The sequence below is a fragment of the Mercenaria mercenaria genome, chromosome 13 (genome assembly GCF_021730395.1).
Source record: "Mercenaria mercenaria strain notata chromosome 13, MADL_Memer_1, whole genome shotgun sequence".
NCBI classification, from domain to species: domain Eukaryota; kingdom Metazoa; phylum Mollusca; class Bivalvia; order Venerida; family Veneridae; genus Mercenaria; species Mercenaria mercenaria.
Window position 1 is genome coordinate 9,192,200 of NC_069373.1, and position 63,172 is coordinate 9,255,371.

The 63,172-nt window shown below is 35.2% G+C and overlaps 3 protein-coding genes across 11 annotated transcripts; 2 read left to right on the forward strand and 1 right to left on the reverse strand.

The window, feature by feature from the left end:
• Window positions 1–8,349: 8,349 nt before the first annotated feature.
• Window positions 8,350–20,710, reverse strand: LOC123529922 (uncharacterized). 2 transcript variants are annotated; one of them, XM_045310517.2, is made up of 17 exons: window positions 20,593–20,710; window positions 20,269–20,366; window positions 19,735–19,878; window positions 18,403–18,547; window positions 17,659–17,727; window positions 17,050–17,197; window positions 16,499–16,670; window positions 15,793–15,933; window positions 14,979–15,179; window positions 14,641–14,753; window positions 14,385–14,484; window positions 13,527–13,712; window positions 12,728–12,887; window positions 11,552–12,266; window positions 11,128–11,419; window positions 10,699–10,815; window positions 9,425–9,727 (listed from the first exon to the last, which is right to left on the reverse strand). In XM_045310517.2, the coding sequence occupies exons 2-17, from the start codon at window positions 20,320–20,322 to the stop codon at window positions 9,440–9,442; spliced, it is 3,045 nt and encodes a 1,014-aa protein (XP_045166452.2). In that variant the 5' UTR covers window positions 20,323–20,366; window positions 20,593–20,710; the 3' UTR covers window positions 9,425–9,439. The 2 variants fall into 2 exon arrangements, with proteins under 2 accessions (XP_045166453.2, XP_045166452.2); XM_045310518.2 differs by lacking the exon at window positions 20,593–20,710 and having other exon boundaries at window positions 8,350–9,727; window positions 20,269–20,501.
• LOC123529920 (uncharacterized) lies at window positions 20,563–35,768 on the forward strand. Of its 3 annotated transcripts, XM_045310515.2 has the most exons (9): window positions 20,563–20,677; window positions 21,149–21,459; window positions 28,817–29,045; window positions 29,459–29,748; window positions 29,960–30,106; window positions 31,173–31,504; window positions 32,442–33,680; window positions 33,924–34,158; window positions 34,539–35,768. In XM_045310515.2, the coding sequence occupies exons 2-9, from the start codon at window positions 21,271–21,273 to the stop codon at window positions 35,031–35,033; spliced, it is 3,156 nt and encodes a 1,051-aa protein (XP_045166450.2). In that variant the 5' UTR covers window positions 20,563–20,677; window positions 21,149–21,270; the 3' UTR covers window positions 35,034–35,768. The 3 variants fall into 3 exon arrangements, with proteins under 3 accessions (XP_045166450.2, XP_053377118.1, XP_045166451.2); XM_053521143.1 differs by lacking the exon at window positions 20,563–20,677 and having other exon boundaries at window positions 20,948–21,459; XM_045310516.2 differs by lacking the exons at window positions 20,563–20,677; window positions 21,149–21,459 and adding an exon at window positions 27,493–27,862.
• Window positions 35,769–41,387: 5,619 nt separating this feature from the next.
• LOC123529918 (uncharacterized) lies at window positions 41,388–58,289 on the forward strand. 6 transcript variants are annotated; one of them, XM_045310508.2, is made up of 12 exons: window positions 41,388–41,602; window positions 46,378–46,436; window positions 46,796–47,042; window positions 47,357–47,594; window positions 47,921–48,237; window positions 48,846–48,992; window positions 50,310–50,641; window positions 52,040–52,238; window positions 53,623–54,562; window positions 55,079–55,187; window positions 56,196–56,427; window positions 57,616–58,289. In XM_045310508.2, the coding sequence occupies exons 3-12, from the start codon at window positions 46,818–46,820 to the stop codon at window positions 58,075–58,077; spliced, it is 3,201 nt and encodes a 1,066-aa protein (XP_045166443.2). In that variant the 5' UTR covers window positions 41,388–41,602; window positions 46,378–46,436; window positions 46,796–46,817; the 3' UTR covers window positions 58,078–58,289. The 6 variants fall into 6 exon arrangements, with proteins under 6 accessions (XP_045166443.2, XP_045166447.2, XP_045166445.2 ...); XM_045310512.2 differs by having other exon boundaries at window positions 41,388–41,571; XM_045310510.2 differs by lacking the exon at window positions 41,388–41,602 and adding an exon at window positions 41,677–42,021.
• The last annotated feature ends 4,883 nt before the right edge of the window (window positions 58,290–63,172 follow it).

The following is a 63,172-nucleotide window of genomic DNA, read 5'->3' on the forward strand; positions in this document are numbered from 1 at the left end:
TTCCTGGAAACGACCAGTACTAAACCCCTAACCTCCGACACAAACTACCAAGTGTTCTCACATAAAGAGCCATGTTCGGTAACGGGGCTTGAACTTACAGTCCTCCATCAGTGAGATATCTCAGTGAATCAGACCACGTAGGCAGTCCTAAAAGTTGACAGTTTATATATATACGTTATTTTTCTTTTGCAAGCAGTACAACGGAATTTTAAAATTCGAATGTTACGTATGAATTTTAAGATTCCGCCGTGTACTGTTTGTAAAGATTACACGTCAAAACATTTGCATAACTGGATACCGTTCTACCTGTTTTAACATATGTTATTTGAGCCGCGCCATGAAAAAAACAACATAGTGGCTTTATGACTAGCTTTGATCCAGACCAGCTTGCGCAGTCTTGTCAGGATCTATGTTGTTCGCTTTTAAAGCCTATTGCAATTTAGGAAACCGTTAGCGAACAGCATGGATCCTGACCAGACTGCAAAGCCACCGTATGTTGGTTTTCACAAGGCGCGGCTCATTTCATTTAAATATTTCTGTTATTTGTTATTTGTTGCACAGGACGGGGAAAAAAGCCTGAATAGAAACGACTAAATTATGAATTTTAAAACATGCCATCACGGACATGCCCCTTCCGTTTACACGATGACATAACGATATAGAATGATGAATGTTCGTCCATATGCCGTCGCGGCTTGTTCACAATATTGTCTTTCCTAAAATTCAATAGAAAATATATTAAAGTTTGCAATGTTGGTCCAAATAGAAACTAGCAGTATACACTAGAGAACGATCACTCAAAAAGATGCTAAATCCGTTCCCGATCCTGGATTATGTACTGAGCTTTATTTAACACGTATTTTAGAAAGAATAAGTTTGAATAGAATGGCTGTATAATAGGTCTTAATAAATTAAGAATGCTTATATTTTTAATAAAAAAAACAGCCAATGAGCGGCAGTAAGCTTGTCTACCTGCCTGACATAACTGAAATACTGAAAGGGCCGTAAAACAGGATTCTATCAATCAAAACAAACAATAATATGAATTCATTTGGAATTTCCATATAAGCCGACAATCTCGCATGTTATGCGCCCTTTTCCGAGGTCACCGTACCGCGCTACTGATAATTTCCTGACAAGTCAACACGATGTTGGTACAAATCTATACTTTAGGTTGTGTTTCTGTAATAAGAATGTATATAACAGCCGTACTTAATCTGTATCTGTTTGTCTCCCTTGGCTATATTTTTGCATGAAGACAAAAATGGGATATTCTCGTAAATATTAGTACTAAAGAAATATTATCAATAAATCTATCTATAAATATAAATTTGCCATCAAATATTATGTCTGTTTCAAAGCATCTTATTACATAAAATAAATACACATACAAAAATAATTTATATGTAAATTTAACACATCCGTGTGAGTGATAATTATCTATGACTGCTATATAAGTTTAATAATTTTCGAAACGTTAGAGTGAAAAGAAGCATACTTTTATTGAGTTTTTTTGTCAATTATTTATGTTAATTTCGTTTAGAAAATTATATTATTATTGACCCTTGAGCCATTGGATATGCTATGGTATTCACTGGAAGAGGTCAATATTGTCCTCCTCCGTTGAATATCACATCATATCCGATGGCTTAACAGTCAAAAACTGTTTTATTATATGGGTTCAAGTTTATAAATAAGTAACAAGTATTGTTGCAACATATGTAATGTTTGAAAGTAACAATAACTGTGTGAAAACTTATCAAAGTTTACACGAAAACAATTAAATATGGTCAACTTCACAGATGCCAAAAAAATGGAGCAATTCTGTAAAAGCTATGGAGCCCGATATTCGTGCTCAGTTGCATAAAGAGGCAAGCAATTCTGGACTGATGTACAAACATACTTTTACTCTACATTTTAATTGTCCTGAATATTTTTTTTTAAAAGAACAATTAACGATAGAAAATAATTTCCATTGCAAGCTTGTTTTCCAGTGCAAAGTGAGTTTCAATAAATCTTGAAGAAAAAGGAGAAGCTGAATTAATACAGGCGCTAGAAAGCATAGTTCCACATGTGTATGGAGAGCACCATCTTTGCAGCCACTGGTGTAAAAATAAGGCTAATAATGTAAATATTCACGTGCTTACGTCATGTCTTAAGCGACGTTGTTTATTGCGTCACAATGCTCTAATTCAAACGGTTGTACTAGAAAAACGCTTCGGTGAACTTTTTTCTATTTTGGCACAGCCATTAACAACATAATGAATTTTTACATACAAAAAAATGGCAAAAATTCCACGGGCCAATTTTTTGCAAAATGGATCAGAAGCGATTTTTTTCCTGAATTTTCTTAAACAACCAAATGTCTGTTTTCGAACCTCCTCCGAAAATTCGGATAGAAAATACCTTTTCATGTTAATGATCACTAAGAAATTGCTTTATTCTGTCGTTTGATATATAATCTAATGCATTGACGCCAACAATACGTTTGTAGTATCGAGTTTTATACCATTTTAGTGCTACCATTAACGGACGTAAAAAGCGCGAAAACGGGTCATGTCTGCGACGTCATGGTAACGTCATACGCATGTTTATCGCTCTAAAAGATGATGATACAAATTTGAAATATCTTCAAGTTTATTTTGGTATATACGACTATTAGCAAATCTTAAATTTTGACAAAGTACCATTCCCCCTTAGACATAATTTTGTTGTGTAGGCTATTTAAAGCGCGCTATAAATATCTGCTTACTACACAATAGTAAAGGTAGTGTTTCGAAAACAATGCTTATTTCACTTGGATTCAGATAAGAATATAATTTTGTTGTCTGTCCGGTTACCGGACGGGTAGTTTTAACACTCTCGGCACAGTTCGTGTGTTTCCGTATTTTAGTACAATTGGGTTATCTCCACTTGAACAAGAATTTGAGAATGTAAAAATGTACGTTGTCACAACGCAACATAACATACAGCTAAATTTATATGTAAGCATCAAAACTCCTTGCATTTAAACATTTAAGGAACCTCTTATGTTCTTTTCATCAATTAGTATACACCATTGACGTTCCAAAGAAGACACAATGCAAGTAACCACTGGTAAATAAGACGAATGATGGATGTAGTTTGTCAGATTATAGCATGTCTGAAAGAAACACGAATATTTTAGAAAAATGAAGCAAGCACAGATCATTTCTCAGAATTAAGCATGTATGAATATCAGAAAGAACAAGCAAACATAGGATGCACAAATGGTCGTGTAACAAAGCAAAATGGAATGTCAGAAGGATGCAAGAGAACATGAGAATCACAAATGCATACATGCAAATCGCAAAAGCACAATGCAGTTTTTGCCCTAATTCTGTTCCATACTGCCCGTCGCCGTTGTCTCCATTACAGTTGTTATTTGCAACACCAATAGCGTTCAAGTAGACTTGAATAACAGTTGATAAGATATTTTCCCTACATACACATAATTAAGATGTTTCTATATGCAGCAAGGAGCATACGGAATTGAAATAGCATGCCAATCAATGGGCTTCACAATAGACTGAAATACCGCCCTTTTGACATAACATAAAAACAAATTAACCAGTCTTTTGTTTAACCTTTTATTTAATGTATAAATATCCTGAAATATAGTTCACTTGTGATTGAAAGTCCCTGTACAATATTATTAAACTCTTAATAAAAACTGAACGGTGTCAAGTTTTGAAGAAACAAAAATGACAGACTATAAAATTACATATAATCCAAGATTGTCAACATTTGAGCCAGTAGGTTTAATTTATAAAATAAACACAAATGAGCTCAGTTTTCAGCATTTTCATACGCATTTATGGGCCTTATCTTAGTTTTAATCGGACATTTATGAATTAGCAATGATGAATTTAATAGTGTACATTTTCGCATATTTACATCATATTTCGTAATATGATATGTAGGTCAAGTTGAATGTCATTTAAAATGAAACCACTAATCAACTTTAAACACTACAATATTTCAAGGAGTTAGGGACTGAGAGTTGTGCTTAAGTGTCCCGGAGACCGCCTATTAAAATCTGTTTTGTGAAGTTTCATTGAAATGTCATTAATACTCAAGTAATGCTCCAGACAAGTCTTATTTGATAAAGAGAGATAATTCAAAAACTAGGTAAGATATTGTTATGATTCTCTTACACTGCACTTTGTCTCAATGGCCTTTATAGTTATGTGAAGTTTCAATCAAATGCCATATAACTTTTCAAGTTATACCCCGGACAAAAGTGTGACGAACAGACGGACAGACGGACGGAAGGACATACACAGCGCCAACTATATGCGTCTGTCTTAGCAATGTAGGGGATAGGGGAATAATATGCGAAATAAAGTTCCCTGTAACAATTACTCTTAAGAATTCTGACCTATTCCATATGACCTTCTCAAAGGAATATCAACGTTCGTAATTTGCTGATAAGCCTGGAGAAATAACTAATTTAGCGCAACATAATTCTGAAGTACTTCAAGTAAAAACTAAAACAGATATTTTTCAAAGTCGTTTTGAAGCAACTATTATATAATGTCGTTAACTCCAACGGCATGCCATAGTTTTTTATAATTCTTAAAAAGTTAAGTTTGTGAAAATATACATACTGTAAAAATACAATTTCATATTATCTAGCGGTGAGTATGTGTTTTTCAACATTAACTAATAGCATAAATGAGTATTGTACTAAAACCTTTTTATTTTAATAGGTAATTTCAGCTTATATTTCATTAGATACTAGTCAAAACAAAAGTAACACGGTATAAGTTTGTAAGCAATTCAAATATTTAATAGGTAAACAAGTTTCGAAGATAATTGAATCAAGTTCACAAATAAAATCTACGTTTATGTACAAACTTTATCCGTCAGCTAATACAAAAAGAATGAATAGATTGAAATGCTGCAAACAGCAACAGGTGTCACCTACAGCAAACTCTGACTCTCGGTTACGCTGTACGTACATGTAACTAAATATTTAATAACTTAGTAAAAACATAAACTGAAAAAATACAAATGTGGCTAGTAGTAATTACTGTAGATATAGCACTGGTCCTAGTTTGATCACCCACTAAACAGGAAGTGTTTCCGTGCATATGGTCGAACATACTTAAGTGGCAGGGGCCAGTTTGGTATTGTGGCCCAGGTACGTTTTTTTTTTGGATAAAATAGGTAGATGTATTTTAGGTAGAGGCATTTACATTACACTGGTTATTAATGATGTTTATACAACTAAGCACGCCCGGATCCAGGGCCGGGCCGAGGGGGCCCATGTTCTCTCTTCCCCCCCCCACCCAGTTGGCTGAGAAGTGACCTATACACATCAAAGATGCACCCTACTATTTTGGCAAAGGAATATTTTTTCTCACAATTTAGACCCAGAAACGCACCAGAGGCCCCCATTTTATGCCTGTGTTTCAAAACATTGCCAGGGTGAGAGCCCCCCTGACCCCTCTAATATGAGACGCGTACACCCACCAATAAATGCACCAGAGGACACCATTTCATACTTGTATTTAAAAAAGAATCCAGGGGAAAAAACCCCTGACCCCCTAATATTTGCAAAGGCACCATCTCCAATACCTCGCTATGCGCCTCGGCGGTGATGTCTTCGTTCTAGACTGGGCCCCCCCCCCCCCCCCCCCTTCCCCCAAGTCAAACTTTTCTTGAACCGGGCCTGCTAAGGGGTCCCTGCGGATGAGTAATTGTTGTGTTTTCCTAACTCCGTGTAGACAGCCGGGTCTAAAATCTTACTGAGGTAACGGAAGTCAGAAAAATGGAAACGGTTATCCATCCATCTTAAATTTGCAGAAAGGGTAAACGGTTATGAGATACGTTTCACCACCATAACACTGTTCTTTCGTCTGGTCCCATGCTTTGAAAATATTCATATGTTTTAAGTCAGTCATTTGCAGATAACATGGTACAGATCGCGCAACGTGTACATTTTCAGCAATTTTTGGCTCAGAATTTAGTGTCCTGATACTGGAGTTTTTAATCGTTTTTATCATAGAAACAACTGCACAATTAACTTTTAAACCTTTCTCCGCCATTTTGAAACTAGGGGAACCATGCTCAGTGGAAGATATGTCATATCCGTTAATTAGAGGCATTTCGACGCAAGAATAGTTAAACTATAGTTATAATAGTAGGTGGTTTAGATAGGCCCTAGAGGTTAATTAATGACACGTACAATAAACCTACCTGGAATTTATCTATGCACTTGTTTGACACATAATAAAGGGAACAATGAACTAACGGTTAAAAATTAATACTGGATCCGAATTTATTTTGGTAAGTTTGAAGCCTTTTTTGATGTCATAAGATATGCATGTGTTTGACAATTATTCTGTAGTAAGAAATTGAAATACACTAAGAAATTTCAGAAAAGCTTGAAGAACATGTTTAAAAACGACGAAATCAATACTTCTGAACTGTAAAGTGTTTGATGCAAGCCAGAAGAAGGGATACCTGGTGTACTTTACAAACTCTTAACGTAATTATCACTTCCATTTCATCTTAGTCTATTATTACGACTCTGTGGAAGGGCCGCCCAGAGAGATAACTTGAACGCGGATTGAAACTAACTCTTTATTTGGAGACATAAATACGTTTTGAACTGTAAAATATAAATATGTCATAACTTGTCTGGCGAAAGTAAAATTTACATTATTAGGCACATAAAACGAAATGAGGATTAGTTTCGTTTTGCATTTTGACGTGAAAATAATTTCTTCCAATACTTTATCTAATTTTCATTTCTTTTATTGTACTCAAGTTTTATGGTGTCTCCTTTAAAATACCTTGAAAGAAATGATACATGTAAAGCTGCATAAGCTAGTCATATCGCACCGCATCACGTATATTTAATAGATTAAAACACACACACACACACACACACACACACACACACAAATGAAAATGCATAAGGTAAATGCCATGTAATAAAATCTCAAGTGCAAATCTGGATGCACATTAAACTTCGCCGCAGATCCGGAATAATTCTAATCTTTATATTAGATATAATAATATAATCTATTTGAAATAAAAAAAGTAGTGTGTTTTATTTGTGTTCGTTAATATGTTTAGGCGTCAATAAAATTCTTGAGCTGAATTAACCGTAGTCAAAATCCGTAACTCCAGTAGCCTCCCTTGACATTCTAGAGATGGATATGCGTTGCACTTAAATGGTCGAATCAGTTCAATAACACATATACATTGTGCGATCATGGTATTTATCGGAACAAATAACTGTTTTTTATCGTTAGTTATTCAGCAGGGTGTAAGATTTCAAAACAATGGTAATGTGATTGAAAAAAATAAAATAATTTCAAAAATATTGTTATATTTTGTATGCATTACGTACATACTATCTAACTCACCTTTCCGTCCCATAAATACTAAGTAATAATATTGTGTTACACGCCATTATAAAAGTCACAAACTGTGTTAGTAGCAAGAACGTCTTTTACCTTTAAAACATTTCTAGCATATTTGAATGAATGAACAAGAATAATTATGTCAAAATGAATTCCGGAAATCTGTTGTCAAATTTTGCAAAAGTTGAATGGAAAATAGAACTGTCATATCTTTTTTTGCATTTTCCATTCCTGAAACAAAAGAACGGTCATAAAATAAATTGCACTATTACAACTGATAAAATGACCATTGGATTTACAAACTGCAAACAAATTTTGTCGAGTCTATTCCAATTTATTAATCATTTTATATGGAATCAATTCTCGTTCATGTGACTCCAATCTTCAGTAAAATTTAAGTCATTAATGACTTAATATATCAGGATTTCTCACAACATTGTGGATAAATGACTGCGTTGTCCTATCAAAGCATATAAACTTTAACACTTTTAACAAATTTTAACATGCCCTCAATAAATATTTATAAACAGGAGTGTCATTGACCCTAAAGCGCTCACACGTGTAAAATGTTTCAACAGTGTTTGTTTAATGTGATGGTACAGAGTTTGGTTTATCTAAATATCAAGGCAGAGAAGAAGATATTCAAAGTTCATTTTATATAAGCCTATATTAGATATATATATCTCGCACACATTTTAGAACCTAGAGCGATAATTCGAACCATGACGGTCAAACCCTGATATCACACGCCAAGTATCAAGGCTCTAGCTGTTATGATTCCGAAAAGATTTTCGAAGTTTCTTATATATAAGCCTATAGTAAGTACATGTTACACACTGGGGCCAGGCCATTTTTGACATTAGGGCAATAATTTGAATATTATTGTAGACAGTCAAACCCTTATCACATGCCAAATATCAATTCAGTCATGAGTCACGAAGATTTTTGAAGTTTCTCACATATAAGCATATAGTATAAACATGTCATACCCAGTGGCGTAGCCATTTTTTGTATCTTAAGGTAATAGTTTGAACAGTTATGGTAGAAAGTCAAACCCTGATATCAAATGCCAAATATCAAGGCTCCTGCTAATATCGCTTCAGGGAAGAAGATTTTTTATGTTTAATAGCTGCAAACATATTTTTAACCATAGTTACCCATATGTTATATGTTTAATGAACCGGAACAATATAAAATATTTCATTAATGTAAAGTTTCATCAAAATCCACTCTGTGTGGTTTTGACGGAAATTTCGTTTAAAGAAATTATTGACGAAAAGTGACCATGCCCTCTGTTGGCCATCAGAATAATTTGAACAATATTTGTAAAAAGTCACACATTAAAATTTATGGGAAATTATTTAAAATCGACTGCAGTTTCACACAAGAAGATTTTCAAAGTTCCCCCTACTTAAATATAGGGAAAAATGACCACGCCTCCTGGCGGCCATGTGTTTTTTACGAATCAGCAGTTTCATACAAAAATATTTTTTAAATTCTTACTATTTACATATGGGAAGAAATGACCATGTCCTCTGGAATAATTTGAACAAACTTGGAAGAAGGTTACATAAGGATCTTTTGTGGGTGTATTTTGTTTCAAATCGGACCAGCAGTTTAGGAGATTTCATCTGAAGATTTTTCTATTTCTTGCTCTGGTGGCCATTATGTGCAACCGTGCGGAACAGTTTGAACAATTTTGGTGCCACCCAAGGAAATTCCTGGCCAAGTTTCATAGAATTCCATGCAATGCTTTTGGAGGAGCTGTCGCTAGATAAACTGCTGACGATGGACGGACGGACGAACCAAATAACGCACGCAAGCATGCACGACGGACACAGTGTGATCGTAATAGCTCACCAGGAGTACTTAGTGTTCAGGTGAGCTAAAATGCACAAGTCACAATTCCTTATTATGTAATGCAAGATTTCTTTCTTAATTGCAGCTCTATAGCTGACTGTTCTTTAAGGAGCATATCACTGTATTGAAACAGTACATATATTTAAATGGCGTTCATGCTGCAATCAATTTTTGAGATCGAATTAATTTCGTCGAGAATCACGCAAAAACTCCTCAAAGAACTTGCAAAGAACGTCAGCATTTGGCCTTTTCTCAGGTTCGTACTGCCATGCTGCTTCTATAAGCGATGCAAACGCATTTGGCGGTTTACATGTAATTTTTAGTGACGGTCGAAGCCCTTCCTTTATTGCCTTATCCAGAGGTCCAAACAGCTGGTGTTGGATATAGTCCGCAGCATCCTTCCCATACCACATTTCCCACAGCATGATCCCAACACTGTATATATCGGCCTTATGATCGTAATTTTGCGACTGTAAAGCAGGAAACATTTAAAGTGAACATATACACTACTTTAAATGAACGAATACTGAGAAAGCCAAAATCATACCAACAAACTGTGGCTGTATTACTTACACATGCTTATTAAATTGACCCAGTTATATAGTGTATTGGGCAAACTATAACGCGTACGACAAAATTGCTCGTACTGTTCAATGTGTTACGATACGTTTGTCCGTAGGACACTGGTTTCACCACCTTATTCATTCCTGTTACTGTACTTGGTTTCATGACACTAGGTGAGATTTCTTTTTTGAATAAATGCAACTAAAAAATTTAAGCACCTTGTGTGTCTTTAACTCAACCAGTAAACATAACTGTGGTATGAATGAGTGAGATCCTATACGGAATACCAGAACACGACACATGCTTCATAACAATCCTCGTATGCTTTAGGAGTCCAGATCAAATACTTTTTTAGAAAAAACAAAAAAACTTATAAGCCCTTAGTACATATTTTTCACTAAGTCAAATACGTTTTGAAATGAAATTGTAAGGCGACATCAACGCATATTTATGTATATTTTTGACTAAGTCAAGGGTCATAACGTTGGTCTGTCCGAGTAAAATTTCAAACAAAAACGTAGGTGCATATCTTCACATGCTAAATAATATTCCTATGATGTTTGATTATCCTAGGTCAAACTGTTTTGAGATACTTGTGAAATACACTTTTAGGTCCGTTTTATGCATATATTTGACTGTTAAAGGCCATAACTTTGGTGCAGCTATGTGAAATCCAATATAAACACCAGTAAACAACTTCTAATGCTGAATGAATATCATGTGAAGTTTTATGACTCTGCGTCATAATCTTTTTGAGATATGCATGACACTAATTCGGACGGACGGATGAACAGACGCACGGACAAGGGCAACCCTTAGTGCCCCCAAACATTTTAGTGGCATAAAAAGGAGTAGAAAAACGGACATAAAATCTCACCTGCAAAAGAACCTCAGGAGCCATATAAACGGGGCTACCGACAACACTATATGCAATTTGCTGTCCCTGTTTTGCCAGTCCTACGTCGGTTAACTTGACAACATTATCTTCCGTGACCTATTTGTGTAAATCATATAAGAAAAAGTCTGAATGTAAGTTCATGTTTAGAAGATCGTTGCGTCAAAAACTGCATATAAAAGAAAAGGTATGAAACAATTACACAAATTCAAATAAACCATAGAAAATAAACATTTTCCATAATACATCATATGCACTAATCCATTCAATGAGTTAACAAAAAAAATGGAATGTATTAAAATGTGCAAATTAGTAAGAACGTCGTTGTTTGCTGAATTATTGCCATGTCTATCTCAAAAATGAATTCACAAATCAGTGCATAGCATTGAAATCAAGGAAAAGTTTTATTACCAAAACATTTTCTAATTTAAGGTCCCTATGCACGAATCCTTTTTGATGCAGATACTTAAGGCCAGAGCAAAGCTGAAGGGCAAAGTCTGACATCATCATCATAGATTTCTTTTGTAAATCCCCTGGTATTGGTTTTCCAGGGTTCTCGAATTCCGGACTGATGAACTTCTGTTTTAGTGTGTATTTGCAGACCTCCATAAGCATAATCCATTGCATATCTTTCTTCCGTTTTTCGTCTTTAAACCGGTAGGTGGCGCCATAATACTGGACGACATTTCGATTGTCAAGCTCCCTTAAAATAAAAAGTGCAATATTTATTATGAAAGAAATACTGAACACACGTTTATAGCCCTTTATCACATAGGATACACTTGTAATTAACAAAGAACACACTCTATTTCTAACACACCAAAAATACGTTTACCTCATTGTTCTATCTTCCAGAAGTATATCGGAAATGGTATTCTCTTTGAGTGGATCCCTGTTTACCTTGAGGGCAACAGGGGCTTTTCCTCGTCTATTTGTCTTCAATTCAGCTATATAGACGTCTGCAAAACTCCCGCTTCCAACGGGCGCCTCGCCATGATCCCAAATTATGTCTTCGAGTTGAAAGTCAAATACCATTATGTAATTTACGTAGAATAAGTCAAGCTGACCCAAAAGCATATAACTTGTATGAAGAAGTCTCGGGAATAAATCTTTTAAGTTGTTTTCTGCATCACTCATTTCATCTCTCAACATCTCCATCAGTTCAAGATCAGCTTTTAAAAAGTCCGGTATCATTTTTGCGACTGCATCTATACCTTTCACAAATCGCTTGAAGAAAGTATGCACTTTATCGAGAAGATGTTTACTTTCGACAATATTGTCCAGGACGAGTTTGGTTGCATCTTGCATTTTAGCTATACATTTATTTGGGTCCCTTGACTTGTAATCAGAAAATATTTTCTTTATTAATTTATCTCCTGGTTTCAGAGAGCAAACAGAAGATACTGCGCCACCAAGACCTTTAAAACTTCCTGAGTCTTCGTCAATGCTAGCTTCTTTAGCTTTCCTCCATATCTTATTCGGAGGAGCTTGTTTTTTTATTGATTTGTGAAGATCCTGCACAGTTTTCATATCTCCGTCTAGAAGAGCACCTTAAAAAGATGTGAGAAGAAACATCAATAGATTATTCAAATATATTTTGTCCTTTCATCATAAAGGTTATGCCAACCCTATTGATGTTACTTCCATTAATTTTATATCATTCAGCAAATATAAAAAAGCGTACAAATCAGAAAAACACATTCTTATCAAATATATAAAAAGTAAACATCTACTCGATAAAGTGCATACTTTCTTATAGCACGTTTTATGTTGAATAGCTTAGTAAAATAATCTCAAAATTGGTAATTAACTAAAAATATTATTCAAATGTTATGTTTTGTGACCACGTTTTACATCATATTCTTGAATCTAGAAAAATTAGATATCAAACATTAAATGCTCCAAGCCATAAGCGCATTTCGGCGTCTTACCGATGTTTATATTGACTTAGCATAAATGACTGATAATAAAATTTTATTATATTAAATAAAACATTTGCTTGTAATGTTACCTTCTAGTTTTGCGATTTGGTTCTCCATAAGTTCAAAGTCTCTTTTGCATACACGGATAATTTTATCTTTGATGCCAGTCACTACTTGCTTTTCACGTTCCCAAAAGTTCATTTCTAAGGCAATTTTGTTTGTTATAGCCTCGAGGGCGTCCGCTGCAATCTAATGGAATTGGCCTTGATTAGTGTCGATGATTTAAACATTTAAAGCAACAACAACCTATGAAGCTATGTATTAAGACTTTTTTACATAACAAAATATGATTGAAGTGCTTAAAAGGAGCCTCAGTGCCCGAGTGGTTAAGATCGCTGACTTGCCCCTCACCGATATGGTTCGGTTCGAGCCTCGCTCGGGGCGTTCAGTTTTCATGTGAGGAAGCCATCCAGCTGGGTTACGGAAGTTCACTAGTTATCAGGTGCGCTCGTGATAAATAATGCTTGAAGGGCACCTGGGGTCTTACTCCGCCGTAAAAAGCTGGAAAGCCGTCATATTATTTATAACGTCTAACCCAGCCAAAGAAATATGACTTGAATAGATTTTAAAACTGTTTGAATTATAAATTACTTAAATTACTTAGAATTCTTCTACAGTTCAAGCAGTGATTCATGACCTGTAAATGCCTATTTAAATAAAAGGGTAGATCCATGTCTTGATATGAAAATGTGTCGTCTTAAAAGAGCACCGTTACTAAAGATTCATCCTCATTATGGGACCGTAACCCAAACAAAGGTAAATCTATGTCGAAAATATCTTGTTGTTAGAAAGTTAATTACATTGTATGTTCCTTTTAAGTAACTATACCTTTTTACCACCTTCTCTTGGACATTCATTTGGTTTCCAGTTGAATAACCTCTCTGCCATCTGCCTTGACTGCAATGCTTCTACAACAGTTTTAGCAACTATCTCAGATTCGTGACTAATGTTGGATTTCAGATAATTGATGCTTTCCTTTGAATTCTGTTCCAGCTTTGCTATCTGATTCTTTATCTGCAATACAAACGTATTGATCACTTTTTTGTGTGTACCAGTTGTATTAATGAAGCAACTCTTTTGTTTGTTTTTTTTTTTGTTTTTGTAGGGTTAAACGTCGCACAGACATAATTATAGGTCTTATGGCGAGTTTCCAGCTTTGATGGTGCAGGAAGGCCCCAAGTGCTCTTAAGTGTATTGTTTCATCACGAGCGGGCATCTGGCTAGAACCACCGGCCTTCCGTAAGCCAGCTGGATGGCTTCCTCACATGAAGGATTTAACGGTTCAAGTGAGGCTCGAACCCAAAACGGTGAGGGTCAAGTGATTCAAAGTCTCGGACCTTAACCACTCGGCCACGTAGGTTCATCTAAACAGTAGGTTAAATTTTACTTAATAATTGTTACCTAATCATTATTATCACTTAATTACTTAATTGTTATTAATCATGTGGATCGAAAAGATTTATCACGGCGTCTCGCAATCTGACATTTATAGCGTGAAAACTTATTTAGCATCTTAAGGCAAAATGAAGAAAGCATATTTGCTTTCTTTTTTCTTTACGTTTCATGAGGACATAATATTTTATTTAATCTAGCAGATAACTTCTTTTCAAATTTATAAGTTGTCCGATTTCAATTTTTTTTAAATATAAAAGTTACATTAAGTATATAAACTACAATTTATAAGACCTGTTGTAATTCATCCTTGACTTTTTCCATTGACTTCGCGGCCATCACTTTTGAAACTTTGAGCGAGTATATCATTCGCTTCAGAACAGCTGTAAGCCATCTAAAATGATGCAATATATAATCAAATACAAATCTGGAATATATAAATTTTATATAAAATAAAATATTTTACTTGCAAACAAAACTATGTTAGAAATGCAGTGACTCAAGTTTTAATCAGAATTAAATATTAAAAACAATAAATAAAAAACTATACCTGTAATGTGTATTAAGCCTAGATCTAAGGCTTGTTGGCATCAGTTGTTCAACAAGATCCATTAGTTGTGTGTACTCCTGAGTCATAGTTCCGTAACTGATACCCTTCTTTGCCTAGAAAGAAAACTAAATTTGGCAAAACAATGCTAACACTGCTCAAAGAGTCTGACATACAAATGTGCTCCTTTCATTTATCTTATTCATAAAAGTACTTTCCTTCTAATTTCAGCATGTGCAAATATACATAAAACTCTTAATTAAATTTCCAATGAGATATCGAACGATTACAGATATTTATAAAACATTGCCCGACTTGTACTAAAAGATTCAGTAACTAACCTCCAACATTGACATGTAATGCACTTGAGATCGTTTGAGGTGGGAATAGTATCTCGACAGTTTTTCGAAGGTGTCACGCTTCACTGCCTCTCTGTCCTTCTCCGGAACCATATCCCATCTATTGCAAACAAACATGGTTGACTCAGAATCAAAGCCTTCTTCACCAGCACTGTTAGTTACAAGACGCATGAAATTCTGAAGCTGAAACAAGACAAAATATATAATTTAACGAAATTATTTTAAAAGCAGTTCCTACAGGCTTTTTCTATGGATAGATTTAAAAAATACATATATATCTACTTCAATATTTCCGTATGACCTAAAATTGTGTCGATGCGAGGTTAAATAAAAAAATATACTGTTGTGATAATAATGACCAACTCGAAGACTTAATGTAGACTCAAGCAGTGCTTTTGAATTTAGACAAATAAAGTTCATGTATCACTGCAATCTTTTATATTGAATAGCATTATATTCTCATAAATATTAGACCTATTTTTAAAGTTTTACCTCTGTTTACATCTTTACCCACACATTTAAAAATCAGAATTAAGCCGCAGCACGAGAAAACCAACATAGTGCGTTTGCGACCAGCATGGATCCAGACCAGCCTGCGCGGATTACTAGCAGCCCAAGCAGATCAAAATTAAGTACTTTTTTGCACTTGTAGTTCTGTAGAAACTTTTCAACGTCGTTAATTCTAGTAAACCTGGCGAGTCTTTTAATGTGTCTTAGCAATTAAAAGACAGAGCGTCGATTCAACAATTTCAAGCTGACACTGTCAGTGTGTGAAAAGTACTCTGCTACTACATACCCGTCCTTTTTGAACACCTCCCGCATTGGCGCTATTTATCACATATATGAAGCCGTATGACTTGGACAAGTATTTCTCAGCATACTTGGCCATGTTTCCACCTCCTCCTATACCAGGTGTATCCACTATCACTATGCCTTCCTAAAATATTTTCACAGACTTTATAGATTGTTCATGTTAAATACTGTGAAAAGATGCTCAAAATATTGACAGGAACATACTTGTAAACGCTTCAAATATCCTTGTGTGCTTTCCGAGTTCACAAAATATGTCAGCTGTTAAATTACACACTTACAAGTATAACCTTTATAGTACATAGACTTTTATTCATATATTACAATCTCCAAAGAATTGAATAAGCTTACAGATTTTTTCCATGATCATTTTTAAATGAATAAGGTTTCCCTAAATTGCTGTGTTGAATTCAGATTCAAAGTATTTAAGTTTCTTTCAGGTTAACATACTTTCAGACAATGCTTCAAGGTTTATTGTTTTAGTATGATTCGTAATATACCAGAAAGAAGTGATAGGTTTCCAGTGTACTATCTACAGATATTAAAAATTAATGTAACAATAATTAACACTTCACGGATACAAATAAATAATGTCATGTAATACATCCTAAAGTGTGGTTTATTACTGGTTTGTATATAGTAACCAATCACATTAAAAATATACTCAGTTTGATTTGTAAGTGAAAACCTACTTCTAGCATTGGGAATGGCCAAGTGACTTCAAATCTCTCAAAAGGTGAGTCCCCGTCTTCATCACTCTCAGAGACAGCAGTTTGAAACTTCTGTAATCCGGACTCACAACTGAGGTCAAACATCACAGGGGGCGGTTTTTTGCCTTTCTTGCGATCACCTGTCATAGCAGATCTGTTACAAAAAATAAATCAAATTTATCTTTTAGCTTCGAAGTTATAATTGAAGAAATTTTTCATAATAGCTCCGTGTGATATTTCGTCGACTGTTCATTAAAATCTTCCTTGTATATAGAGTTTGTTCAAAACTTGCAACCTTAAGATCTTAAGAATATTTTGGAGAGGTAGTTCGAAGGGGTTCATTTCACGACATCAATGAAAAATTGAAATATGGAACCCTATAACATTAAACCTTAACAAAAGTATAGCTCTAATTCATATTCTATCTCATAAAATTACAGAGCGTAACTGACATGTTTAAGTCTTACGACAGAGTTTCATATGTTATATTATATGAATGAAACCATAATTTATATTAATACAATCCTCCTAACCTGTAATAACCTATGGCTTCTTTTCTCCCTTGGTAATTAGTTCGTATTTCACATATTGTTGCTGTACATCCAAGCTGACTAGTTGGGAAAAGGTCTGTACCGCCGAGAAGAAGATTAATCAAGCTGCTCTTACCTGACGCTGTCTCTCCTAATAATAAAACCACAGGAGTTTGAATTTTTAAATAAACTACAATTTTACTCAATACTTGTGAAACCAAACTGTATGAGAATTGTCTATGCTATTTCTGATCATTTAAGAAAAGAGACCCGACAATACCTATAGAAATGGTAAACTTTTAAATCCTGCTATTGACATAACTTAAGGAAGATTCTTATTATTGGTTATTGTACATATCCATAACCAGAGAAAATAAAACTATGATGAAAATTACATTCTGATAATGATATAATGCTAGGACATAATATCAATACAGTTTATTATTTATCACCAAAATTTATGAGGTGGTATTCAGTAATTAATTAATTACAAGAACAAAGAAAAAAATACAAAGAAATAAAAAGTAATTATTTCATTTGAAAGCCTTTTTTAAAAGTTAGAATGCATATTGAATTGAGATGTATCTCAGTGATGAGGAAGTCAACTATTACCGGCAACTAGTATTGTACACTCGCTTCTTTTTATTTCATTTTTCCTCGTTTCAAACTCATTTTCAATGCCTGAAAAAGCAAAACAGAAAGTCATATGAAAAGTCATGCATTAACGGTTCGCTTAATAACCTTATAGGTATATCATATACTTTTAGGTAAATGCGTTTTCCTGATTTAAATATCTAGTATTATAAATAAATTAACAAGAGCTGTCTCCATAGGATGACACATGCCCCCGATGGCACTTTGAATGAATAGTTATGGCCGATGTTAGAGTTTAGGACCTTTGACCTATGGAGCTGGGTCTTGCGCGCGACACGTCGTCTTACTGTGGTACACATTCATGCCAAGTTATTTGAAAATCCATCCATCGATGACAAAGATATGGACCGGACACGCCCATCAATGCACTATCCTTTAACGTCTAAGTGTGACCTTGACCTTTGAGCTACGGACCTGGGTCTTGCGCGCGACACGTTGTCTTACTGTGGTACACATTCATGCCAAGTTATTTGAAAATCCATCCATCGATGACAAAGATATGGACCGGACACGAAAATTGCGGACAGACTGACAGACCGACCGACCGACAGACGGTTCAAAAACTATATGCCTCCCTTCGGGGGCATAAAAACTGATTTACATCTAGTATAAATCTGCATATTACAAAAACATCATTTTCAACTTATTTAAAACATATGCTATAACATTTCTAAATTAAACGAACTGATGACAGTCAATCACCTGGGAACACTTGATTTAAATCTTTCTTGTACTTTGGAGGCAGTTCGCTGAAGAGCTTTTGCACAGCGTCGTATTTGGTAAGTAACTTTTGTATGTTGTTATTGTCGTCCTCTATGGCTTTTTTCAAACCTTTACATGGTTCTTTCTGAAATCAGAATTACAGGAGCATTCCACGGCCAACTGCTATATAATGACTCAAGGAGTCCAGTCTTTCTTTTTATGACATAGGTTTCCTCCTGATACAATTGAAACTCGGCATCCCGAATTCCAGGGGATGAAGCGTCTTACTTCGGGATAACCAAAATTAGACTTCAAATGATATTTTGTGCTTGTGTTTTCGGAACGGGACTTGTAAATGTTTTTGAGATAGCTAGAAGTTTTTAGATAAGCGAGTTCGGTATATCGAGTTTCAACTGGATGTTACAAAATCCTGCACGTCTTACAGACTTTAATTGTCGTGATTCAGTATATCTGCGTCTAGTTTATATTGTACAGTAACTAATAATAGAAGAAAAGGTAAGTAGTATGACTATATTACCCAAATGAAGTTGCTTAAACACTGCAAACAGCTATAAAAGGTAAACAAACAAAAATAGTTTATGCTGTATGTTTACTTCTTCAAGTATTTGTTCAGTTTTAATACAAGCAATCCCCTTTACCACAGGAATACAAAACCTGTATGCATATTTAAATAATAATAAGGTTCGTGTAATTGAGAAAACTGCAAGTCTATACTTCCGTCTTGTTTGAAGTAAGCTTAAAATGTTTACATTATCGTATTTACAAGATGTCACACTCTTCGTCTGCTCATAATTTTACAAGTTTAAACTTATGCGGAGTGTTTAACAGCCTTGAATTTAAATAGTGGAAGACAGTTGCCCTGAAACCTACACCAAACACACGATACATATTGCTATTGACATTTAATCAGCAGAAAAGTTTACCATACCATAGAAAACGTTACCATACCCTAGCCAAACCATACATAATGATAAATTGTTTGCGTTTTTAATTTTGTCCTTTCTGATAACGGAACTACAAACAGATACACTCATAGACATTTATAATCTGTCACCTATGATTTCCATATTTCGTTAAGACTACGACGAAAATAAAACAATAAAGTATACCACGCATGGTTGATTTAAGCCATTTTAATGGAAAATACCCTTATGAATATAAAGTATATGGGAACAAAGGTGATCGAGAAAATTTCAGTCGGGTAATTTAAATATTATCCAAGTTATAGCAATTACAACAGTGACCGATTATAAAAGTCTATGAGTGTATATCATAATTCTTATGAATAGAACTGACAGAGGAAAGAATTACCGTTTTTATCTGGCCTATTGATACACCCTTTTCTAGTTCCTGAATGATAATACCGATAGCGTCATCTTTAGTCCTGATACCACGCCCTCTAGCATTTACCCCTAACAGCCTCAGAACTTCCATGGCGGTTCGCACATCTGGAATCTGTATTATAAATGAAATCAAAACATTTTTTTTCAATTTTTTAAAGGCATGACAGCTGTACTATTTGGAGTGAAATGTAAGTATTTCGTACGTACGTAACTTCAGTCACTTTCAATCATAAACGGATTTCAGGTGGTATTGTAAACAGTATTTGAATTAAATGAATGCAATAATTTTGTCGTTTTTAATCTAATTTATATCTTAAACATTTGCCGAGATGTAGCTAAGCCGTCTGCAAAAAATATCTCTCAAATCGAATTTTTCTTGACCGAATATTATACATGTTTCAGATAAAGAAGATGCACCGTAAGAATCAAATCATGTATAACATCTGATGCGTACAATACAGTTTTTATATCTACATATACATACTTCCTACGTCTCTCTTACCTGTAATGCATTCTGTTTACTTTCTATATAGTACTTAGTATCTCGTCCAGCCATTTTCTTTAAATATCCGTTGTCTTCATAAATCTATACATAAAGTCCTGAAATACGCAAAAAATTACCTTTTATAAACAACATTACTTGTAAAAATATTCATATTTATACTAAATAGATCGGTTAAAACTTCGACCAAGCGAGACCGCTTGTTTTTATCGTCATCCGGGTATTCTCAAGCTACACGTAAACGTTTATAGTATAATCTGCTTATACTAATTAATACTATAGTTCTAGCCCTCTTTTAAGAAGAAAGAATAAGGAAGTTCTTACCTTCATTACTGTGATAACATGCAGTTTCTTCCTCATACAATGGCGATATAACGACTTGAACCTTTACTTGAACAACTATCTAAATGTATGTAATATGTAAAGAAATACTGAATTACAAATTGTAATAGTTGTCATTGAAAGAGGCACTATTCGGAACGTGTAAAACTGTTGAAAGGTATCTGTTTAGTTTTATTGATTTTAACATTTAATGCTTCTTTATTTTGAATAAAACAACTTACAGAGCTGCATACCCTGGAACAGTGAATAAATATTCAAACCAGACATATATATTACATACGAACCTTTTCTTAAAAAAAAACACACAAAAAGACTAAATATAATTTTCAACAAATCGTCAATACAAAAATAAATCACGTGCTGATTGTTTTATAATTTAAGAAAAGAAAAGCGCCTTTGCTCTTATTAAAGTGTGCTTCTTCCGTCTTGCTATTGTTAAATCTACCTTTATTTAGGTAAAATGACGCGGTTTATAAAACACATTTATTTAAAAATTTAAGTACACAGACGCTAAAAATGACTTCCGTATATCTAACAGAAGATGAAATACGAGAGATAGAGGATATCTTTACTGCAAGGAGGATATGTGACCGGCACAAAGTTGTGTACGACAATGGAGACAGCCTCGATGAACTTCTAGAAAAATTGACACTTAAGAGTATGACTTTGGAACAGTCAGAGGAGTTTCCGTCCCTAGATGAAATTGACAGTACAGAAGATTTGTTTGGTGCTGTAGAAATTTGTGAAGATCACAATGTTCAATACGACGAACTCGAAGAGACTAATGAGATAAAAGAAAGATTGAAGCTGGAGTACTGGAGAAGGAAGGGAATCTCCGTGAAAAAAGATGTAAGTCATTCAGTGTACTATTTTCGTCTTAAACTGTGATGGTCAAGGATTTCTTTTATGAAAAAAAAAAATAACGTTCATGTAAAACTACATTCATTTGTTTTCACTGTCATAATTAAATCTGTTTAAACGCATATCCCTAAATGCATTCAATTAGATGATAAGTATAGGTTTTGTTAATACCTATCACTTTATTTATAGACATGGAGGTAAATAAAAAAAACGAACAGATCCTGTCTTACAAATTGTAACGTTTTGTTCATCGGTAACAAGCTACTTCGCCAGTAAAGTTCAAGTGAACACCCCTTTGAATAATAAGTGGTTCTGCCCAGATTGAATGATGGATCAGTTCATTTAAGAAATTTAGCAGGCTAAAGGTTGATAGCAATAGTTGGTATTATATCAATGATACATGAATACAGTGTTAAAACACTCTTGTTATATTTCTATAATCTGTTGAAATTCAAGGTGAAGTTTCTCCTATTAATATATCAAATAACATAAAACTTTTAAACCTATTCACTACCCAAAAATTGACAGTGAAGATTGAAATAAAGACGTATCTTTACATAAGGAAAAAGGGTATTTGCTGTTAAGCACACATACAAAATTACATTGATATATTCCTTTGATAGGGTTTCAGCTGAAAGAATGAGAGGTGTATGGTACATAAAATTGCGTGAAAGGACTACCCGTTAACGTTATAATCGTGCCATGCTTTATCTACCAGTCTCGTTAAAAACAATTTATATTTTAGATTGACAATACCTACCAGTTTTACTTTAAGTCAGTACCGTGTTTCTGATACATAAGTTAAAGTAAGTTTCATGAGGCTTTAATTTTTTATGTTAACAACTGTCGAAGTAGATGTTATGCTTAATTGTATGGTTAGAATAACCCTACTTTCATTACTGCACATGAACTTTTTCAATTAGAACCATAAAGAGAGGTAATAAAAAACAATGACTTCAAAATAAACTTCCTATTGCGTTAATCAATATTCAATTCTTTAACAATTATTAGAGAAACGAATTATCGAACACAGGGTGTAACAAAAAATCAGAAGCAATTTTCTGCTCATAACAGAAAATATAGCAGGCACATTACAAACAAAGTAATTATAAGCCTTTTACCCAAATCAAAAAAAAATATACACGCTTAAATACGCATGTTACATCTTTTGCTGTATGCCTTAAGAATGAGCAGTAGATATCTCTTCAGGTGTCCTGGCGGTAGTATCATGAATGTTCCGAATATATGTACGTTTATATATCATTTCATTACTTTGACTTGACAAGTCTGTATTAAAGACATATAACCTCACGCAGATAGATTGAAATACTTTGTTTATATCATGTTAATTACATCAGATTTACCTGCTAGAGATAGTTGCTTGACTTAGCAAACTACGACCTTATTTGTGAAATGTATGCTCTTTAAGGCGCTATAAGTGCCAACAGGAAGCTACTTATAATATGCTTTATAGATATATCTGCATTATTCTGAATATGAGATACTTCATAATAACAAATACCTATTTAAATATGAAGTTAAAAATTTAGTCTATTCAAACAATTGCAAAATAATACGTCGCACCAATTTGTATTTTATTTCTGTAAGTAAATACTTAATATTTGAATAGCATAATCAATTCGCACAAAGGGATTGTCAAAATACACCAGACTTCCTTGTTGATATAATAGTAGGGAATTTTTGACAATTTTCTTAATAATAGAACTATCGGTCCGGTAAAAAGAAAAATACCCAAGCATTGCATGATAAAATTGTATTATTCAAATCCTATTGAACTATTGCGCATACAATTATCCTTTCCTATCATATCAGGTAAATCATTTATGCACGTCAATGACTAAAACAGGGCAGAAAAGAAATCCCATTTTATAATGCAAGTCATTTCTCTCGTAAAAGGTTTAATTAAGACATGAGAGTTGTCAAAAAGAAAAAAGAAACAAAAATAAATGAAACACGTTAATTTATATTTAGCTTTTTAGATTTTAATAGGAAAAGCCCATCAGTTAAATTTTGCTGAGTATGTATGAAAATATATTTTAAACCATATTGCTAGAAAAGAAACATGCTGATTCTTGTATATAATCGTATTAGATACCGAAGTACTGCATTAAAGGTGGTCAGTCACATCTAATCAATATTTCCCCCTTTTGTATAATCTGTTAGATTATCTATTTCAAGAACAAAAGGACCTATTACATAGGGTTAGATTACTATAAGAAGGTATGATTGATTTTTTTCAACGTTTACTTTTTTCTTTTAAACAATGAGTATTTCTTTTTGCCTACGGAACTATATAATAAAACAACATATACTGGGATCCATAAATTATTAATGTATGTTAAATGAAGAAGCTTATTTAAGTGAAACATACTTTGATAAGACTGTGATGGTTTTTGAATTTACACATTCATGATACAAAATGAGCAGAAATGGTAACAACAAAATATCCAATATATTACTGAATTTAAACTAACGTGGATGGTAGCTGGGTTAATAGCAAAATTGATATCTAGAGTTCAAGTACAAACGACAATTAAATGCCTTACGTATGTGTAATCTTTATATCATAGCCTTCATGCATTTTGGTATATTCTGTTTTCACAGTGGTAAATACGTTCTGCACTTTGATTATTGAGTACGATAATTGGTTCAATTGAATTCATGGTATTTTTAATAATCTGATTGTATTTTTTAAACATGAGCAGACGAAAACTTCCTTGTCTGTAGACCAATCATAGACAAGCGTTTAAGGCATAATAGCAACGATCGATAATAGCAAAATCAAATATTTACTCTTGTTATTGCAAAATGTTATTTTGGTACCACGGTTGAAGTCGTAGAATAAAATAATAATGCTAAAATAGAACACGTGAATAGCGTTCTGGAAACTAAACTGAATCCTTGTCCTTTATTGTTTTTGTCTTTTTATTTAACGTGTAATAAACATCTTAATGAAACACGAGGAATTCGCTACATATTTACAATAAAACAAAATTTGAAATACACGTGACCACTACCAACACTTAAACAGGAAATATGTCAGTTTATCCTGTTGATAGCGGCCGCCGAAGTGACCACGACGGATTGGTACCATCATATAGAAGACACAAAGTATTCTAAATTTTCTCGCCGTCGGAATGGTTTAGGCCTCTTGCTAACAAAATTCTTCAAACAATACGATGTGTTTTCTATGTAAGACTGTGTAAACTATGCTATTATGTACAATACTTTTTATATTTGACCAGATTGTCCTTTTTAAACTGATGCTGCTCACATACAGATTTAATATCCAACTTGATTGTATTTTTGTATTTCTCATAAACAAGAAACAGTTTAGTTTAGCACATTCATGGCTTGTTATACTCTAAAAAGGTCTCAACAGTGAAGGTCTTTAACATGACCTAAATTAATTGCAATGCACGGGGGATTCAAACGTATGAAGGCAGACATTGTCCATTCTGCAAAGTAGTATGATCGGAATATCAAATGCTGATGTACTAATAAATCTATGACCACATTAGAAAAGTTGTATTACAGAAAAGTATGAGCGAAGATTTTATTTGAATTTTTACCAAAAATCATGTTTTAGAATTTTAAGTAGGGGAAAGTCGTATACACTTATTAAATGGCTTGCATAACAATAGTTAAAACTGCTGCTAGAGGTTCGTTGTGTTTTATTATATGACATCAGAAATAAATTTTCATATTTTTTCTTCTTGTTTTGAGACCAATGCTTGCAGTAAAAGAAAATGGAGAAAACTGAAGCAAGGAAGAAATCAATCTACATATTTATCAATGTTATATTTTCTCAAAAAACGGTTAAAAAAGAAGTTTCCAAATATCTTTGTATATTGTAATAATGATTTTAATTAATCAGAGAAAATAAAACAATAATATAAACGAGAACTACTTCAAATAAAACAGTTTATACAAAAAGAAACTGTGTTTTTAACATGGAGAAAAGAGAAGAAATATATTCAAATCAAGCTGTTTGTACCCTGCTAAATTTGGTAAATGGACAGGTCTTTCATTTAATTTAAGCATTATCATTTATTATTCGGAGGGGTGTTCATTGAAAGTTTACAGAGATGAATAGCGAACTGAAGACCATGATGAGTCTGCATGTCCGTGCAGACTGACCTGGGTCTGCCTCGTTCGCAAAGGCAAAATAACTTCCATCCAGCTGGTTAAAGTTTAAGGAAAGATGTCTACAACAAAAAAGGGAAGCATTCAAAGTGAGTTAGTTTACGCAAGGAAAAAAACATACGTTAAACAAATAAATACAATACGGGTTAATTTGCCCGAATAGTTCATCCATCATCCAGACCCCTAGCTTTAATATCACTAGACCGATACAATAAACAATTCATGTTTGATGATATCTTTTAATATTAAAATCAGTGTTTATATATGCCCTATAATGTCGTCTGATGAAAACACATCAAAAAGGTTCTTCTTCTGGTGCACTGATAAAACCTTTGAAAAGATCCACTGGGGTCATAGAACGTTGAGTCCAAGCACGTGCCGCCACACAGGACTTAAAAATGATATCACGGTCAGATGTTTTCAGAGTTTCTGATAAAAATATGTTAGAACAAGAGCTGTCGGAGGACAGCAACGCTCGCCTATTCGACAGCCTTGTCAATTGAATGAATACAAATCTAAAAGGGGCATAATTTTGTTAAAATGTGAAACAGGGTTATGCTTATCAGCTCATGTCAGTGGACAAGTGTGTGAAGTTTCAATCCATTCCCATTAGTGGCTACTGAGATACCAGCTTACATATAATCTGCTAAGTTGAAAAAGGGGCATAATTTTGTAAAAATGCAAAGTAGAGTTATTGAACCTTTGCACTACTGCATGTCATATCATGACAGTGAACTGTGAAACAGGGTTATGGAACAGGGTTATGCTTATCAGCTCATGACAGTGGACAAGTGTGTGAAGTTTCAATGAATTCCCAGTAGTGGAAAATGAGATACCAGCTTACATACAAAAACTTAACCAAAAACTGCTGTGATGGAAAAGGGGCATAATTTTGAAAAAATGCAAAGTAGAGTTATGGGACCTGCACGATGCATGTCAGATCATGACATTGAGCAAGTGTGTGAAATTTCAATCCATTCCCGTTAGTGGATAATGAGATACCAGCTTACATACAAAAAATTAACCAAAACTGCTGAGTGGAATAAAGGGGCATAATTTTGAAAAAATGCAAAGTAGAGTTATGTGACCTGCTTAGTGCATGTAAGATCATGACACTGAACAAGTGTGTGAAGTTTTAATCCATTCCCATTAGTGTGTACTGAGATACCAGCTTACATACAAAACCTTAACCAAATGTTTCTAAGTCGAAAAAGGGGCATAATCTTGTAAAAAAGCAAAATAGAGTTATGGAACCTGTGCAGTGTAAGTCAGTTTATCACAGTGAATAAGTGTGTGAAGTTCCAATCCATTCCCACCAGTGGTTACTGAGATACCAGCTTACATACAAAAAATAACCAAATCGGGACGCGGACGCCGACGCCGACCCACGGGCGATCCAATAGCTCTGCTATTCTTTGAATAGTCGAGCTTAAGATGTATAGTGGTTTATGTCAAAGGTGTTATAAAAGGCCATTTTCTTTTTTTGAAAAGAAACGCATAGTGCAAATTTAGCACATTCAGGTATCCCGCAGATAAAAAGAAAGATAGCATTCACGTTACAGTATTTAAAATTTAAATTATTCAACTAAACATTTTAATCAATATTATCCAGGGTTATTACTGTTTGCACAATGTTCAATAAAACAGGAAAAGTTCTTGGAAAAGGTATTTTAGAAATTAAGAATTCATTGAAAGCCTGAAATTAAAACATGCATTATTGTCAAAATGAGAGATCGTACGATAAATAATACTTGAACGTCCTTTCATTATTATTAGGCAATTGCTTTTTGTAATTTGAACTGGCTTTATATGTGGCTTCTTAAATACCACAATGTATATTTTACCTGTTAAGAAAACCGAAAAACAGATTGCACGCCGCAGAAGGGCGACGTGGACAATTGGGAAAAAGTTTATTCTTTAATCTGAAACGACGCGTTGTAGCATAATATTTAAATGTTTTAGGGTTAAGACCATTTCAGATGATATAATTTATAAAGATGAATCTATAGATTGGAGACGGAAGAAAACATTGTAAATTGTAAAAATGACACAAAGTAATACTTTACGATCTAAAGACATTAAAGAACTTGACGATATTGTGGATGCTCTGGATTTGTGTGAACAATTTGGAATTCCTTGTGATGAACTAGGGACACTAGAAGAAATTAAAGATCGATTACGAATGCACTATAGCTTACTTCAGCAAGGGAATATTAAACTTCGGGTTAGAATCAGTAGTACAACAACAGTTGATAATATTGTGGTAGAAAATAATGCTAGCTGTTCAAAAGATTTAACAAATAACTGTTCAAAAGATATAATAATTCATAAGCGTGTAATAGTTAAACAAAAGACTTTGAAAATATGCATAACTTGTTCATGGTCGTAAGTTAGGTGTTATCCTGGTTGATCTACTGGTTAACACTCTCATATTCCAACACGTACTTGTATTTTTTAACAGTTAAATTAATTAAAAGCTTTAAATGTTATAATGAGAGCATATTTATTCAAAGACAAAAACTTACTACTCGCTCATTTGTTGTGCATGTATCACTGCGTATTGAATCTCGGTTTAATATGAAATTAACTTAACTGAATTTTTGCCTGCTATGATAATAATACGTAAGTGGGCATGTATTCACAAAATCGCTCCTTAGAGGTCAATGGTCTTGCGTTAGTATGTTAGTTAGTTATTTAGTGTACAAAGTGTTATTGTAGTTCAAAATTACGTACATCGCTTAAAAACACTTTAAAAACTCTTTCTGTGGCAAAAACAAACAAAAAGAAAATCTGTTCTTGATTTTGAAAAATTTTGTCATAAATCTCGAGGCACAGAATTCGCTATCACAAGGCGACATGTCACTTTCAAGACTTAGATCTTTATCTCAATCACACATAGAGTTTAAAGATCTATAGTCATTTTTCTTGTCATGTCTAACATTTTGTGCTCTCTCCCCGGCATCTTAATGGTGGAAAAGTAAAGTAAATCCCGTACTTGCTTACGTATGTGTTCGGGAAATTTAAATTAGCCAAGAACAAAAAAAAAACTCAGCACAAATGTTCATCATAAGAACACACATGACACAATACCTGTGTCTATATGTTTTAAAGCGGAGGCATTTCTGCTTAGATGACACATTCCTAGTTTTTAATTTGTTTCATTTTTTTGATACCTAAGGTTCAAGATGCCATGCAAAGAACCAGCGATGAGGATGCGAAGAAACGACTGAGGCTTACTCAAATGTTTGAAGAACTGGTACAAATAATTGGTGCAAAAGATGAATCGAAGAGGATTGAATTGGTAAAAGACTTGTTACAAAAAGATAAAACCTCCGGAAATCTTCTTGGCGACTGCGAGTCGAACATAGAAAGTCTGAACGAAAGGGAGTGTGTGATATTAGTCGCAGGTATTTATGAAAATATCTTTATTGAAATATATATGCTCATCGAAGACTGCTTTGGGTTGATGTATAGAAATTTTAGTTAGACAATTTCACAAAAATTGTAATTAGTAAAGGCTCGCACTTCAGCAACATAGAAAAATCGTAAATTATTTCACTTACGTTATTTTCCACCTGTTAAAAAGGTAATGTATTTTACTTTTCTAAATCTCCCCGCCCCCACCCCCTCTCCTCACTAAAATAAAATTTAAAAAATCCAGTTTCATGTTTCCTTTCTTTATGCTTTTATGTATGTACATTACTTAGTATCCTTAAGTACTGGAATTATTTGAAATGTTGCTTTTTCTGTACTTCCTTATTTTTGTGCGAAACACTACTTAGACAACATTTTCTTATGTGGAAGGACATTACAATTTCAGGTGAAACTTCTGCAGGAAAATCTAGCTTTTTAAACTTACTTTTGGGCAGCGAGTTCCTTCCAACACACACATGCAGTTGCACATCGTCCATAACAACACTTAGATATGGAACACAGAAGCAAGCTAGAATTATTTACGGGGGACCTGGATCCAAGGTTGATGTTATTGAAAACTTGGATAAAGAAGGAATGGAGAAACTTTACAGTATAACATTCATGAAAGGAAAAGAGCGAGAAGAAGGACACGATGTCAAGGAAGTTCAAGTCTACTTACCTATTGAATTTCTTAAGGTAAAGTAAAGAGCATTCTTCTGTCTAAACGTTTTGAAACTAAGTCTGAAGTGTCACTTTGAATTAAACAAAAAGCATTTGAAGTTGCATCTTTTGAAAATAGTTAACTACATTGTAGATACAATTTGTACATTGAATTGCACTGTTCTTCTAATTCTATTTGTATGTAACCTATTTACACAACTGTTACACAACTGTATATATATTTCAGTGTGGAATAGTCCTTGCAGATACACCTGGTATAGGGGAGAATGAATTCCTAGAATCATACTTAATGGACTTTATATCAAACAATCAGATTTTAGGATTTGTTTACATCATCTTTTCCGATTCTGCCGGCGGAGTCCAGGAAGACAGAGTAAGTAAACGCATCATATTTGTACAACTCTGGCCTGGTTCCCTGGCTGAATGATTGGTTATTTCAATAAATACTGCTAATATTTGGTTAGTAAATTTCAATTCACTAAAATAGCAAATTATCTATTGATGGCTAAGTAATTCCTATTTTTGGAGCAAAGGGCAATAAAACTGTTAATGTGGACACAACCTGGCAGAGTTTACTAATCTTGCTGTATGAACACTTTACATGGAATCTTCAATGACACATGGGTGCAATTCAATTAAAAACCAGCTTAGATAATGTGATAACCTTGAACTAGAAAACAATGAGCAGAACTAAACAAACAGAATTAGTCGTGGGGGATCCGAGGCTATAGAGTCAGCATATTACAAAAACGTATTTATGAGTAATATGACAGAAATAAAATAAAAAACATTGTAACGGCAGCCGTACAGATAGAATTCATAAATAACACTCTTCCAGCTACTTTTGGTCTAAAAAAACCCTAATAAATAGCTGAGTCAGTCAAAGTCTGTAGAAATAGTATGTTCAACGTACTGCACACTGATAACATTGATGTTGAATAAACTCCCTTGCCGAAACGGCCACCAAATTAGATGGTGCTTTAATAGTGTAGTTTTGAAAGTTACTCCTTAGAATTAAGATTTTGGTTGTTTGGTTGGTTGTTTTGGGTTTAACGCCGTTTTTCAGCAGTATTTCAGGTATGTAACGGCGGGCAGTTAACCTAACCAGTGTTCCTGGATTCTGTACCAGTACAAACCTGTTATTCGCAAGTAACAGCAAAATTCCCCACATAAATCAGAGGTGGAGGACGAATGATTTCAGACACAATACCTTTTATCAAATCCTCACGGAGAACATACGCCTCAACCTGGGCTCGAACTCGCGACCCCGCGATCCGTAGATCTGCGCTTTCCCTATCGAGTTAAGCGGGCAGACAGAAACATTTTGGGCCGGTTAAATAGCTGATCTTGTTTTGTATGCGATTGGATCATTGAAATTATACTTATGTACTTATTGTAAAAGCTGCTTTCAGTTTATATTCTTATAAAATATTTTTCAGCTTCTCCTTTTACTGAAAATGATTATTGAACAGCAAAAGAAGAACAGCAAAGCTTTAAAATTTGATCCAAAGGCAGCTCTGTTTTTAGCAAACCGATTTGATGCTGTACCTGAAGAAAGTCGAGAGAAAGTCAAAAAGCATATACTTGGACAGCTTGGGAAATACTGGCCTGAGTTTGAAGAATCGATGGCAGTTTTCTTTTCAACAAAGAAGGCATTAAGAGATGTTGACGCGCACCCAGATTACATTAATGAAGAATACAAAACATTGCTAACAGGAATTAGCAATCTGTTCTCACTAGCAATGGACAGACGAATCAGATCATCCTACAAGTACGATATTATTGAGTTGCATATGTTAAATTTAGAACAAAAGTTTTGCAAATGAGATAAAAAAAAAAGACCAGAGACAAGAATGCATATAGACTGTAAAAACTAAATTATTCACTAATGCACAACATTTTAAAATTCTTATGCATTTCATACAAAGACACAATTTGTTTAACGTCGCACCGGCACAAATATAGGTCATATGGTGTTTTCCGGCCTTTTAAGGTGGAGGAAGACTCCAAGTGATCTTCTGGGTATTACTTCATCAAGAGCGGGTACCTGGGTATTCCTTGAGCCAGCTTGATGGCTTCATTACATGAATTATTCTGTGGTATCCTTACATGAATAATTCTATGCTCAAAGTGGGGCTTGAAACCACATTGGTGAGGGGCAAGTGATTTGAAGTCAGCGACCTTAACCACTCGCCTACGGAGGCCCCTACAATGATAAAAAATATATATTAGTTTGACGAACCATTTTCAAATCAGTTTCAAATTGGGTAATATTTGTTTTCGTTTCTGATACTTACCATTTTTCGCGCAGCGTGCAACACTTTTTAATTGAATGTATTTATTGTACATTTCTCAACTTGTTATGTTATCAAAATATTATGAATGCTTTTAAAATAAAATGTTTAATTGAAATGTAATGAAACAAAGACACACTCTTCTTGAGATAGGAAATACACATTAAGGCGATCACATACAATACAGGTTGTTAACCAAAGGGAATCACGCCAAAGGTTTTTTTTCTGCAATAAAGATATTGTTGCCTATAAAACGCGCTGTTTACTTATATTTTTCTCTGAGCCTTAGCATGAGCATTCGATAAGATATAAAAATAAGATTTTAGCTGAGCTTTGTTGAAGAATGCATTGATAGCAGTTAGGTTAGAAGTACTGGTACAAAGCTTAAGTGTTATTCAATCTTCAATTTTTCAGATGGATAGAGGCAGTGTTACAGAGAATCAACCACTATTTGAAGACAACTGTAACAAGTTTAGGTATGACACAGAGGGAAAATCAAGACAAATCATTGAGACAGGAATATAAACTACAGAACCTGAAGGAACGATCTAATACGGTCATTAGTGAACTTACAGCGGACATTGCAGAACGCAGTGAACACATTATCGAAGAGGTCCAGCGCTACCTTTCAACCCCACAAGCGAAATTTTTGCTATGTTCGGTTTGGAGAGAAGAAGAAATTCCAAAACTGGAAGATAAGATAACCGACCAGCACCATTGGCATTGGGTGAAACAGCGTATAGATGAGGCTTTCTACGACAGACTTTGTAACGCTATCGAAGAATGGGATGACGAGAATTGTAACGTATCTAGTATTGAGGCGGAAATTGTAGAAAATATCAAATCAAAGCTTGGAGTTCTACAGGAAGAAATTTCAGAAGTTGAGCATGATCTTAGGTCAACTAATACCTCAACTGGATCAACAGAGTCTAGGTCACGTAGACTGACTATGGTGATGTCTCGTTCACCAATGGTAGATGTACCATTGAAACTCGCCCTGAATATGCAACATCGCATCTCAAACAATACAATCGGGAAAATGATGTATCGAAGAGAATCAGAGAAATTTGAGAAAGACCCACACGCTTGGGCAAAGAAAAGAGCAGAAAAACTAATGGAAAAACTTCTAAAGAACACTGCCAAGAATAAATCAAAACAAGGAATGCTGACGCAACTAGTTGAGCAGCTTATGCAACGTCCTAGGGATATTGTGATGAGATTAGAACTACACATTCCTAGCATCATCGACACTAATCTACAACTTCTCAATTCTCTCCAACATTTGGTTCTATCAGAAGGCAGACATGCCATCAAATACGAACAAATGATGGTTCTTATAGAAGGTCTGAAACAATCTTTGATGAATTACGGCGAAGGGTATATTTTTGTCAATGATTTTAAATCAAACGAAATAAAAGTATTACAAGATACACCAACTGGTCAAAGTCTTGCACAGACCTTTAGATTTAGTGAGCTTGTCACCGGAAGATCTACAGCGAAAAGTCAATTTGTGAAAGCAGTTCCGCAGGGTCTGTGGACAGTTATTCGTCCAGGCACACTTCATCGAGACGGAAAAGAGAGACAAGTGTCGATTAAAATGTACATGCCATCCTCCGGTGTCAGTCATACGTTTCAGGAGGTAGCAAAATTGAGGTATGCATCATCATAAATAGTTTGTGTCGTTTTGTTTTAACATGCAAATGAACCCTGCTCCTCATAAGCCAGAAGATCATAATTTAGATGTTTATTATAAATGTAAATCAAAAAAGTACATTATACTATGTTTTGTTTAAAAAAAAAGAAAAAATAATTAATTGCTTGGAAACTAGAAACCAGTAAACCTAATTCAAAATCATTAGTCTTAATTTTTCATTTTCTTTTTTCCACTACGTTTAGATGTCTCCTGCATAAAGATGTATACTTGGCGGAATTTCTTGGTATTCATCACACTGAGGCAGTGACACCTGCGTACATATTCAATGGTCATTTACAACCGCTGCAGAAATTTGTTCTTGACTGCACAAATCCAAGAAGTCATTTTCCGAGGTTGTTCCGGGAGATAGCCGACGGGGTGCACTATCTGCACTCAAAAGGAATGGTGCATATGGAATTAAACAGTTCTACTGTCACGGTCAGTATATGTTCTACTCGATTTTAATAAGCTTTAGATTTAGTTCTCTCTTACTTATTTCTATGTTTTCTATATTTCTATGTAACTATTTCAGATTGAAAAGTCTTTGTAATCTATTCGCCAAATATCCTTACAAATTTATGTTATCTTTTTCGCCGCTTAAGAGAACTTGAGTCATTATTCCACAGTAAAGACTAAATCAAAATCCATAACAAAAAAAGGGTATTGATGTGTTTGGATACCTCAAGATCAAAGATATCTCGAGCGTCACTCAAATGTACCCATTCATGCTTGAATTCTCTGTTAAATAATGATAGATGAAATTATCAACTAGTGTATCTTTCTGAAAATATCATTGCCCTTTGATATGTCATGTACAGGTCACAGAATCTGGAGAAGTACGCATGACAGGGGCTTGTGTTCCTAGACACGCAACGCTACCTCTTGATAAAGAAAATACAGTGTCTGATTTTGTCTACCTTGCACCAGAGGTCTTAAAGAACGAGCTGTACATTACACCAGCTGACGTCTACGGATTTGGTCTTCTTGTATATGAGATTGTGAGTGAAAGGAAGGCGTTTCAAGAGCAGAGAAAAACAACATTCAAGGAGTTCGTAGAAAGGATCAGTCCGGTGACTATGTTACATCTCAATACGCATGCGCAGAACTGGTTATCCGAAAATGCGTTACTGGTAGTCAAACAATGTTTGGAGATCTCTGAAAACAAAAGACCAAATATGAACGTTGTAATAGAAATGTTAGGCAATATTAAAAGTGATTTTAAGCCAGACCTGACAGGCAGAAGAATGACAGAAATGCATACACCTGGAGAGGTATTCAGACGATCCAGAGGGATGGAAAAGAACACGCATTAATGTTAGTAAGCTAGTAGCCGTGTTTAAAATAGACGATATGAAGTTTAACTTCTTGAACACTAAACGAAAAAAGCGTCTCAGACGGTCGACTTATTCATCTATCTTTTGGATTTAGTACAGTAGTGAAACTAATGGTACAAACAGTTGTTGTTACTTTAAAACTTGAACTTTACATTGCATCGTAATTCGTCAATGACTTTTATCTACATTACTGCTTTTGAAAAAAAAACTGGCACACATTTATATGCACATATCTACTATTAACTTATGCATTGCATCACATTCATATAAAGTATCGTGCAATTTATTAAGAGTTATCCATTTAAATCATTTGGGGAAATATATGCTACATGGAAAAATTAACATCTGCACAAGCATTCGTCTAAAACTTTCGTACAAGTGTATGAATGGGAGGTATTCACTTATTAGCACATAAATTAAATGGTACATTATGTAGTACATTATATACATTATGAATGCACATTATAGTTACTGCTATTGATGTTATTCGTTAAATATTTCTGTGTTGTGTATGTGTATGTGCTTGCATGCTAGGGAGCATTTAGAGGTTTCGTGTGCGCGTGCGTGCGCGCGCGTGTGTGTGGAACCTTTCCTTCGGTTCATGACGTAAGAATTGTTTTCTTCAAAGACATACTGCTTTAGTCGCAATATTTCGCACAATATAATACAAATGAATGTATAAATGCTGTAAAATAAACATTGTTGTTCAACAGACTTGTAATCATTTTATTCATTTTTAGAACTGTGCAATACCACATCTATCGCAGAAAGAACCGCCACGTTTTTTTCAAATTAGGGTATGAAACCATCAACCAATATTAATATGTCACAATAATGTCCAGTTTTACCAGGATGAGCATTCTCGCAACGAATTTCTTCAGTGTCGTAAACTTTCTATAAATATATAATGTCACCTAAAACAAAGGGGAGCAGTGGTCTAGCGGATAGGGTGTCGGTCGCTCAATCCAGGGGACGTGGGTTCGAGCCCCACTGGGGTCACGACCACGACTTCTCATATGACACCAGTACTGGTTTTCCCAGGAAGTGGACTCGAGAGTGGTTCCAATAAGGTTGAAGCTTTCATCACAATCGAGTTAAAATAAATTAGTATAAACTAAATTAAACCCAAAACAGGGGTTAGTTCGAAATAGGTACATGGCAGGAGCGCAAAGAGTATATTGATAAAAAAAAATCCCTAAAGACTTTACTATGTGAGTAATAGCATAGTCTGGCATATTTAATTCATATTGTAATTTCAAAAGCAAACAAAGATTGAAATGTGAACTTTTAATCACACTTTAAAATAGTTGAGAACAATGAGATTTGTGCACAGATAAGTGTTTATACTGCTATGAGTGCGTGTTACTTTATTACAGACATATTTCTTTAACATTGTTTTAACTTTCTATGTTTTCGCTTTACTGTATCAGTTAATTTCCTCTTTATATGTGATAATTACACAACATTTGAATAGCCTCAGGAGATTTCTCCTATGAACAAAACATGTTCTGGATACGGACTACATGTGATAATCGTACATTTGACCTCCCTGTTTATTCGTTTTACTTTGAAACACAAATGGCATCTGCCCAAATAACACGTTCTGTCCTATCGGTGTCTTGTACTAAAAATGGTCACTTAAACGACCAGAGAGGTCACAACCCGACGACTCAGATGCATTTACACAGTTTATGGTGAGACTTGGTAGATATGATTTCTAGCATAAGACATTTAAAAATATAAACCTTTTTAAAATTATTTCTCGTATATTCTGACCGTCTTTCTTGGCTCTAATTATCAGTGTTTTGAGAGGGAAAGGGTCATAATTACACAAAATTTGAATAGCTTCAGGAGTTATCTCCTGTGAACAAAACACTGAGTCTGAAAAATAACCATATAATTATGTAACATATGTAAATTTTCATGTCTTCAATTTTAATGACACTGTATTCAATGGATCAAATTTTATTTACGTTGTCTTGTAGTATAGGAACATGACGGCTTTTAAAAATGAGATTAGACGCCAGTTTAAACGCCCCAGAACATGCTTTGCCTCTGTCTGTTCCAAGGTCGTTGTTTGTTTGTATCTGTTTCTTTGGATTACATCTTGCACTTATTTGTGAATATATGTACACATGATCAGACTGTATGAATATATTTAGATTTACACATACAAAGTGCTGCTTTGAACATTGCTTTTCAAGTTGTTCGTGCTTCTAGAGCGAAAACTGTAGTGCGCACGCGCAGTCCCTAACATTCAATGAAGTCACATCCTTTATAGACCAGGACACCAGCATTATGTTCAACTCTGTAACGAAATTTTCAAAGAAGACAATATTTATCTGTGTCTTAAAGGTCCAATACTAAGGAAAGTGAACATTTTAATTTCTTTTAAAAAGCACAGAAACTATTTCATTTTATTGGAAAATGAAAGTTGGTATGTAGAAATTCGAAATAAATCGCAGTGTATGTACAATTATTTTTCTATGAAGTATGAAGAAAGTTAAAAAGACCTGGGGGGTGATTCTGTCGATTCATTGAAATTTCAACATAATACACATACATTTCTTTGAGTTCCAAAGACCTTCTGTAAATTTTGACCTGCCAATCTTCATTATTTAGTGTATTGCAGAGGTCTATGCACTGGCTATGAAAAAAATTGCCAACTCACTTTCCCTTAGTAATGGACCTTTAAATAGAAGTCTTGTCCTAACCTTTTTTTCGGCATTTTGAAAATTTTGTCAGTATTTTCTGTTGAGCTGTTTCCCTTTATTCCGTGGTCGAAACTTATTCCTTTGATTGAACGGCCTGTGTATAATGAAAGTGTTTGGTGACTTATTCAAATTTCCAGTCTAAGTGCTTCTTGAAAACATTACCCCTCAGAACAAGAGAAGGAAAAGTTGCTGAAATAGTTATATGTCGATCTTTTCTGTAAATACATAATATGTGTGTGTCTTTTTTATTCTGGTCGGGGTCTTAGGCCTTTCCAATATCACATGATCTTCTGAAAAAAAAAGCCGCTGCATCCACCATTTATGCAAAGAAAAGACAGCCGTCGAAACACTACCAAACTGTCAACGTCCCTTGAAAATTAATCATTCAAGATAGGTAATACATATCGTACTCAAATTGTGTAGTATACTGAAGTATCTTCCCTTGTACTGACGCACGGCATTCTCCGTATTCGATGTCGGATTCCTTCGGTCATAGCAAAAACTTTTTTCATAACAAGCGGAGAATGCCGAAATCGCATACGGAAAATATGGCAGCAAACGGATATGGCCGTCCACTACCTTAAGTATTTCAGTTGTTTAAATTGGAACTGAGCGGACTTGCTCATGATATAACACTACAGACGAATTTCGACCAGTTATGATTACTAGGAAGAGTTCGTAACCCACAGTCTCCGATATTAAATCCGGATGACTATTTGGTCGATTCATGTATGATGGGTGTTTACACCACAGCTTGCATAAAGAGGCCACTTAGGGGAAGCGCAAAACGTAGCCTTTAATCATCTTAACAACACATGAAAGGAACTTAAACACTTATCTCTTAATGCAAATGATCTCTTAATAAAAAAAAATAAAAAGTAGTGTTCTCTCCAGCAAGTTTGACCGTACAGTGAAAAATTGAAAAATTCGCACTGGTGTTACGTGTTATTTCATTGTTGATAACTCTATCATTTTTTGCATAAACGTGTTGTTACAACTTTAAAGTAGATGTGTGTCCCTAGGACATTGGTGTCCCCACTTCATGTCATCGATGACAAAAACTCTAGTCTGCTTGGTTGAAATCTCAACCAGAACACAAAGTGCACAACTTTACATGCTACATAACAATCGACTCCAGGTCAATTACATTTTGAGATACACGGACACAAACTTTTTAAAATGCTATTAACGCATATTTTAGACTAAGTCAAGGGCCGTAAATTTGGTCTCGCAGGGTGAAATCAATCAATCAATCAATGAATCAACCAATCAATCATCAATCAATCAATCAAAAACTTAGGTCCACAAATTCGAAAGTTGAAAGATATTTCTAAATAGTTTTCTTCTTGTATGTGAATATTTTTTTTTAAATATATGTAATCATGCAACCTTTTAAGCACTTTATGCGTATTTTTCACTAAGTGAATGACCATAATTCTGGTCTGTTTGTGTGGAATCGCAGACAAAATACCAGGTGCACAACTTCACCTAAAAGCAACTTGTATGTCTTTACGCATATTTTCGACAATTTAAGGCCATAACTCTGATTGACAGGAATCTGGAAAAAAATATCCAGCTGCACAACTTCACATGATGAATAACAGTCCTTTGATGTTTCATGACCTTAGGTCAAATGCATTGTAAGATACGTGCGATACAAACTTTTAAATCAAGGGCTATAACTCTGATCTGGCTTAATGAATTACGCCCACTAACGAAAACCCCCAAAAGACAAATTAGCATGCTGAATAATATTCCAGTAATGTCTTATAATTCTTCATTGATTTGAGATAAATGCGACACAAACTTTTAGTCCCTTTTTATGCCTAATTTTGACTAAGTCAAGGGCCATAACTCTGATATGCCTGTGTGAAATCCTAATAAAAATGCCAGTTTGAATAGCAATCCTGTGAGCTCTGATGACTCTAAGTTAAAACGTTTTTGAGATAAGCACGACACCAATTTGAACAGCCGGACGGACAAGGGCAACTCTAAGTGCCCCCCCCCCCCCCTATCACGCCCCCCTCCCCCCCTCAAACCCGCCAAAAAAAGGAAAAACAATGATGGGCACAAAATGCCTCTCAGTTATCATGTATCTTTCAAAATGACACAGCACGATTAGGCGATACCGTGTCTTTGTATTAAAATGTTTAAAAGAAGTACGCATATAATATAGGCAATACGTCCTATACAAACGTGCATTCTTCTTTTCTTAATATGTAATAGTTTTTCACAATTTGATCATTACCACACGCCAGGAGTCCTTGTCCTCTATTAATATATTCATTGATTTTTTATAGATTATTTTTCCGAAATATCTTAATGTCGATCAATAGTTCATTAAGACATTAAAATATCAAATCAATGTGCCTCCTGTCATTTGGAGAACGTGTTATTATCTATTTTCACATGCTAGCTAATTCAATGTCACTTTAACTACATTATCAATGATTATTGTCCTTCTTATGTATCAGAAACAACTTATTTTTGACCTATGTAAAATTACTTCGAAGAACTCAACAAAAATACACACAGATGTCTTAGACTAGAATTTAAACAAGAGCACTGCGTTACGAGGCAGAATAATAATTACAAAAATATAACATCAACCAAACGAAACTACTGTCATAATAACCATAAATGAATACGAAATAACTACACACAGATAACAACAAAATATTCACGTGTATTTTGCGACCTTTTTATATGGGTAGATGTAAAATGAATGAACTGAAAATATTGACGTTCTGATTTTATCAACAAACGCGAGAATGTTGTTAAGTAACGTGAAATATATTGCTTAAATATCTAGGGCACTAGAAACTTTGTTTACTGTATCAAGGATTTATAGCTTGCTTTGAAATATATATATATATATATATATATATATATATATATATATAGCGCACATATGATTATGATATATCTAAGTCTTATACCGTGGGCCTCCGTGGTGCTGTTAAGAGCACTTGCCCCTCCAAGATGTGGGTTCATTCAAATCAAGACTTGCCTCTCACCGATGTGGGCTTGAGCTTCGCTCGGGGCGTTGAATTCTACATGTGATGAAGCCATCCAGCTGGCTTATGGAAGGTCAGTGGTTCTGCCCGGGTGCCCGCCCTTGATGAAATAATGCACGGAGGGGCAACTTGGGTCTTCCTGCATCATCAAAAGCTGGAACTCGCTATATGACCTATAATTGTGTCGGTGTGACATTAAACCCAACAAAAAGTCTTATACCGGTGAGTAGTGTGAACAGGTATGTCACCAGGTGTAACACCTTACGTAATGTTGTAACACGCAATCTTGTTTTATATTATACCCTGTAAACATGATCTTCTCATCAGTTAATGGCGAAACTAAATCTCTGCCCAACCTAATGCGGTTAATGTATGATCTTTGAAAGACTAGATTATGCACATGATATGTAATTTTCTTTCTGTATTCTTTGTAAAATTCATGTGCGAAACCGTTTGGAAAATATTGCCAAACAAAAGACAAAATAGTAATATTGCCTTACGAAAGAATACTTTATTGTATTTGCGCGTACCATAATATAATACGTCAACCGTTTAAAGTAAATTATATTCAAGATTTCAAGGTAAACCGTTTCCTTTTGGTTAGTTTAACACCCATTGAAACTGAAGCATAAATGCGGATGTTATATTTAAATTAATTTCAAGTGCAAGTTTGAGTGTTGGAAACTTGGATATTTTTAAAACTATTAATAAAGGAAACTCATTTTAAAGATGTTTTTCTGTGATAATATTTTGTAAAACAAAATATTTAAACTCGTGTGAACACTGGTATATTGATCAGGAAGTAGAAATATTATAGGTTGATATTTTAACGTCCTTTGTTAACTTAATTGCAAATACATCAAGGTTGTATTTTCACAACAGGTTTTGACACGAAAAATCAAATATAACCCTTAACTGGACGCAAAAAACTATTAGTTATATATAGTGTTATAATTATGACGTACATTTACTGAAGACGGGTGTTTTTTCTTCTGTTTCACAACAGCCAAAATTAATACATATCTTAATTACAATATATGTGACTATTTACAGTCATTTTGTAAAGTGCAATTCAGTTGTTTTGCTCTTCATTAAACATATGTATATGAAGATTACTTTTTTACGTTTAAGTTTCCGTTTAGGACTGGTATCTCAGTAGTATCTATGTAAGCAACCATTCAGGAATGTTATTTCAGTGGTGCTATTTCTATTTATTTGTGTTACCATTCAGGACAGGTATTTCGGCGGTGTTTTTTCTATTTATGTGTGTTACCATTCAGGACAGGTATTTCGGTGGTGTTTTTCCTATTTATGTGTGTTACCATTCAGGACTGGTATTTCAGTGGTGCTATTTCTATTTATGTGTGTTACCATTCAAGACTGGTATTTCGGCGGTGTTTTTTTTTCTATTTATGTATGTTACCATTCAGGACTGGTATTTCGGCGGTGTTATTTCTGTTTATGTGTGTTACCATTGAGAACTGGCATTTCGGCTGTGCTATTTCTATTTATGTGTGTTACCATTCAGGACTGGTATTTCGGTGACACTATTTCTATTTATGTGTGTTACCATGTAGGACTGGTATTTCGGTGACACTATTTCTACTTATGTGTGTTACCATTCAGGACTGGTATTTCGGTGATGCTTTTCTATTTATGTGTGTTACCATTGAGAACTGGTATTTCGGTGATGCCATTTCTATTTATGTGTGTAACCATTGAGGATTTGTATTTCGACGGTGCTTCTGGCTTCAGACAATTCCGCTCCACTGAGGACCAGACCACTTATCTATCGCAAGAGATAGAGGACGCCTTCCAAGAGCAGAAGGTTGTGCTTACAGCATGGATTGATCTGCAGAGAGCATTTGACAAAGTCCGGACTGATTGACTCCTCGTCAAACTGATGAGGACTGGAGTAGGAGGTCACATGCTGAGGTAGATTAAGTCATACCGCCACAACAGGAGAGCAAGAGTCAGTTTAGAACATGCCAGCAGTAGGAAGTTCCTGTTGCGTCATGGTGTCCCACAAGGCGGAGTCTTATCCCCAACACCCGTCTTGCTTTTCATCAAGGATCTGGTGTCTGAACTAACGAAAGGAGTTACGGCTGCTCTCTGCGCTGACGATCTGGTGATATGGTGTAAGGAAGAACATGCCACTACAGCCACATACAGGATGCAAGAAGCTATCAACAAGCTTTCAGCTTGGGCTGAAGATTTGTGTGTATCGATCAATACAGTGAAATCGTCCACCACACTATTCTCCCTGTCGTAGAAGCAGAGGGCGGGTAAAATCAAGATTGAAAATACTTCGCCGATTGAAGCAGACGAGGCAAAATACCTTGGAGTGACCTTTGACAAACGGCTAACCTGGAAGCTCCACATTAGTCAAGCAGAAGGAAAGGCCCGTAGGAAGCTTGCCATGATGCGCAAACTTGCTGGAACAACGTGGGGGAGCAAATAAGCAAATACTCAAGACAGTATATCAGGGAACAGTGAGACCCCATTTAGAGTATAGCTCATCTGCCTGGTCCACTACTGCCGAAACTAACCAACAGGCTTTAGACAAGGTTCAGAACCAAGCATTGCGGATCTTGACAGGTGCTACAAAGTCTACTCCAATCTCATTCATGGAGAAGCTAACAGGTACACAGCCGTTACAATACAGGAGACATGCAAAGGTCCTGCTTCAAGCAGAGAAGTTCAGGTCTTACCATTCCATGAAAGCCAAGCTAGATGGCTACACCAAAAAATCGGCTCAAACGTAGCAGCTTCGTTCATGAGGCAAAGAAACTCAACCGAGAGTTCAAAACTGAGCTGAACATACCAACGACTCCGCTAGGTAGTGATGACATTATAAACCCACTTGCGAATGATCTGTCCTCAGTGACTGTGAGACTTGCTGTTCCTCGTCTTGACCACGGGAAGCAAGAGGATGAAGGCATTCGGAAGAGCCTCACACTTGCTATGATCAATGAAGACTATCCTCTGGAATAATGGACTCATGTCTATATAGACGGATCAGCCACCTGCGCCGTCAAAGATGGAGGAGGAGGAGCAAGAGTTTTCATTCAATACCCATCTGGCAAGAAAGAAACACTACATGCAGCCAAAGGAAAACACTGAGCAATTACAAGGCAGAGGCTGAAGCACTCAAGAAGGCCGTCTCAATGGTTGAAGATTCGGCAGAGGAAAGCTCCTCAGTCGTCTTTCTCACAGATGCACTGTCTGTCGTGGAAGCTCTGATCAACAATAAAGCTCCGCAGCTAGCCAGGAGAATGCAGAGGTTGAGTGTAACCTGAAAAGTAGCACTTCAGTGGATTTCATCCCATTGTTGACTTGCAGGCAGTAAAGAGGCAGACAAACTGGCTAAGCTAGGAGCTCAGTCAGAACAACCAACAGAACCTGTGAGTTATAAGGAGAAAGTCACCATCATCAAGGCACTAACTAGACCAAGAATGGAGGATGTTTTTCATCTCCTTGATCGGTCTGAACACGTGATGATGGTCAGGCTCCGCTCAGGGCACAACAAGCTCAATGCTCACATGTACAAGAAATACAGACTGGCATCATCGCCAACTTGTCCATGTGGTGAAGAAGATCTGACTGCGGAGCATATACTTCAGAGATGAAAAAGGCATGACCAGGAGCGAGCTGGGACTTGGCCGATAGATACCTCAATCCACCAGAAACTGTATGGAGGCATTGAGGATCTGCGGCAAACCACAGGTTTCTTGGAGGCTACTGGTCTGACAGTGTAGTCGCGAACGAGAAGAAGAAGTAGATTTATGTGTGTTACCATTCAGGACTGGTATTTCGGCGGTGCTATTTCTATTTATGTGTGTTACCATTCAGGACTGGTATTTCGACGGTGCTATAATTTCTATTTATGTATGTTACCAATCAGGACTGGTATTTCGGCGATGTTATTTCTATTTATGTGTGTTACCATTCAGGGCTGGCATTTCGGCTGTGCTATTTCTATTTATGTGTGTTACCATTCATGACTGGTATTTCAGTGGTGCCATTTCTATTTATGTGTGTTACCATTCAGGACTGGTATTTCGGCGGTGCTATTTCTATTTATGTGTGTTACTATTCACGACTGGTATTTCAGTGGTGCCATTTCTATTTATGTGTGTTACCACTAAGGACTGGTATTTCAGCGGTGCTATTTCTATTTATGTGCGTTATCATTCAGGAATGGTATTTCGGCGTGCTATTTCTATTTATGTGTCTTACAATTCAGGACTGGTATTTCGGTGGTGCTATTTCTATTTATGTATGTTACCATTCAGGATTGATATGTCGGCGGTGCTATTTCTATTTTTGTATGTTACCATTTCGGACTGGTATTTCGGCGGTGCTATTTCTATTTTTGTATGTTACCATTCAGGACTGGTATTTCGATGATGGTTCTTCTATTTATGTATGTTGCCAGTCAAGACTGGTATTTCCATGGTGCTATCTATTTATGTATGTTCCCATTCAGGACAGGTATTTCAGTGGGGCTATTTCTATTTATGCATGTTACCATACAGGACTGGTATTTTGGTGGAGCTCTTTCTGTTTATGTGTGTTTCCATTCAGGACATGATTTTCGGTGGTGCTATTTCTGTTTATGTATGTTACCATTCAGGACTGGTATTTCAGTGGTGCTATTTCTATATATGCGGGACAGATATATTTTGGCGGTGCTATTTCTATTTATGTATGTTACCATGCAGGCAGCACATATATTTCGATGGTGCAATTTCTATTTATGTATGTTACCATGCAGACAGCACAGGTATTTCGATGGTGCACTTTCTATTTATGTATGTTACCATGCAGGCAACACATATATTTCGATGGTGCAATTTCTATTTATGTATGTTACCATGCAGGCAGCACATATATTTCGATGGTGCAATTTCTATTTATGTATGTTACCATGCAGGCAGCACAGGTATTTCGATGGTGGTATTTCTATTTATATATGTTATCATTCAGGACTGATATTTGGTGCTTTTCTAGTTATGTATGTTACCATTCAGGACTGTATTAACGTGATGATTGTTTCTATATGTTTATTTTGCAATTCAGGACTTTTATTCAAAAGAAAGGTATCTAATGTTATAGTGATAATTCTCATATGTTTATGTTACTATTCAGAACTTGTATTCAAGTGGTAGTTCATTATTTATGTTTATAATTCCATTCAGGACTTTGATTATTTTTACATGTTATATGTTACCAATAAGGACAAGAATTTAAGTGATGGGTATTTTTATTTGTTTTACGTTACTATTCAAGACTAGTGAAACTTATCTCTATATCTTCATATTGCAATTCACGACAAGCACTCGGGTGAAGGACTGATATTCGTGATGATTGTTTCTATTTTGTGTCTGTTTTATCATTCAGGGCTTGTTTAAAGTGATGATTATTATATATGGCCATGTTACAATTCATAACTGGTATTCAAGTGATGATTATTTCTTTATATTCATGTGGCAATGCATAACTGTAATTCAAGAGAAGGACTTCTATTAATGTGATAATTAGCTCAACTCTATGTTAGCATTCAGGACTTGTTATATGTATATGTTTCAGTACTGGTATTCAAGTGATGATTGTTATCGATATTCAGGATTGATTTTATAGTGATGTGGGTAAGTATCAGAATAGATGGAATGACCCAAGTATTTAATATACGGGATAACTTAGGTTTCTGTTAGTCAGAGAGTGTGTATTTGTATACAATAAAGTACACTCGACTGAAAGAAATTTCACATTTTCATGACATGTCGATATTTATTCTATCTTGTATAATGTTTTTATTACAACTCTTAACGAGCGGTAGGTAACCTTATGTTCATAATGGTTCTAGTTGTGTTGTGTTTTCTGTTATGTTATTTCAGAATTAGTTTGAAAAGTCAATTTTAAAGTGAAATAGAAAATCAACAAATATTACACCATATACAGCTGTCCGTAAAACATGTATACACATACGTTTATATTGTGTTTTCAGTAAGTGCAGGATAAAAGTAATAATGACGACCGAGGTTGGTGATAAAACTGCTTCCTTTACTGGCGGCGATGAGGATGTGACAGCACTGACGCTCGATGTCATAAATGGTATAGATGATGTAATCGAGGCGATGACATTGGCTGAAGAACATGGAATAAATATAGATGAACTAGATTCTGTCGAAGAAATACAAACAAGGCTGAAATGTCACATGACGCTTATGAACGAGGGAAATCTTAAGTTGAAGGTAAAGTTTAATATTAATTTTGTTCTCATACAGCACACACAGTATACAAATATCATAGTATAATACGTAAAACAAAATCACGACAATTGCTTGGGCTAAACACATTTTCACATTCTGATTTTATATAGATAGTTTAAACAAACGCTTTACAACATATATTTTGAACACTTCACAGCGGTTGTTATACGCATAGGAATGTATACGGGTCCGCTGCGTGCAGTGTATGTAACTGAGGTGTTGGTCGATACCATTTGAAGAAACTATTCATTTTTGTATAAATTTGTGATGTACCAATATCCTCTTGTGTTACATAGATGGATACTCAAATAAAAGCGATAGGCGGAAACGATGCTAAGAAAAAAGAGCATTTATCTCGAATAATAAAAGACGTGAAGAACATATTTCCACCAAGTTCTATGGTACGAGCAACAAGACGCCAAGAACTGATGGAAGATTTACTGAACAAGGATGGTTCCACTGATGATATACGACAAGACTGTGACCTAAGAATAGCAAGTCTTAAAGAAAAGGAATGTGTTATTCTTGTTTCCGGTAATAACACTGAATATAAGTAACGTTTTATATTTGAAACATTTATCAAAATCTCTAGTTTATTCGTTTTGTACGTACAACGTTTAAAAGCAAATATCGAGGTCCAGTATTTTTACTACAAAATTAAAACAGAAACTCAAACTGAAATTATACGATGTATATTGAAAATGTTTAATATGTTAGAGACATAACAAAAAAATAACTAAGAACATTATGAACCAAAATATTATTTAATGTTGAACTGGTTTTGTACGTGATGGTTCCTGTCAGAGAAACTTTGTAAATACTTGAGAAGATACAAAAAATATGTAACTATGAATTTGCAGGTGAATCCTCTGCAGGCAAATCTAGTCTCCTGAACTTACTGCTTGGGGAGGAAATCCTACCCTCCCACATGCTTCCGTGCACATCATGCATCACAGTTATAAAGTATAACCCATACAGGTGTGCAAAGATTGTGTATAAAAATGGCGAGACGATGCCAATCCCAAACCTCGATAAGGAAGGACTGGAATTATTACAACAGAGAGCTTACTTTTCCAAAGTAACAAAAGAAAAGGACAAACAGGAAATATACAATTCAAGAAAAGAAGGACATGAAGTTGCAGAAATTCAAGTGTATCTTCCAATAAAAATGCTCTATGTGAGTTATCGTAATATATGGAAATGATAATTGAGCCGCGCCATGAGAAAACCAACATAGTGGGTGTGCGACCAGCATGGATCCAGACCAGCCTGCGCATCCGCGCAGTCTGGTCAGGATCCATGCTGTTCGCTTACAGTTATCTCCAATTCCAATAGGCTTTAAAAGCGAACAGCATGGAGCCTGACCAGACTGCGCGGATGCGCAGGCTGGTCTGGATCCATGCTGGTCGCACACCCACTATGTTGGTTTTCCCATGGCACGGCTCATATCTTATATTGCATCACGACCCGATTTATCCCCCTATTAAAAAGAAGTCTGAAACTGTGTGTTATCATGCAACTATTGCACTTTTTGTACGTCACAATTACTATTATTACGTTACAATGTCAACGCCGTAGCGGCGCGCTATAAAAGAACACCACATAAAACAGGCAAATATTTGCATTTTCAAAGATGTTGATAATATTCTTTGATAATATAATATATCTCGACTATTTACTCTTAAACAAAATCCACTGATATGAAAAAATATCTTTAAATAGCTCCATTATTGTGAGGATTATATTGCAATGAAACTGGACAATAAAACCCCTTCCTTATTTCAGTCTGGTCTTGTATTGGTAGATACTCCAGGTATTGGAGAAAACGAGTTCTTAGAGAACTATTTGATGGAATATATCAAGAATCACCAGATACTTGGATTTATGTACATCATCATGACTGACAACGCACTAGGCATCGCAGAAGATCGCGTAAGTCTTTTTAAATAAAAACGTTCATATACATCTGCATTTATGTAATAGAGACATCTGTGGCCGAATGGTTAATGTCGCAAACTTCGAATGATTTTCCTCGCCATTGGTTGTTATAAACCTTCCTTCTGGTGTATAATTCTTTCCTATGAGGTGGGACGGTGGTCTAGTGGTAACACGCTTGACTGTCAATCCAGAGGTCCGGGGTTCAAATCCCGGTCCAGGCACTGGAAATTTCTGAGATGCTCTTGAGTGTCTCCAACCTAACCAGAGCCTGTACTGATTCTTCCCAGGAAAGACGGCTTCGCGTGTGTCGGTGCTATACACCGGGCTCGTTAAAGAACTAGGCTGTCTATTCGTAAAGAGCTAGGCTAAGTTAGCCGGACAAGCCTGTATCTAAAAAAGATTTCTGTCTATCTGTTCTGGGGGCTTTATCTCACTCTGTCCCTCTAGTCAGATAGCTCTGTGTCTGTACTAGTAGATGATGAATTTCGTGCCCTGTGTGGCTGCGTTTGCTATACGTAAAGCGCCTTTGAACGTGTATATCATAAAAAGGGCGCTATATAAATCTGGTATAATAATAATAATAATAATAATAATGATAATAATAATGATACGAGGAAGCCATTCAAATGGTTTACGAAAGATCGGTAGTTCTATTTAGGTGTTCTCTAGTGTCTGGAGTAACGTTCATTTGTGCAGCTTGGATTTTTATCCACCACTGAAGTCTGCAAAAAGTCGCCATGTGACCTAAGTTACATGTCGGTGTGGTCGCCATGTGACCTAAGTTACATGTCGGTGTGATTTCAAACCCAACAAAACAAAAGTCTTTCGATAAATGACATACTTGCATTACTATAAATATTTCGATCAAGCCAAGTCTGATTATTTTGTTTGCTTACTTTTTACGCTTCCAGTGTAGCTCTCACAAATTTTATTATTGTTATAACTCTGTTTTTTCTGTATCACTTTTTAACGAAGGATTTTCTGAAATCAATCCGCTGCAATTCTCGTGATTCAGTTAACTTTCAAAGAGATACTATATGTACCTTCCTTTCTCAATTAGATTAAAAGACTCACTGCTAATTTTAGAGACATGATAACAAATATTTGAGTACATATATGCACCTGTTAAATAATTCCACCAAAGCAGCACTAATATGTTTTAACTGATTCGATTTAGTATAAGAATATGCCCGCCCGCCTGGACTGCTAGACTCTGTCGCACTTGTTCTGGTGTGTATTGTGATGGTAATTTGTTCGTATAAATTGTCTTTATTTATTTATTGATAAAATTACAAATTGATATATAAACAGCTGGTGAATTTGATGAGTCTAATAATCAAGAGCCAGAAAAGCAGCAATGATGTGGTCAAGTTCAATCCAAAGGCTGCCTTGTTTGTATGCAACCGTTGGGACATGGTTCCAGCAGAATCAAAGAAAGCCGTGCGGGACAATGCTCTGAAACAGCTTGCAAAGGCCTGGCCAGATTTCGATGCATCGAATGCTGTGTTCTTTTCCACCTTCCATGCACGGCGAGAGATAGATGTTAACGAAGGATATATTACTGACGAATATGTCGCTTTGCTGTACGGATTAATGAAACTTGTAGACGTATCACTTGACAAACGCATCAAAGCTTCATACAGGTATATTCGTTTATTGAATAGAATTAGACTGAGATAATTGCTTTGAAATGTATTTGTGGATAAGATTATCACAGCTACGTAGAACGGTCGGAAATTATCCACACGTTTCGCTCTTTCTCAAAATCTGTTCAGTAGATCTCTTCTATTTTCAAAATTCTTTTTATTCTTTTTTCAAAGTATTCGACCTAAGTGCTTATGTATTCCCTCTGCAAACCATAAAGTAGACTTACTACTGTGGTACCGATTGACAGCTGAAATCAAAGCCGTACTGGTCTCATATTTGTTTCCAGCGAGCCCTCTTTCAGTTCTGGAAACAATGGGATGTACAGAGGGTGGGAAAACAATTGCCAGTTGAAGGAGTCGATAAGTTCTACTGTAGATGAGGCAATATGAGAGGGGGTATTGCCATGCAGAAGGACTTCTTTTTCAAAATTACTTTTGTATGGTATCTGAAAGGCACAGTTTGACCTTTTGGCCTGAAATGAGACGCGAATCTCCAAAAGCAGCCAACTTAACCTCGCAGAGGGAAACAGCTTAAACTTCTTGGGAGTTGGAGAACTGGCTCGTTCCCATTGCTTTGACTGCGCTTTTATTTCAGGTTCAGAAAAATGAACCCGCATTTCAACCCCCATTGACAATACAGTTCAACGCCCAAATTATCCTTTTGTTTTGGTCATTCTGAATGCATTTTGGTCTTCTGTCAGCTATTTCGGCCACCAACTAGCACTCACCTTGCTTATATCTAATTTTGCATGTAAAATTTGATGTGCCCATGCTTTACCGATCATAAACTGATTAGCTACCTCCTGTAATATCACTCTGCGATCTGTTTTGACAAAAACGTCAACATTCGCAACCATTGTTGCCTAGGTTTGTCCCTCACGCTTGTGCTACCCATCCTAAACTGAAAAAGCCAGCTATAAAAGGTTGAACGGGATATGCAGGCTTTAGAAAAACTTTTTGGCAATCATTGAAAAATGTGCTCTAAAAGCTGGAGTTTTATTCAGAATTTATTACAGATCTCAGTTCCCCCAGCCTATTGTCAATGGTAGCTCTAACACCTACCTTGTTTAAATGATAAAACGCTAAAATTATCGTGTATACACAATTGAAAATAACTGACCAATTTCTAGACGATAACGTGGAAAGACAGGAGCATGAAAAGTTCCGACCGCAACTCGTAAAAGTTCATCCTACACATATTTTCACTTCCTTTATGAGAGGTAAACACCGGTCGTATATCAGATATTAAAGGACATTAAATGACCCTTATACTTTAGTTGGAATAGTCAGAGCTCTCATTAATTAATCCGTTCCAGATAAAGTCAGTTGTAACAGATACAGAATGCCTGATCATTGAATTTACGTAATATAAAATGAAACCATACATTTTTAAAGATGGGTTGGTACCGTGCTTCAAAGAAGCGTGCACTACCTGAAAACAATGGTTCGCAGGCTTGACATGGGAGACAAAGAGAGACAGAAGAAGACGGAGGAAGTGTCAGCTAAGTTAAAAACTCTGAAAGAGAAAGCAGATGATGTTATAAAATCTCTGTACAACGAGATGGAAGTAGCGGTTGAAGATATAAGCCACCAGGTATTGTGCACTTGTATATAGTTCGTTTTATCGGTTTTATGAATAAATGATATGAAGGTAACAGGAAAGGTTACACGTTAAACTACAAACTAACTGCTTCAACCCACTATATTTAATTCTAAAGAAGGGATGACGCATTCTCTCCGAACTGTTTTCTCTATTTGACATAGTCTTTGCATTAAAGAAAGTTATCAAGTTATCAAGTTATTTGATACGGTGCTAGCTGTAATAATATTGGAAGTCTTGTATAATTACAACAAGCCCCGCACCGTGGCTCTCTTCACCGTTGTAACGGTGCATTATGGTATCTGGCTCCTCGAAAGTTAAATAATGTTTTTGTTTAGGTTATATCATTGTTACTTATACAGACCTTCGTCACATTACTAGCTTAATATATCTTAAAGCAGGTGTATAATTGCTTACAGATATAAGTAAATTTAATAGTTCTAATAAACAATGTTTGTTTCACTTCCACGTGGATTAGAAGCACTTTTTCGTTACATGTGGCTTTCCTATTTGTCAAAATATTGCACACATAATTTCTCTAACAATCGGTTAATAAGTATCATCAGGAATTCCATAAATACTTATCATATATCATAGTATGTGGCCAAATGAAAATAATTTTATAGCAACGGAAAGCAGTCCTTCTGCATTATTTTATAGCCATATATTTCAGATTTCTTCTTTGCACAATATACCGCCGAAGTAAATTACTGTGCTGTTAAAAGTAACGCTATATAACTTATTGGGACTAAGTGGAAATTGTGCCGTTGTTTAGTTTGTAACAACCCGTTTCAATCACTCATGGAATGTACCCAGCTTTAGTTTAACTGTCTATATCTTTAACTTGGTGCAAACACAGTTAATAAACGAAAGCTGTAACTGAAATATTTAAAGTTTCCATAGTATAATATTTGAAACGAACAAAGAATGACAAACTGAATAATTACACGATGAACGTAATTGGCATTTTATCTATTTAAAATTACTTAATCTAGTACTTAATATTGCTCATGACTGTAATCAGCATAGAGAGTTCTGTTGTAGAAATATGGTACAGATTATTATTCAAGTTCTGGAAGACCCTGGCTATGCTTTTTCATTACGTTAATATTTTAGATGCGCATAAAAGCAGTAATTTAGCTTATTTCATGTATAAATTACGGTTTTACTTCATTTTAGAGATTAACTTCATTTTCTTAATTTGTTAATTTGTCTGTTCCAGTCTGTTGAAAGCTTTCAGTATCATTCAGATATCCGTCCTAAACATTTCTGACAGGGGAGGGAACACATGTTTCAGAGGATTTTTTTTATTTGCTTTCATGTCTTACCCCACAATTTTAAAAGCATATGGTTCCGTGCTTGCATTGTATGATTTTAGGTAAGAAATTACTTGCATACCACACAAGCGAAAACAAAACTTACCACGAATTGGGGAAAAAAAGAGGGAGAACTTCCCGATATGGATTATGCCTCTGGGACGTGGCAGTGGATAAAGCGGCACATTGACACCGCTTTCGACGATCGTTTGACAGATCTACTGGAAGAATGGGATGAACAATCACAGTATATACCAATGCTTGAAAGAAAATTATTTAGAGAAGCAAAACTGAATTTGTGCGACCTAGAAAGCGACCTCGCTGATGTTGAACATGATGTTGTTCAAAGTGATAACATGTCTCTCTCAAGATCAACAAGCGTTTCTCTTCTGAACAATTTGTGCCGATCTATCGAAGACTTTGAGGAAGAGGATCTCTTAGATAACGAAGTGCCAAAAAAACTTGCATACAGGTTGAAACTTTTCATGACAAAAACTATAAGAAAGAAACATGATGAAACGAAACTGAAGGAATACAAACGCGATGCTGGTAAAGTGGCTCTAAAGCGATCAGAAAAGCTACTTGAATCTATTATCAAGGACAAAGATGAACGCTTAGAAATGTTTGTGAAAGACTTTTTACAACGACCATACAACTACATAAAACGGCTTGAAAGCAAGATCCCTGGTCTCATTATTTCAAACATGACACTTCTGGACAAATTCGAGCGCGAAATCTTGGAAGAGCAAAAGTGTCGATCTCAGTACGTAGACATGGTGGTTAGAATAGAAAAGATAAGAAGAGAAGTAGTTTATTACGGAGAAGAAAATTTCTTTGTAAATGACTTCGAGGAAAAAGATGTCAAAATGCACGTAGCACCACTTGCAACGTCCAGGCATAAAGCTCTGTTAAAGCGACCGTCAATGGCAGACCTGATGAAAAGCGCGTCTACAAAACAAGGCGCGCTGCATTCGGAATCACCACATGGACTTTGGCATGCAGGTAGTACTATTTCCTTTTATATTAATATCTATAAGGTACTGCATAAAAAGTGCACAATATTTTTTTTTTAAATTTCAAAAGTTAGTTCAACAAGATTACTGTAGTAGTTCAATAACGTAAAACAAACGGACAAATCTGCTAATAATGAGTGCGTCCAATCAAATCTATAACATCAACAAGCTTCAGGCAATACTGGTGAATATTGGCTATTGGCTTTTATAGATAGAGGAAAACCGCATGTGCCAATCAGGGCATTATTTCATAATGAGCGGTCACCGAGGTAGAACCACGAACCTTCCGTACACCAGCTGGATGGCTTGTTCACATGAAGAATTCTAAATCCCAAAGTGAGGCTCGAACTCACAATGGAGAGGGACAAATTATTTGAAACAGTGAGTCGCGGATACCACCGCTAGGATTTCTGTTGTGTATTGAAAATGTTTTATTATCAATTCATTAGTTACAATGAAGATGTATTTTAGAATACATGTTAAAAGGGTTTTGATATTGTTGCAGTTCATTTAGGCGAAATAAAGAAAGGTAGCGAGACACAACATGTGGTTGTTAAAATTTATTCAACTGATGCCAACGCTGAAAACATTACACAAGAAGTTGCCAGACTAAGGTATTGGATTTTTTTTTTGCAGTTCTAGAGTGTTTTTTTTTCTTTAATAGTTCTAGATATGTGTGTATTTGATATGTATGAATAATAAAAATACAGTAATATGCATTCTAATGTGTGTGTATCTGATGTCAGTTATACTGTTGTAAAAGTCAAATAGTTTTAAATCTATTATTATGTTTTGGAACCTTGTATTTTTTTTTCTCTGCCTTTCTCTGGATATTAACTTTCTCTCAATTTTCTTTGACGATAAACGTTCGATTCTTATAGTAGACTTCCACTGACAGGGTCATAGCACCTATGGTTATAATGTTTCCGTCATAATTTTCTCTATGAGTATAAAAACTTTAAATCATAAATTTTATTTTGTTAATACAATCTTCAAAACTATGTTGACAGTTACCGAAAATGGAAAATTGCCATAATTTAATTTACTGTTTGTTTGTTTGTTTGTTTTGGGTTTAACGCCGTTTTTCAACAGTATTTCAGTCATTTTAAAGACATCGTGTCTGAAATCATTCGTCCTCCACCTCTGATAATTCATGTAGGGAATTCGGCAGTTACTTGCGGAGAACAGGTTTATACTGGTACAGAATCCAGGAACACGGGTTAGGTTAACTGCCCGCCGCTACATACCTGAAATACTAGTGAAAAACTGCGTTAAACCCAAAACAAGCAAACAATTTCCATTTTCGGTAACTGTCAACATAGTTTTGAAGACTGTATTAACAAAATAAAATCTGTGATTTAAAGTTCTTTTATGGTTTTGATGGTAAAACTGCATGTGCATCAGTGAAATAATGTTTTTACCGTATAATCATGACTGATCTCTCCTTGTACCTCTACTATGTTTTTAAAACACAATGGATCTTAAAAGCGAAGAGTATTGCACTGCTCTTTTACTATTAATACATAGATTTGATCAGACCGAGTTCTCTTTTATTTTTGCTTCGTGTTCAAATCCTCCAAATAATCGTATAGATAGAATCAATGTTGTAGTAATATTTTCAGATGTCTGTTACATAGCGACGTCTGCATAGCAGAATTTCTGGGAGTGTTCCAACAGAGGGATACCCCAACACCTGCACTCATATTTTCTGGAAAATTGTATTCAATCCGCAATTACATGAAGTCGATGTCAGACGTTAATACAACAAAGATACTACAAGATATCCTTGCAGGACTACAGTATCTTCATTCAAAGGGCTTGGTACATATGGAGCTGACCAAGGACACTGTAACGGTAATGAAAGACCTTAATTGTATGCATGTATTTTGACAATCTTGCTATTTATCTTTAAAGTACTTAGAAATTAATGAAAGTATATAACTTTTAGATGCCAGCTCTGACGGAAGCAAAGTCAAAGTGTTTTCTATACTGGTACTGATGATAAACTCGAACAGAAAATAAGGTTTTTTACCTGTAACTTTTTTATTTCTGCAAATTGTTATCAATGGTTGGTATCAAAATAAAGCTTAGCTCTTACTGAATAATTGACATAATTTAAATTTATATTTAGTAAGCAAACTCACAAGAAGTGAGGCCCTGAAAGGGGTATGTAAAATGGGGACTGTAAGAATGTTGACTGATGATAAATTCGACAACTTTGTCATTAAAAAAAATCTCCAAAGTATTATATTGAAACTTTCCCAAAAATGTTACAACAGTCATTCCCGCTCAAGTAATGAAAAGTGACCAAATGTCAGGCCTTCATGTGTTGACAGTGAGCATGCACAAAAAAAACATCCTCTTCCCCAGTATTTTTGGATAAATATTTTTTAAACAGACAAATGTAAGTCATTTATTTATACAGAATATTCACCAATTTTGTTTTTGTTTACACCAGTTGGTGTTGTAAGTGGTTGCTATTAGACGACATGTTCAATTATATAAATAACCGATTGAATAATGTGAAGGTGGTCGACTTTATCATCTGTTCGACTTTATCATCAGTAACAGTATCTTTACATACAAAAAAATATGCAACTTGCTGACTACCGACTTGGACCAACTCATTCACTACTGACTGGTCCATTTTTACAGTGACAAGATTTATCCTTGATATCTCTTTAAAAAAATGAAATAATGCAATTAATATTGGATCATCTGTTCAAAAGTCAACGTTTTGACTGACTGTTAGCTCGATGAGGACAAAATTTAACCAATTATCGCAAACGTGCAATGGTTCCTACTACCATCTAAAACAGTTTTAGTGTGCTGTAAAACATATTTCTGGATCTTGCAAAATAAAACTGATATTCACAAAAATCCCTGTTAGGGATGTAGTAGTTCAACTACTAAGTTTGTATTTAGAGTAACAAACAAAAGAAAACATTTTCTTAAGTTTGAAAACTAACGCTATTACCGAATGTGTTACTTTTAAACAGCATTTGATACAAAACGTACAATATTTGTTTGAAACTATTTTAGGTATCTGAGAAAGGTGAAGTGAAGATGACAGGAGGCTGTTTGCCGAGGGTTCCGGTGTTTCCAGCAGAAAGTTCAGCATACTTCTCACCTGACATTGTCTATCTCTCTCCGGAAGTTATTCAAGGTCAAATGTATGTGACATGTGCAGATATGTATGCATTCGCGATACTTACCTTGGAAATCAAACGTCAACGGTTTGAAGCATTTTCCGATATTCCTAAGAGCTCTCTTCAGGACTTTCTGAAGATTTCGGCAAGGTCTCATCTCGAACCAACCGTCCTCGAATTGCCCTTGTCTCAGTCAGTAATCCAAAACCTATTGCTCTGTCTTGAAAGAGACATATCAAAAAGACCTGATGCCTCGAACATGGCGGCTGAGTTCAAAGGAAGACCATCTACCAAAAGAAGTATAGCTACGCCGAAAAGCATTTTTTCGAGGGCTTTTTCATCGAAGAGAAAATAAAAATTACGGTCAATGCATATATTGCAAAAACAAAAATTGAACAGAGACATTTTTTGAAACTTGAACAACAATGTGTACAGTAGAATTCACGTTTAACAGTATAAATATGGAACAATAACGAACGTCACGACAGAGTTTCGCCATTTTCTGATTTTTGTTTAAACAAGAAGGTTACAGAGAATTATTTGAAATAAACAACATATTACCAATTTTCCCATTGTTTGAAATAATATCGGATATAGCGAGTCCCAAACAGTCGTTATCAGATGTTTAGTTAGGCATAGGATACTGTGTGAAGTGTTTGCTGGGTTCAGCATAAAGTCACACCTAGACACATACAGGTCGAATTGCGACTTTCCAGCTTTCAAGGTGGTGGAAGTCTCTATGTGCCCCCTCCCCTGGTATTATTTCGGGCACGGGCGGGCACCTTGGTAGAACCCCCGACCTCGTAACTCGGCTAACTTGACTTCCTCACAGGAAAGAAGTTTACACCTCAAGGGAGATTTCTTGAATTTATTTACCACAACCATGGATTAATGTAAATAAAATCTGGAAAGTAGATTCCTCGGAAGCACCGAAAACAAGGCAAACAGTGAAAATTGCAGACTCGGTTTGATTGAGTCTGTTCATGAGCAGTACTGGAAAATTGTAATTATGGAATATATCAATGAAATCTGAAAATGATACATAACGCATGCACACTTATATACGTTATATACAAACATTCTATTTGAAAAGTTTTAGGTGTGAAAATGTAATTTGCCGGTTAATTTACACCAAGTTATTATTCAGTTTAATGGTTTATGTTTAATTGGCTTCATAGGAATGTGCGATAAAAGTCCTTCAGCATGGAACACGCACGATTTTTATAATACATATGTTCAGAGTCATACAATAAATTTGTTGGGTATTCAAATAAAAACAACATTTTATAAGAATACAAGGAAACTAGTGACACTCAATGCATTGACAATTACAGTATTGTGTTAAAATCCCCTTTCCATGATACAAAGAACAAATAAAGTCAATAAATTTCACAAGCATATCAACGATTATCATGGAAAACGTTCTTTACAGAAATATGAGCAAATATAAGTAATATTAAAATATTTATCTGAAAACGAAATACTTGGTGCATATATACCTTATACATCAGTAACACAATTAGGCGTATTAAATATGTCACATTGTAGACCTTCGACTACGCCACATATTTACAGTACGATAAAATACCAGTAGATTGTTCATGTATGCATACAGAAAACTTGACCCTTCTACGTGTACTTTCATGGCAGATTTTAGCAATATTTTTCAAATAATGTCATAAAAAAGACATACAAATAGAATTTGCCAAATGCTTGTTGAAACGAGTCGTATGATGGGTTCAATTAAAAATATAAATAGCAATTTCGGAAATCAAAATATACAGAAAGATGAATGTGAATCCTCAGATCTTCGTTTAGAAGATCAAGTACTTTAGTGAGATTGGTAATTTATGTAAATTATTCCTCCAGTTCCAACTGTTTTTACAGCACTTAAGTAAACATAAAACAATCCAGTTTCATGAAAGAGTTTAACTAACCTATAACTCCAATACTTTTTTACATTTAAAGATTTTTTTATTAATTCCATTACTATCCATAGACGTACAGCAGTATTAGATATATAACGACTCAGTCCACTATAAAACCATTCTGCACGGTTTTGTTCCTCTATAATACGAAGAAACTTTGTCGCTCGAGATAGAAGGTCCATAGTTAATGATGCTCGAAACAGTTTAATCAGGCATGAATTTGGAGACCACCAAATAACATATGCAAGGCCTAGTGCTCGGCTGGTTTATCTTGCAAAGTGATTTGTCATTACACCGTAGTCAGTCTAACTGTTCTAAAATACTTAAACATTGACACACATATACTGATGACTTGTATTTAACATTTAAACAATTTCAAACGTCATATATAGATGGCGGTCTAGAGTGAAGAACTTTTGACTTTTGTATATTAATTTTCATTTGTTTTGTTTTTAAAAAATATATATATCAAAGGCATCTAGCATGCACTGCATGCCACTCTCATTTAGATGGTGCATATCATCAGCTTAAAGGACACGTGCTTATATAATGATATGCTTGCAAGCAAAGATATCAAAATTAATACTGCTATGGCATGTCAAACGTTGCTAAATTATATATGTATGTTATTATTATTGTATGTTTGTTATTGTTATTCAATGTCGTGTCATTCATATTCTAAAATTTGGTATTGTTATTGTAAATGTCGTTATTCTTAAGGTATGTTCGATATTCTTATGGTAAAAGTCATTATTGTTATTCTATGTTTCGTTATTGTTATTGTATCTTTGATATTGTCATCCAATGTCGTGTCATTTATATTTTAAGTCTTACCATTGTTATTGTATATGTCGTTATTCTTATTGTATGTTCGATATTATGGTAAAAGTCATTATTGTTATTCTATATTTCGTTATTCTTATTGTATCTTTGATATTGTTATTCAACGTCGTGTCATTCATATTCTAAGTGTTACCATTGTCATTCTATATATATATAACAAACATACAATAATAATAACATACATATATAATTTAGCAACGTTTGACATGCCATATACTGCTGTCCCTTTTGTTGTATAATGTAAACTTTCCTTTTACATACTTTGACTGAGCAGCAAAAACTGCGTAAACTAAAGTCTGCTATTACTTGTTTGCGTTCTAGCTTCCAAAGAAATACTTACAGAAATTGTGACAGACCCTTCTCGCGCGCCATATCACTGTATAATTCAGGTAACTTTGATGTGTAAATGCATGTGCACAAAATAAAAATGGCAGATTTTACTAACACTTGGGTAGATTGAATGTACATTTTTAATGAACAACAAAACTGAATTAGAACAATAGCGCTCTACTCATTTATTGTTTTATATATGTTATACTTTTTGCAATTATGTCTGATTATTTCAGTGTGTAATACCAACAACAGAATATTTCAATATGCAAACAGGTGTTGATATAATTAACAATTAGCCCATCTTTAATGCACTTAGAAGCAGTAGAAACAACCTGCCTGAGTTACTTCCCTCTTAATTAAGAAAACTTATATATGTAAATAAGAATAAACATAGTTGAAAAAGGTTAATTTCATATTCCAGAAAGGATGTCAGACGCCATGGTATAAAAAACAACAAATTTTGTCAAGAGAGCAAAGTCGCAGGCAATTTTCCCTATAGAATAAGAAAATTAATATAAAGTTTTTGTTGTTCTTTTTCGTACATGTATGCAAAGAAGTATAAATTATAGCTCTTTTGGTACGTGTCAAGCAATCGTTTACTTTTTGTTTCGTTTTGCAGATGAACAACAGTTTCATTTCTATTTTAACTGTGTTTCAATTAGGTAAATCAAGGTAAACCATGGAATTTTACATACCGTTATGTTATTAAAAAAGTACTACAGGTCGAGTCAGCTAAAATAAATTCAAATCATTTTTATTGCACCTAAGGATGCGATTATCGAAAAAGTTATAGTAGCAATCTCGATCGGAGCTGCGTGAAACAGTCTTATTTTTATTGCCTGTGACTTAGAAATCACCCTTCTTGGTTTATACATATCCTATTCCCTAATTTATGTCAGTGTCATCGTACAACTTGTGCTGCATAGGGGTAACCCCCCACCCCTCCCCCACCCCCAGACCATTGTAGAAGTGGTAAAAAACAGTTGGGTGCCAAAATACGCACTTTTCCATTTCGCGGCCCGACAATCGACTTCGGACCCAACAGCTGACTTTCATATTTAAGTTAGACCCTAAAATCAACCAAGTTTAAAACTATATATATATATATATATATGCATGGCAGCCTGTAGCTCAGTCGGTACAGCACACACCCTGTGAGTGAGGGGACCCGTGTTCCAACACTGGATTGGCTCCATGTTTTGGCTCAACGGGGGACATGAAACACTTGCTTGGTCAGTTTTATGACGTTTGCAAACTACAGGGTAATGTTCACACCATTTTCGACTATTGCAGTGTATCAAAGATACTCTGTCCTAGTGGGCTTTACGAACTATCTATAATGGAGTTATAGTACATCAAACAATCGAAGAGGAAAGCGTAGCGTCTAAGAGTACAAGAACTGAAAAACAAACGTATGTAGTATGTCTCCAAATAGCCTGGTTCTAACTTCTTTACAAAAAAATGCTTCTCTAAAATGAAAATGGTCATGACATTAAATCTTTAAGTTTATATATAACATCCCCATAATTTTAAGTCAGATTATGCATTGTATTACCGCAAAGTGTTTAGATAACTACTGAATATGAATGACGATTATTTACATTAAGAAAAAATGAGCTATTCTACACTTGTACGTATGTCCGACTACAAATAAAACTTCGTATCTTGTATTCTGTATCTAATTCAATACTTGGCTAAAATCTTCTGTACAATGGGGTGGGGGGGGGGGGGGGGGGGGGGGGGGGCATGGCTCCAAAGCCGAATGGCTAAGGTACCTGGCTTCGGGTCAATTGCCCTCCACCGATGTAGGTATGAAGCTCACTCGGGGTGTTGAATTCTTCATGTTAGGAAGTCAAGCCATCCAACTGGCTTACGGAAAGTCGGTGAATCTACCCAGCTGCCTACCCGTGATGAAATAATGCACGGAGGGGAACCTGAAGTCTTCCTCCACCTTAATTTGTGTCGGTGCGACGTTAAACCGATCAAAAACAAAGAAAAAATACAAGGCTAAGATTAGCTAAAAAATTCAGCTTCAGAGATGTTCAATATATACTGTTTCGGATATCTGGACGCGGCCAATAGCATCAAACAGAACCAGCCTAAAAGGCATACAGACACTAAAAAGAAAAATGGCGCGAAAAAAAATGGTATCGCATAATGGCGGATACAAATAGTCCTCAGTTTTTTTGCTCTGTAGAGCTATTTTCCTTATTTTCTTTGCAATTTTTCATACACCACCAGTATAATTTGGGGTCACATTTTTTAGCTGATTTTGCAGTTTGTGTGTTTGACTGAAATTATTTTTCTTGCATCAAACATGACCCCCACTTTTCTTTTGATTTTTAG

Coding starts and splice junctions, on each gene's coding strand:
- LOC123529920 (XM_053521143.1), top strand. CDS start 21,127: ATGACTTCCGTATATCTAACAGAAGATGAAATACGAGAGATAGAGGAT. Junction 29,749..29,959: donor TACCTATTGAATTTCTTAAG/GTAAAGTAAAGA, acceptor TATATATTTCAG/TGTGGAATAGTCCTTGCAGA. Junction 34,159..34,538: donor TAAACAGTTCTACTGTCACG/GTCAGTATATGT, acceptor TGTCATGTACAG/GTCACAGAATCTGGAGAAGT.
- LOC123529922 (XM_045310518.2), bottom strand. CDS start 20,322: ATGGCTGGACGAGATACTAAGTACTATATAGAAAGTAAACAGAATGCA. Junction 17,198..17,658: donor GTGTACAATACTAGTTGCCG/GTAATAGTTGAC, acceptor TTTTATTATTAG/GAGAGACAGCGTCAGGTAAG. Junction 9,728..10,698: donor CTCCTGAGGTTCTTTTGCAG/GTGAGATTTTAT, acceptor CCTGCTTTACAG/TCGCAAAATTACGATCATAA.
- LOC123529918 (XM_045310508.2), top strand. CDS start 46,818: ATGACGACCGAGGTTGGTGATAAAACTGCTTCCTTTACTGGCGGCGAT. Junction 47,595..47,920: donor ATGTGTTATTCTTGTTTCCG/GTAATAACACTG, acceptor ATGAATTTGCAG/GTGAATCCTCTGCAGGCAAA. Junction 50,642..52,039: donor CGCATCAAAGCTTCATACAG/GTATATTCGTTT, acceptor ACATTTTTAAAG/ATGGGTTGGTACCGTGCTTC.